This window comes from Gossypium raimondii, chromosome 5 (genome assembly GCF_025698545.1).
Source record: "Gossypium raimondii isolate GPD5lz chromosome 5, ASM2569854v1, whole genome shotgun sequence".
Classification (NCBI taxonomy): Eukaryota; Viridiplantae; Streptophyta; class Magnoliopsida; order Malvales; family Malvaceae; genus Gossypium; species Gossypium raimondii.
The window spans coordinates 46187034-46253484 of NC_068569.1; the positions used below are offsets into that span (position 1 = coordinate 46187034).

General features: G+C 33.0%; 4 protein-coding genes across 11 annotated transcripts; 1 reads left to right on the forward strand and 3 right to left on the reverse strand.

Annotated features, from left to right (window-relative positions):
- Positions 1-4048: 4048 nt before the first annotated feature.
- On the reverse strand, positions 4049-5883 carry LOC105767681 (UPF0481 protein At3g47200). 5 transcript variants are annotated; one of them, XM_052631675.1, is made up of 4 exons: positions 5676-5883; positions 4829-5525; positions 4608-4729; positions 4197-4419 (listed from the first exon to the last, which is right to left on the reverse strand). In XM_052631675.1, the coding sequence occupies exons 1-4, from the start codon at positions 5763-5765 to the stop codon at positions 4339-4341; spliced, it is 990 nt and encodes a 329-aa protein (XP_052487635.1). In that variant the 5' UTR covers positions 5766-5883; the 3' UTR covers positions 4197-4338. The 5 variants fall into 5 exon arrangements, with proteins under 5 accessions (XP_012442708.1, XP_012442707.1, XP_052487635.1 ...); XM_012587254.2 differs by having other exon boundaries at positions 4049-4729; XM_012587256.2 differs by having other exon boundaries at positions 4608-5525.
- A 17915-nt stretch (positions 5884-23798) lies between these two features.
- On the forward strand, positions 23799-27483 carry LOC105766229 (DNA-directed RNA polymerases II, IV and V subunit 8B). The gene is made up of 4 exons (XM_012585605.2): positions 23799-24015; positions 26190-26347; positions 26868-26959; positions 27171-27483. Exons 1-4 carry the CDS (start codon positions 23940-23942, stop codon positions 27280-27282), a joined length of 438 nt encoding a protein of 145 aa, XP_012441059.1. The 5' UTR covers positions 23799-23939; the 3' UTR covers positions 27283-27483.
- Positions 27484-27988: 505 nt separating this feature from the next.
- Positions 27989-32897, reverse strand: LOC105766228 (uncharacterized). The gene is made up of 11 exons (XM_012585604.2): positions 32636-32897; positions 32337-32525; positions 32114-32167; positions 31222-31332; positions 30319-30381; positions 29932-30186; positions 29581-29727; positions 29433-29460; positions 29249-29319; positions 29035-29094; positions 27989-28509 (listed from the first exon to the last, which is right to left on the reverse strand). Exons 1-11 carry the CDS (start codon positions 32837-32839, stop codon positions 28441-28443), a joined length of 1251 nt encoding a protein of 416 aa, XP_012441058.1. The 5' UTR covers positions 32840-32897; the 3' UTR covers positions 27989-28440.
- A 3039-nt stretch (positions 32898-35936) lies between these two features.
- LOC105766230 (peroxisomal 2,4-dienoyl-CoA reductase [(3E)-enoyl-CoA-producing]) lies at positions 35937-53464 on the reverse strand. Of its 4 annotated transcripts, XM_012585606.2 has the most exons (6): positions 53156-53464; positions 51947-52106; positions 51441-51610; positions 51129-51351; positions 36839-37027; positions 35937-36150 (listed from the first exon to the last, which is right to left on the reverse strand). In XM_012585606.2, the coding sequence occupies exons 1-5, from the start codon at positions 53348-53350 to the stop codon at positions 36873-36875; spliced, it is 903 nt and encodes a 300-aa protein (XP_012441060.1). In that variant the 5' UTR covers positions 53351-53464; the 3' UTR covers positions 35937-36150; positions 36839-36872. The 4 variants fall into 4 exon arrangements, with proteins under 4 accessions (XP_012441060.1, XP_052486953.1, XP_052486952.1 ...); XM_052630992.1 differs by lacking the exon at positions 35937-36150 and having other exon boundaries at positions 36398-36997; XM_052630991.1 differs by lacking the exon at positions 35937-36150 and having other exon boundaries at positions 36404-37027.
- Positions 53465-66451: the final 12987 nt, after the last annotated feature.

The following is a 66451-nucleotide window of genomic DNA, read 5'->3' on the forward strand; positions in this document are numbered from 1 at the left end:
CCTAAGTAACGGGTCGAGGTCCATCAACCTTTTTTTCCATCTTTCCCCTTAAGCCATATAAGTTTCGGGGAGATACTCGTTATAGTATCGAACCGTTCTTGACGCATGAGTTCTAATTTCTGTTTCCACATTCTATGTTATCTATTTTTCTTTATTTTTTTAGCCGAACCCATCACATATCTTACTTAGCCATTTTGAACCTATTTTGGAAACTAAATACCACAGTTAGCCGAATTTAACCCATTTGTTCTAAATCGAACGATACTTCTCATTTTAATGATCGGGCAATCTAGACGACTCAAATATTCATCGAGGCGAGTTCGTATCAGTTTCCAACCCAATCGAGCTTTCGATAATATGTAAGGTAAAAAAAACGACGTAAGTAATGAATGCTTAATAAGCTTTTATAAACTCTAAACATAATATTCCATTTCAATATTAAACTTTATAGAATAAACATAAATCTCTGTCAATGCTATAAGATTCATAAATCGATATGATCACCAACTCACAAATGAGTAAGTTTATTAATGTCTCATATTTATTGACCATTCATAACATGATAGGATTTCATGAGATATAAATATATATCATTAATCCCTTTTATAATATTGTATATCTTTCTATTACTTATTTTCCATTCCGTCCCCAATGCTTATCATAAGCCTAAACAACATTATTAACTCTAGATTCAATGTATTTATCCATAGCATAAGCAGTTTGCTCACATATAATACATTATAATACATCCCAATTACGTACTTATCATTTCATTTCCTTTTCTTTCTCGTTTCGTATGCATAGTACAAGCATAATCATAAACATCAATCATATCCACATGCTTGGCATACGCCTTAGCACATCAACATCATATGTTAGTTCATTTAAACATGATTCATATGAATTTGACATGGATAACCATTATACTTGAGTATGATTCAATTGGATTTATCATCCATCACAATAGATCATGTTTTCCCATGTATCACCATTCTATTGAGTTTAATATAAACATAGCTTAGTTCTTATTGAACACTTACCATTTCATTTGCATACACATAAGATATAAACATAACATTAACCATAGCCACAAGCTAATGATTAAACACATAACTTAGCAATATCATCACATGGTAAGATATGGGTACATAACATTGCATCACTTATATCATACCTTTCATAAACATGAATATTCATACTTTGATCATTGGTACATCATACATTTCCATATTTGTCGTAGTGAAGTCAATCAGAACCCTTATCGGAGCTCACACAATGTGTGCTAAATGACAATTGTACCCGTCCTTTTTCATATTCGATGGTCGAAACCATTCATTTTCATTAATCGATGGTCATCACATCCATTTTCATAGTTGATGGTCATCACCATCCCTTTTCATATTCGATAGTCGTCACCATCCTTTTTCATATTTGATGGTCGTCACCATCCCTTTTCATAATCAACAGCGGAAGTTATCCCTTTTCATAATTAATAGTGGAAGCTATCTCTTTTCATATTTGATGGTCATCACCATCCCTTTTCATTCTCCTCGATTTTCCACCCGATCTAGATCTAAATCAATAATTTCATTCAATATATTAATTTAAACAGTAAAATAATTTATTTTATGCAATTTAGTCATTTTGACATTTTTACAAAATTGCCCCTAACATATTATTTTTATTCAATTTAGTACCTGAGCCTAAAACATGCAAATTAACCATTTTTAAAGCAAACTCATGCCAACAGAATATTCATGGCATCCAATACAGCTCATTTTTTCAACAATTTCAGATCAAATCCTTGTATATTTACTATTTCAACAATTTAGTCCCTAATTAGAAAATTCATCAAAACCACTTAACAAAATACTTTTAAATATCAACTAACATTTCAAATTCATCATTTAACATCTAAAATCACATACATTCATCAATGGCAAAATTCACAATCTTTAACAGTTTAAAAAACAAAGGTACAAGCTAGCTGGACCTAGTTGCAACGATCTTAAAAATATAAAAATTATTAGAAATGGGACAAATTTGCTTACCAAATCACCAAGCCAAAGTTGGCCGAATATGTTTCCTTCTCCTTCAGGGTTTCGGTGGTGAATTTCAAATGAAGAAGATGATAATGGATTTTATCATGTTTTTATTATAATATACCTATTTAATAATTTACTCTTTTACCCTTTTAATAATCAAACTTTAACAATTTATAAGCCCACAAACATCCACCAATTCTCATAATGGTTTAATTACCATTTATTCATGGCATCCAATACAACTCATTTTTGCAACAATTTCACATCAAATCCTTGTATATTTACTATTTCAACAATTTAGTCCCTAATCGAAAAATTCATCAAAATCACTTAACAAAATACTTTTAAACATCATGTTTTCTTCTCGTTTAGGGTTTCGATGGTGGATTTCAAATGCATAAGATGATAATGAATTTTATCATGTTTTATTATAATATACCTATTTAATAATTTACTCTTTTACCCTTATAATAATAATAATCAAACTTTAACAATTTAAAAGCACACTAACGTCCACCAATTCTCATAATGGTTTAATTACCATTCAAGTCCCTTTTCATTTATTCAAAAGCCATTTAATCACCCAAATAAAAAGTGATCAAATTTTACATCTTCTACGATTTAGTCCTTTTAATTAATTAACTATTGAAACATTAAAAAATTTTAACGAAACTTTAATACCACCTTAATGAAAATCCATAAATATTTATAAAAATATTAACAGCTCGGTTTATAGAAACGAGGTCCCAATACCTCATTTTCTAAAACCACTTGACATTAAAGTCTTACCACTCGAACTTAATAAATCACTTAAATAACATAAATTATAAAATCAAAAACCTTTTCAAAGACACATTTGACTTGTAAATATTAAATAATAATATTTACGAACTTACTCGTCGGATTTGGTGGCCCCGAAATCACTGTTTTCGACGCCACTAAAAAACGAGTTGTTACAGTTTTTCTTGAAATTCTATGGAGGTTTAAGACTTGGGTGTTGACAAAAACCAAAAGATTAGAGTTTAGAAATAAAAAATCGATTGGAGGCTTGGGAGAGCAAGGGACGACAAAGAAATGTATTAGGGAAAAACTATCCTGAGTTTGCTATAGAAGAAGGAAAAATAGGTTGAATTTTAAAATTTGGTAAAATTTCTTCATAAACATACAAAATTTTGACCCTTTTATAAATCAGTCCTATCTTTGAAATTAAAGGTCTTTAAAACTCAATTTCAAAAAAAAAAATTAATTTTCTAAAAGTCATAGTCAAAAATATTTTTGAATTAAATGCAGAGAATCGATGGAATAATTTAAAAAAAAAAAACCTTAAAACTTGGACATTTGCAAGTAAGGAATGAGTAAGGCCTGAAACTTAAAATAGATTGAAAAAGAGCAGATAAACCAAAATAAATATACAATAGTTTTAGGGTTGGAAGTGCAGTTTTATAATCTGAAGTATTAAAGGAAAACCAGATAAGAATGTTCAAACCATATACTCTTTCCCCTCCCCAGATTTCAATGAAGAAAAAGAATTAATAAGTGAAGAAAGGGTTACACTTATAGCTGTAAATCCTATATAACTGAATGTTCATAGTTTTAGTGCGAAAATGAACTTATTATTATTAGATTTTAATTATATTATTATTTTTTAGTTTTAAATTATGATTTAAATGAACATATACAAAGGCCATAAATATTGAATAGGTTTTATCATGTAAAAACAATATTTTATTTTAAAATATGGTGAAACTAATATGATTTTACTAAAATTAATGGATATAAAAACTAAAACTAAAAATTAATGAATAATTAAAAACCAAAGAAAATAAATAGAAAAACATGATTGAGTCACTTGTCGCAATTTTAGTGTATAATCATTTTGAATATTGTTATAATTTACATCAAAGTGTGACTAAATGTTTTCTCTCTTTGAAACTGGAGATTAAGTTTTTAACGTCAGTTCTTCAGGCAGCTTGGAATAATATACTGCTAGCTCAACACTGGCATGATTAAAAGAAGTTTATTGTCTTAATTTTTTCACTTAAAGGAGTACAATTAACGGGCAAAGCTCATAAACTATAAGGCTATTCCTGTTAATACGGTTTGAATCAAAGTGAGCAAAAGCAATAGAGAAGCAGCAGTTGTGGAAGCAGCTTTCCAAGGTGTGCTGAAATACTTAAGCCAAAAGGTTGCTTTCGTTGTGTGCCAAGGTGTATCATAGTACGCATTCAAGGCCTGAACCAAACCTTTTAATTTTTTGTCATTGATACCCTTCACAATGTTCCTGCCAAGCCTGTTAAACAAAGAGGCCACTTGTTGGTTGCTGCCAAGCCGGCTGGTGATAATTTTCTTTTCCACAAGTAACTCCGCGTCTTCGCTGGTGTTGATAAGATAATCCATCAATAAGACATAGTCGCAAATGAGGGTTTTATTTGGATACTGGTATATCTCCAGGACCATCACATTCCTGAAAATAACTTCAGTATCATCGTATATATGCAGACATGGTATTTCAAGTTTTGGCTTGATAAAGCTTATGTCAAGTGTGCATTTGCTTGAACTTACATTGAACTGCACACCAGCTGCATGCAATTGCGTTGCGCTTTTCAAATGTTCATTGCTGTCATCGGATTCTCGATTCTTGCTTTCATTTTCAGGGGTTCCACCATCGCTGCCGTGTTCACCATCTGTAGTTATTGGGAGATGAAAGGTTCTTAGCAAATCTGTAAAATGCTTCATTGTTTGGATTTGCATTTTTTGGTCGTTGTAAGGCTCAAAAAACTCACAAGAAAGTTCAAGGATGGTTGGATAAATGTTGGGATAAGAGCCAAAAGCTTCTTTGTATAGATTTTCCAGCACAAAGAATGGAACCTGATTTTCTATTAACAAGAGGTCCATCCTTATGGAAGCTATCTCGAATGGTGTTAATCTAGAAGGATTAAAATGAAAACGAAGAAAGAGCTCGATAATGAAGGCGGAATCGACGAGGATAATCTTCAACAACTCTTCAAGGGTGATGTGATTCAAGTCATCTTCTGCATAACTATTCCAAATATCACCTTCGGTAGATTTTAACAACCCCAAAAACCTTTCTAAGCAAGAAAAATGCTTTCCTATTTGAAGGTCAGTATCCAAGGAAGTAACAAAACCCATTGGATCTCCCCAGTGAGGAAGCTCGTTTAGCATAGCAGTTTTGGTGGCACGTTTAAGGAACTGCTCAAGATATTGAAATTTTACCGCTTGCATACCCTTCAAGTTTTTGTTGTTATGGTGAAGAGGACCAATGGAAACAGTCCGAGGGGTGTAGGCCTTTTTGTTTACATCACGAAGTACAGGTGAGACCCTGTAGATACAACAGGGGAAAGGCGGTCTCCTGCTTTTGATCATCATTTCTTTGATGTCAATCTCCAAAGCTTTGATGTCAATCTCCAAAGATTGGCGTTGGCGCTCATTTGTCGATGATTGCATTACATCATTTCCAAGCTGCTTTTCATGGTCAGAAAATATACATCAATTATAATTGTTACCACATTACCGAACTTGCTGAGGGTCTAACACCTCGGCAATATACATTACATGTTTAACTCGAGAAATTGAACAGGAAAGGAAAGAAAAGGCTTGGACCTAGTTTACCTCTTCATCCTCAGGGATGTAGATGGGGAAAGGATGGGTTGAATAAGTTTCAGGAAGCTGGATTGGTTCATCTGGTTTCCCCGAAGACATGAGACTCGTTTTTTCCGTCGTCTTGATCCGTTGGGTGGGAGTGGAATGATATATATCTCTCACCAACTACTTCCAGGATGTTGCTTCCACTTCCTAGCTCGTTTCCACTACAGAAGCAATGAACTTACACCAAAACTTGTGACTTTTCTAAGGTATATATATTATTTATATGTAGACGTATTGATAAGATTTGTATTTGATAAAATGATTAATAAATTAAAAAAATAGCAAACAAGTTGTTATGATTCTCAGTCTATTAAATTCTTTTTCTACCCTTCCTCTGTTCTAACTATCCTTCGTTTCATATGGCCGCTTAGTTCGCGGAAGGAGTGTTTTCAACGGCTCTTGCATTTTTTATAAACCTTCTCATTATTTCTTTTAGTCTTTAGATCATTAGATGTATGGTTTTTTAGGATTCTTTTCTCGAATGTAAATATATATATATATATATATATAATAATTATAATATTCACATTTTTTATTTTATTTTTTTCAAAAAATATTTTAAAATTTATAATCATGTTTTATTTAATGTTTTCTATTTTATAAAAGCAAAAAAAAAATCTTAATTTCTGAACTCAACAAATTTGTTTCAAACTTAGTTTTATAAAATTCATTTTAATTATATTTGTCTCAAAATTATACAATAAATTTTTAATTTTTAAATTTATATTTACTTAATTTTTATATGATTATATTGTAAAATATAAGACAGGATTCAAATTTCAAAACAACTGTAAAATATTACTTATTCAACCATGAGTGGTTAAGTGGTTGGTTATTATTTAGGTAAAAAAGATATTGGGTTCAAACGGCTATTTACCATGTGATTAGGCATACATTTATTTAGCTTTATTGCAAGCAATTAAATGCTCTCAATTTTATTATATTATTACTAGAACATCTCTCCCGCTTCGCTGGAGTTTGAATTCTTTTATTACTTTATTTTTTTAGAAAAGACAAATAATATGAGAGAGTGTTTATTTTCCACATTTGCTGCACAAATATGGCCTTAATTCGTTTTTAAATGGTCACCTAGCAAAGAGTGACATGTTAAAATGCTGGTAGTGACAAAGAAAATGCTCCATTGGTAGCCTGTTCTATGTGATGAAATCATTGAAATGTTTTCTTACGAAGGATGAAGAAACATATTTTCCTTAAAAAAAAAAAAAGGTAAATGTTAATATTTCGTTTTGCTTAAATTTTACTATCAGTCCCTGTACTCTATAAAAGTTATTGATTTAACCCTTGTACATTAATTCGATTGTTAAAATCTAAACGTCGATAATGACAATGTAGAAAGCTCGCAAAGAACAAGAAAAATAATAGAACACATAGATTTTACGTGAAAATCTTTTGGGAAAAAACCACAGACAGAGAAGAAAAAAAATTCATTAATGTCAAATTCGAATGAATACAAGAGGTGTTTCGACTACATCTATTTATAGGTTGAAAAAAACTAATTCTAATCAATGTCAAATATATTATGCTAATAAATGCTAAATATATTATACTAATAAATATTAAATCTTCTAAAAAGAAAATATATTTTGTTTAACTTGACTTGCAAGCAATCTCTTAGACTTTAGGTCACACAACTCTAACAATCTCCACCTTAACATGAATTCTCAACGAACAAGTTCTCCACCTCTTCCAAGAAACCCCTTAAGAGTATTCTTCAACAATGAACGCTAACCAAGTCCAAGCAATGCTCAAACTTGGTTATAGGAAGTGACTTAGTCGTAATATCTGCAGGATTATCATGAGTACTAACTTTGCTCACAACAATACCACCACGAGCAATAATATCACGCAGAAAATAATATCGAACGTCAATGTGCTTTGTCCTCTCATAAAACATTTGATCCTTCATAAGGAAGATGGCACTCTGACTATCACAAAACATTGTACTGATCTGAAGGTCTTTACTGAGTTCACCAAAGAGCCCATTTAACCAAATAGCTTCTTTATAAGCCTCGGTAATTACCATGTACTCAGCTTCAGTAGTAGACAAAGTAATTGTAGTTTCCAAAGTGGCTTTTCAACTGATTGCACAACCTCCAATAGTAAAGATATACCTAGTGAGAAATCTTCTTTTATTAAGGTCTCCAACAAAATCAAATTCAACATACCCAATAACTCCATCTCTAGTTTTTCAAAACTATAAGCAAACATCAATAGAAACTCATAAATATCTAAAAATCCACTAAACTACTTCTCAGTGTTCTTTACCAAGACTAGTCATGTATCTACTAATTGCACTAACTGCATATGATAAATCTGGACGTGAGTAAACCATAGCAAACATGAGAGATCCCACTACACTAGAATATGGAACACGTGCCATGCAGTCAATCTCATCATCTAACTGCGAAGATAAAGCCGATGAAAGTCTGAAGTGGGCTACTAATAGAGTACTAACAGGCTTGGTATTCTGCATATTGAGCCTGTGAAGAACTTTCTCAATGTACCATTTCTAACTTAGGTACAATTTATATGCTTTTCTATCTCTGAGAATCTACAACCCAAATATTATTGCTCCCAAATCTTTCATCTCAAATTCTTTACTGAGTTGGGCTTTGACTATTATTATCTCTCATTCATCTTTGACTGCTATCAACAGATTATCAACATATAGGAGTAAATATACAAAAGAATCATCACTATTTTTCTTAAAATAAACACAACTGTCAAAGCTGCTTCTTTTGAAATCATGAGTAGTCATAGAAAAATCAAACCTTTTGTACCACTGCCTTAGTGGCTGTTTCAAGCCATAAAGAGACTTTTTCAACAAGCAAACATAATCCTCCTTTTTTGATAAAACCCTCTGGTTGTTGCATGTAGATATCTTTCTCAAGTTATCCATATCAGAACGTTATTTTTACATCTAATTGCTCAAGCTCAAAATCATACATGGCTACTAAGAAAGGCTCGAATCTAACTATGTTTCACAATTGGAGAAAACACATTTGTAAAGTCTACACCTGGAATTTGACTGTAACCTTTTACAACCAACATTGCTTTATAATTGGGTTTTTCAATTCCTAGGGTCTCTTCTTTCTTCTCGAACACCCATTTATAAAGAATAGCCTTTTTACCCTTAGGAAGTTTCACTAAATCCCATGTTCTATTCTTATAGAGCCATTTCATCCTTCTTGCATGGCAAATATCCACTTTCCTGAATCTTCACAGCTAACTGCCTCCAAATAAATAGATGGCTCTTAATTTTCATCTATATGTTTAGTCACGTTAAAAGCATAAGCAACTAGATCAACCTCGACGTACCTCTTTGGATGTTTAATTTCTCTTCTGGGTTTATTCTTGTCAATAGAATATTATGGTGAAGAAGCAACTCTACTCTGAGTTTCTGTACTAACATGAAGAGTAGACTCTATTTTAGATTTTAGATCAATCTATAGCTCCACTTACTTCACATGTGTGATTGGACTTTACTAGTATTTATTGGAAGAGTCTTTAAGAGGTAAGTTAGGCAGAATAGCAGTTTCTTCAAAAATAGCATATATACTAATCACAAGTTTTCTAGTTTCAGGACACCAAAAAATATTCAAATCAGAATAATCAGCAAGATTACCAGACCATACCTCTTGTGGAGTCTTTTTCCCAATGGCAATGGACAGAGACCGATTAATCAAAAAACATGTAGTAGAGGTTGCTTCATTCCAGAACGACTCGATAAATAAGCATTCGACAACATACATCGAACATTTTCCATTATTACTCTATTCATCCGTTTTGTAACATCATTTTGTTGTGGAGTATGAATAAATGTCAAGTGTCTCACGATCCCTTCTAATTTGCACAATTCATTAAACTCATCAAAACAGAATTCTAAGACATTATTTGTGTTAAGAGGTTTTATCTGTTTTCATGTCTGCTTTTCGATCATAGTTTTCCAAGCTTTAAACATGGAAAATACATCACTTTTCTACTTCAAGAAGAATGCCCAAACCTTTTTGGAAAAATCATCAATGATTGTCAACATATAAATTAGCACCACCCCTCGAAGGCACTTTAGATGGTCCCCAAAAGTCAAAATGAATATAGTCCAGCGTTCCTTTCGTGTTATGGATTCTTCTGGTGAATCAAAATTTCTTTTGCTTCCTAAAAACGCAGTGCTCATAGAACTTCAGTTTGTTAATGCCTTGTTCATCAAGAAGCCCTTTTTTGCTTAATTTTTTCATGTTGTTCTCACTCATATGCACTAAACTCATATGCCAAAGTCTAGTAACATCATCATCTGACAAGGGAGAGGAAGGGACGGATGCGTCACCAGTAACAGTTGAACCTTGCAAAAAACATATAACTTGGCAGTCTTTCTCTGCCCTTTCATCATAACGAGGGAACCTTTGCAAATTTTCAAAACCCCACTTTCAGCTGTGTTCTTGTACCCCTTTAAATCAAAAGTACTCAACGAAATCAAATTCCTCTTCAATTATGGTACATGTCGTATGCCACTAAGTGTTCTAATGACTCCATCAAACATCTTAATATTGATCATGTCAATACATGCGATTTTACATGAAGTATTATTTCTCATCAAAACAACACCTTCAGACATTGTTTCATATGTTGTAAACCAATCTTAATTGGGACTTATATAAAAGGTGAAACCAGAATCAAGGATCCATTCATCACTCACTTTCGGGTTGTTGGCAAAAGCAACTAGGAGTTCATCATCGTTGTAGTCTTCTACAACATCAGCTTCATCGAATTGTTCTAGTTGTTTTCCCTTTAGATTTGCCACCTCTCTTTTGATCTTATTTTGCAACTTATAGAACTCAAACTTATTGTCATCTTTCTTCTTACAGAAGTTACAGTTTTACCTCTGTTTGAAGATCTCAATCTACCCTTAGTTTTACAGCGAGAATTTTGTTCCTATGTCCTCCCACGATCATCCTCAGTATTTCGTTCTTATCTCCCACGAATAATGAGACCTTCTCACTAAGATTCGAATCCAACCACAAGATGTTGTATCTTGTTATATGAGGTCAAGGAAACATAGACTTCATCAATTGTAAGAGATTCGCGGCTATACAAAATCGTGTCTCTAAAGGTTGAATAAGACGAGGGCAACGAGAAGAGTAAAATTAACACTGAATCTTTTTTTATTGTACTGAACCTCCATGACTTCTAGGTTCAAGAGAATTTCTTTAAACATAGTGAAGTATTCGTGCATAGACGCACCTTCCTCGAAAAGATGAGCATAAAGCCGTTGCTTCATATACAACTTGCTAGTTAGGGTTTTCGACATGCATAGCTGTTGCAGCAGCTTTGCCCATAATGCAGCAGTGGTCTTCTCTTTCATCACGTCCTGTAGAATTTCATTTGACAGATGTAGATGTAATTGCATTAAAGCCTTTCGATCTTTACACTTATTCTCTTCCTTCGTCAATGTCAAAGGCATCTTATCTACCTTTAGCAAGACATCCTCCAAATCTATCTGTGTAAGAACTACTTGCATCTTTATCTACCACAACGAGAATCTAGTGTTTCAATCTAATAACAGAATATCATACTTCATTGTCGCCATTACTGTTACCAAAATAAACAACCTAAAAAAGCTTTGATACTAATTTGTTAAAATCTGAACCTCAATAATGGCAATGTAGAAATATCGCAAAGAAAAAGAAAGAAAAATAGAACACAGATTTTACATGAAAACCTTTTCGGGAAAAATCACGGGTAGAGGAGAAGAAAATTCACTAATGTCAAATTCGAATGAATACGAGAGGACTTTCGACGACATCTATTTATAGGTTGAAAAAACCTAATTCTAATCAATGTCTAATATATTATGCTAATAAATGTTAAATATATTATACTAATAAATACTAAATCTTCTAGAAAGAAAATATATTTTGTTTAACTTGACTTGCAAGCAATCTTTTAGAATTTGGGTCACACAACTCTAACACCGATCAATTTTAGTTTTTATACTTTTGAATTTTGAAATTTTAGTCCTAATCTAAACAATAACAATTAAATTTGTTTAGTTCAATTCAATTACTAGTCCTATATTATATTCACAATTGTAGATTTAGTATATATTCTTCAATTGAGTCATTCTAAGTCCTTTTTTTTACAAATTTTAAATTTTCAATATTGACGCAAATGATAGTCGTTAATTCATTAACTAGATTTTATTGAGTAAAATGTGAAAATAAGAAGCCAACATGACATTAGATATATGACAATATTTTTCCCAATAGATTTTGGAAATAAAAAACTTAATAAATTTAATGTTATTGTTTGGTGATGATTTAAATTTTAAAATTTGAAAAGATAAGGGCTAAAATGACCAACTTAAAGTTCAAAGACTCAATCCACAAATTTTGCAATATACAAAGACCGATAACATAATTTAACCTTTTGCTTTTAGATCTTTAGAATACATTGTTTGTTCAAAGGCATATAAAGTAGGGTAAACTATCAAAATACTTTTGTTTACCTCGAGTTACATTTTAGTCACTTATGTTTGAAATGTTACATTTTAGTCATTTACGTTATCAAGTTGTAACATTTTAGCCATTGAACCATTAATTGCCATTAATGATGTAATGGCAAGTTGACATGACACGTTAAATCATTATTTCAAATTAAATTTTTAGGTTAAATTATACAATTAGGCCCCATATTTTTTTGATTTGAGTAATTTATTTTTTCTTTTATGTTCTTTTAACTTTCCTTTCCCCTGTCAAATAACCATCTCTAACAAGGTGGGATTCAGATGGAGGAAAAACAACAAACACAGCTCGCATTAGATTAACTGGTCTCATGAACAGTTCCCCTTTCAGGGTTTGAAAAGAGGCGAAATACTCAAAAACCTGCAAGCATGAAGATACGTGAAGAACCAACAAAGAGTAAATAACAACAATATCTATAAGATACCTTACGAAAACCAAATACAAATTACTAACTCAATGCAAAAGGCAATATCTTTACAATCTAAAGGCAAGTAACCAAATGTAATCGACAAAGTATTCAACCATTTACCTTTTCTGGTGGACTCCGCAATCTTAATCGCTTCTCATAGTTAAAGAAAACTTTCCTCTTATACACCTCTACAATGGAAAATGAAAATGTACCATCAAATTTGCTTTTTACTACTAATTAAAAGAAAAAATGGATTGAGAGAAACTTGAAAGAAGAAAAATAACCTCCAAAGATGAACTTAGAGATATTGTTAGGGAGGGCTAGTTTATGAAACACGGTTTTTGAACCATCGATGGTAGATTCATCACTTTTCATTAACCATTCAGAAAAAGACAAAAAGGATTTCTTAAAAATGCAAAACCCCAATTTGAAGCTGAAGTTGAGTGACACTAGTAGGTTGCACCTAAGCTTAAACCAACAGTGATTTCGAAGACCCATTTTACGAAAGTGCCAGAAAAGGAACCCTTTTTATTGTTAGGGTTGATGTTTGAAGTGTCGTTAAGAGGCAGGGACGAGAACTAACAGGTTAGGAGTTGTTATTGGATAAGGGAGAGATGGAGCATCAACAATGAAGATTGTCTCAAAGGGAGAAGGGAGAAGGGAGGAAAACAGAGGGAGAAGAAGAAGAGAATTGAAAATAAAGGAAAAAAAAAAGGAAAGTTAAAAGAACATAAAAGAAAGTTTTTAAATTGCTCAAAACGAAAAAAATATAGAGACCAATTGTATAATTTTATCTAAAATTTTCATTTGAAATGATGATTTAACATGACACATCAGCTTACCGTTACACCATTAACGGTAATTAACGGCTTAGTGACTAAAATGTTACAACACGATAACTTAAGTTACTAAAACATAACATTTCAAATATAAATAACTAAAATGTAACCTGAGACAAACAAAAGTGACTATTTTAATAGTTTACCCTATAAAATACCTGCCAAGTTTTCCAAGCATAAAGATTGTATTTATCATATCATTATTTCTTGTTTTTCCCGTCCTTCTGTAGAGTCTTTATACATCCCCATTTGTTATGAACCTCATTTTATGCATTTATTATCAACATCATTTTATTAAAGCTATGAGAGAGAAATATATATATTAGCATACTAAGAACAGATAGATAACAAAATTCTATTCGAAAGTTAAACATTATTTTTGAAATTCAAATTTCATAATTCCTTAAAATTTCAAAGAACGGCTCCTCAAATTGGTAAACATGAACGCCAATTGCACTAGTGAATTCCTTTATTTGTTTTCGAATTGCCCGACTAGAATTTGCACATCATAATCTCTAATTCTTGACATAAAGAATTTGACATTAAAAAACACTACACTGCATAAATTGGAATGACTTGTAAAATAGATTTGATAAATACCTCCTTCCCCTATTGATAGATTGCGCGCACTCCATGCTTTTATTCTATTAATGAATCTTTCCTTTAAATTGACAAACGCTTCTTCTTTCTTCTTCTGACCATTGTTGGTAACCTAAGATACTTCTCTGGATTATTAGACATTCTAACTCCCAATTCGATTCCTATTCACGCTTTGTCTTCCTCACTTGTATTTCTACTAAAATAAATCAGGGATTTGTCAAAATTCACCATCTGTCCAGACATGCTTTCATAGCCCTTAATCACTTCTTTCATCACCAGAGCCCCTTCCAATGTTGCCTTGCCAAAAAGGATGCTATCATCTGCAAAGAATAGATGTGTTAGCGATAACCCTCCTCTCCATACCCTTACTCCTTCGATTTTTCCTTCCCTTTTTGTAGTGTTTAGAAATCTTGAGAATCCTTCCACGCAGATAATGAATAAATATAGACTTAGTGGGTCTCCTTGACTTAGTCCTTTTGTAGGTTTGAAACTTACACCTTGTTCCCCATTAAGCACAGCTAAATAGGAGACGCTTTTGATACATCTCACTATTAGTGAAACCTATACTTCACAAAAGCCAAGACTTCTCATCATATTTTCCACAAAAACTCATTCTACTCATATCTAGTTTTAACGTGAAAGTATGTATAATATTAATTGGGAATATATCAGTAGCACCTAGAGGTGTTCATAGGTCGAGCCCAACTAAAAGGTCAGGCTCGTTAACTAGGTCCGGGCCTAACCCGACCCAAAAATGGGCCTAAAATTTTGCCCAAGCCTTGCCCGGATAAAAATGCTAAAACCTGGGCCTAGCCCACCCGCCTGTATTAATTTTTATATAATCTTTAAATATATATAATACTTCAAAAATACTAAAAACATAAAAATAAATATTTCCCAACAAATTGAAAATAAATTTTAAAAAATATGTATACTTAAATAACACTAAGATAGATGCAACTTAACAAGCAAACACCTCTAAAATAATAACAAAATTAACAATAAAACAAGTTTTATACAATATTCAAATGATAACAACATAATAGTAATAACATAATAGTAAAATGGTAGCAAAATAGGGAGAAAACAACAAAAAAATAGCATTAAAAATAATTAAAAAAAAGCAGATTTTTTTTCTTTTAGTGAATTTAGGCCAAGCCCAGTGCCAAAAATACTTTACCCAAGGCCTGGTCCAATTCTTAAACGGACCTTATTTTTTTGTCCAAATTTATTTTTCGGACCTATACTTTTACCCAAACCCTCTCACATTAATATAAGTCACTCGGGCTGAGTGACCCGACCTATGAACAAGTTTAATAACACCCAAATTAATATAAGTCATAAAATAAATTTAATGATGACAACCTGGACCAAAATCGAACCTCTCTAAATGTCAGCATGCTACGTATTAAAATATACGTCAGTAGTAACTTTATAATCATAGATTACTAGAGATATACAGCTTTGCTTTGACTTTTTTTGCCCTTTTTTCTTTAATAGAACGTTCGACTATGACAAGGATTTCTATGGACTCGAAGACACCGCATAAATAGGATCCAATTTAATGCTACAGTGAGCTTTTTAATATAATTATTCACTGTGTTCTTTAAATCTCATCTCATATGGGAATCTGATCTCTCATTGAAATGGTTTCAAACTTTTTAGATAGGTATTTCATTTATGCGTTTAAATTAACGCGTTAAGCTGACATTAAATTTTTTTAAGGTATTTATTGAAATAAGTTTATTAATTAATTTTTCGTATTTTATAGATTCATTAGAGGAATAAATATTGGCCACAAATTTTAATGATGTTCCATACCCAAGACGAAGATCGAACTCTCGTGGTAATACATTAAAATATTTTAATTACTCATTTTTACACTTATATGAGGTTTTTTTATGTATGAGGTTTCACCTTAATCTGTGATTTATTAATGAAAATTTTCTTCACTTAATGATTTCTTTCACTAAAAGATTGACTTCATTCAATTTAATCACTTTATAAACTTAAAAGACGATTACTTTTCTATAGAGCATTCATTTAAGGTAAAGGTCATTTTAACCATTAATGGGTTATTCACTAATGCTTTTAAGTTTCCTTAATACAGATATTATAAATGTATCATTTGAATTCTTTGCCTTGAAATTCACATGGTACTTTAAAGTCAAGTTCTTATCCCACAATTACTGGTCACGCTTAGATCCACTTTTAATCAGTTATTCATTTCTTTCGCTTTTTAGCCATAGCACTTTGCTCATGCCCATTTAAACACATTGCATTTTTAATTTCAAGTATCATTAGTTAAAACAATTAGCACATATCACCTTTGTTTCCCTTATAGCAAGACATGTTCATTACTAACTCTTATATAGCAAAATTTTAAACATTTTGCCATTATCGAACCTTAGCAAAATCCACTAGGATACTTGAGATTCCAATCGAACATCATATACTTATTGCACTAAAGGTGCAACCTAACTATCACACCAAACACTAGGGCCCTCATTAAGCACTTAAATGCAGTGCTTGACCTAACATCAAATGTAGTAGTTATTTCAGTCTATTTCTATACTTAATGAGCTTGTTTTCTAGGACTTTTATTATTAATTATTACATTTTTGGTATTTAGTAGTTAGTATTAAATATTAGTAAAATAAGTGTTTTTTAACACATTTGTGAGTGTTTGTGACCTATTAGGCCGACACAGTCCTTAGGCAGTTCTAATTTGTGTAACTGAGTGTGTAGGATGATGAATTATAGGCCCAATGGATGTAGGAGCAAGGGACGAGTGATGCACAAACTTCCTAGGCCGTGAAAGCAAGACACGAAACAAAGAAGGCACAAAACACCTGGCGTGTTGCGCCATAGGCCTTGCATGGCACGACATAGACCTGGCGTGGTGCCCAAGCATTCCGGGGTTATTTTCATTTGCATAATCAACTTTATACGAAGACCTAGGATGTGCCAAAGACCTAATTCGAGTTTCCAACTCTCCTATAAATAAAACCTTAGGGGTTTGATGTAACTAAGTCATCTTAGACACCTTCAAAAACCCTCGTAGTTTAGGAGTAGGATTTAGATTAGTTTTGCCTTTTTTTTTCATAAACGCTTTGTTCTTTCCTCTTGGAATCGGTTTCAATCCAAGAGTTATTTTATAATATCGCAGTATTTAGTTATTTCTCTTTAGAAAGCAACAAGATTTGATTATTTCAATCGAGAGATCTGTTACTCTATTCTCCAATTAACATCAAATCAGGATTATTCTAATCTCTTCTCTCTTCTGATTTATTCATGTTATCTACATGTTTACTTCAATTGAGTTTGAGATTATGAATATCATGAGTAGCTAAATCCCTTAGGGGGAGATTAACGAGTGGATGGGGACGTGATTAACGGAAGATTTAGGGTTTCCCGATAGGATTCGTTGGTTTAAATTACACATTCCTCAACCATAGGCTTGACAACCCTAGGAAGTAATCATAGGTTAAACGAGTTTGAGAGATAAGTTTGTCGAGTAAATCGTAATCTATCTTGGTTGAGAAAGTGAGGTCGGGAGATAAGCAAGTATTAACCAATTAATTAATCAGTTAGAGGTCGGGAGGTAATAATTGGTTAGTTAATAGCTAATCCACCCTAAAACCCTAAATTGAAGTTAATTACAACCCCTGAAATGAGTTAATATTCTTGATTGGTTTTATCGGTTTAGTCGTTTGTCTATTTATTTCAGTTACTTAATTTCTAATATTCATCCATTTTATGATCTGTCGTAATATAGAATTTAATTCTTTCTATTTAAACTTATTATTGTAAAGAAATTTTCAATAGATTTATTACATCTTCCCTTGGGTACGATCCTCGAAATACTTCCATGTGTTCCGTTGTAAACACAAATACTATATCACAATTTGACTCATACACTTGCGGACATCGCCAATCTAATTATATATATATTTGGTGTGATATTTATATTGTAAACGATAACACGTTTATAGGCAGTCAAGTTGTTGTCGCTGTTGCCGGGGAGATTTTACGTGAAAACCCTTTCGGGAAAAAATCATGAGCAGAGGAGAAAAAAAATTCACTAATGTCAAATTCGAATGAATACAAGAGGAGTTTTGACTATATCTATTTATAGGTTGAAAAAACCTAATTTTAATCAATGTCAACTATATTATGCTAATAAATGCTAAATATATTATACTAATAAATACTAAATCTTCTAGAAAGAAAAAATATTTTGTTTAACTTGACTTGCATGCAATCTCTTAGAATTTGGGTTGCACAACTCTAACAATCTTCACCTTCTCCACCTCTTCCACAAAACTCTTAAGGGTATTCTTCAACAATGAACACTAACTAAGTCCAAGCAATGCTCAAACTTGGTTATAGGAAGTGACTTAGTCATCATATCTACAGGATTATCATAAGTACTAACTTTTCTCACAACAATATCACCACGAGCAATAATATCACACACAAAATGATACCGAACGTCAATGTGCTTTGTCCTCTCATGAAACATTTGATCCTTCGTAAGGAAGATGGCACTCTAACTATCACAAAACACTGTACTAATCTGAAGGTCTTTATCGAGTTTACCAAAGAGTCTCTTTAACCAAATAGCTTCTTTACAAGCCACGATAATCGCCATGTACTCAGCTTCAGTAGTAGACAAAGCAATTGTAGTTTGCAAAGTGGCTTTTCAACTGATTGCGCAACCTCCAATAGTAAAGACATACCTGGTGAGAGATCTTCTTTTAAGGTCTCCAACAAAATCAGATTCAACATACCCAATGACTCCATCTCTAGTTCTTTAAAACTGTAAGAAAACATCAGTAGAAACTCATAAGTATCTAAAAATCTACTAAACTACTTCCCAGTGTTCTTTACGGGGATTCGCCATGTATCTACTAACTGCACTAACTGCATATGATAAATATGGATGTGAGCAAACCATAGCAAATATGAGAGATCCCATTACAGTAGAATATGGAACACATGCCATGGAGTCAATCTCATCATTTGATTCCAGAGACAAAGCCGACGAAAGTTTGAAGTGGGCTACTAATAAAGTACTAACAGGCTTGGCATTCTGCATATTGAACTTGTGAAGAACTTTCTCAATGTACCATTTCTGAATTAGGTACAATTTACATGTTTTTCTATCTCTGAGAATCTCCATCCTAAGTATCTTCTTTGCTGCTCCCAAATCTTTCATCTCAAATTAGTTACTAAGTTGGGCTTTAACCTTTCTTATCTCTCCTCCATCCTTGTTTGCTATCAACATGTCATTAACATATATGAGTAGATATACAAAAGAACCATCATTGTATTTCTTAAAATAAACAAACTATCAAAGTTGCTTCTTTTGAAAGCAAGTATTAACCAATTAATTAACCAGTTAGAGGTCGAGAGGTAATAATTGGTTAGTTAATAGCTAATCCACCCTAAAACCCTAAATCGAAGTTAATTACAACACTTGAAACGAGTTAATATTCCTAATTGGTTTTATCGGTTTAGTCGTTTGCCTATTTCATTGTTTATTTATTTCAGTTACTTAATTTTTAATCTTTATCTATTTTATGATCTATCGTAATATAGGATTTAATTATTACTATTTAGACTTATTATTGTAAAGAAAATTTTAACAAGTTTATTCCATCTTCCCTTGGGTACGATCCTCGAAATACTTCCATGTGTTCCGTTGTAAACACAAATACTATATTACAATTTGACTCATATACTTGTACACACCGCCGATTTAATTATATATATTTGGCGTGATATATATACTATAAATGATAACACGTTTATAGGTGGTCAAGTTGTTGTTGCTGTTGCTAGGGAGATTTTGACATTAACTTTAAAAAATATCTTTGCAATTAATAAGATAAATAGGAACATCAAAGACTAAAGATACAATATTTTTAATTCTTTTATTTTTAATTTTTTAATTATTTTTATTTGTTTAATTTCTTTTTAACTTTTAGGTTGTTTATGACCCAAAGCGGAAACACCCCAATCGAGCCATATCCAGACCTTGAGTAGATACTTAAACGCCATCGTTAGTTGATGAACACCAATCCACCCGTGGTAATGGTAGAATCCGCTGTTCGACAATCCATGAGAGCAACAAGCAAATATTTAGGAAGAAATCCCAATAGATCAAAGGACATTGCGCCAATACGCTCTACCTACACTCAAAGCGGTGCAAGGCAATATAGAAAGGCTGACGATCAACACCAATAAATTTAAAATAATGATGACCACAATTCAAATTATCCAAAATACTTTGTAATTAAAGGGGAATATGATAGAAGATCCAAACCAACACTTAAAGTGATTTTTACAATTGTATGACACCTTCAAATACAACGGAGTATCCAATGATGCTGTGTGCCTTTGATTATTTCTGTTTTCTTTATGCGATAATGTAGTTGATTGGCTCGATTCATTAGAACCAAGTTCCAACACCACATAAGATGATTTAGCAAAAAAATTCTTACACAAAATTTTCTCGATTAACCAAACCATTCAGCTTAGGCGAGAAATCGCCAACTTTAAGAAATAAGAATGTGAATCCCTATACGAGGCGTGATAGCATTTCAAATCGATGCTCAGGAAGTCCCCACACCATAGACTACAAGCGTGGCTCCAAATTCAGATATTTTACAATGGTGTTGATAGTAATATTAGATCCAGCCTAGACGGAGTAGCCGAAGGATCTATCATGTTCCACATGTACGAACAATCCTACAAAATCATAGATAATATGGCTATGAATTTTTATATGTGGCCCAATGAAAGGTTCACATACAAATCAAAGCCTCCAATGGTAAAAGCTATAATCGAAGATAACAAAGATGATTGATACCAAAGAATCCTAGAGAAGCTTAACCGTTTGGAGACGACTATCAAGCCGACGAGAGTGGAGCCATATTTTGAAAACCAATCGGAAAAAACAAGCTACATAGGTAATAAGGGTTGATATCCCTATTCAAATACCTACAATCCCGATTGGATGGATCATTCAAACCTCAAATAGGGAGGTAACCGCCTATAAATGTGTTATCGTTTATAGTAAAAATATCACACCAAAAATATATATAATTAAATCAACAGTGGCCGCAAGTATACGAGTCAAATTATAATATAGTATTTGTGTTACAACGAAACATAGGGGAGTATTCTGAGGATCGTACCCAAGGGAGGATGGACTTAATCTATTGAGAATCTATTTACAATAATAAGTCTAAATAGTAGTATTAAATTCAATATTATGACAAATCATAAAATAGATGAAGATTAGAAATTAAATAACTGAAATAAATAAACAATGAAGTAAACAAATGACTAAACTGATAAAACCACTCAGGAAGATTAACTCGTTTCAGGGATTGTAATTAACTTCAGATTAGGGTTTTAGGGTGGATTAGCTATTAACTAACCAATTATTACCTCCCGACCTCTAACTGGTTAATTAATTGGTTGATACTCACTTATCTCATGTTTAGTTCTAGTTGAAGTTGCTACTTGAGTATATTTTTATAACTATGTTTCATTATTTTGATTGTTAATTGTAGCGAAAGAAGTGGTTGAATTCTCAAGGGCTAAAGGGAAGGAGAAGGTTGTCGAATTTTGACAATTTTCGATTTGTGTTAGCTTAATTGAATTTATGGATGTAATTTTGTTTTAGGTAATGTAGCTTAGAAATCGTTGATAATGTTGAATGTTGGTAATATATATCTGATACGTGTGTAGTTTAATGAATAATTGTTTTGATGTTTGGTTTAGTTGTGATGTAAGTTATGAAAATATTTAAGAATGTCTGTATAAATATTAACTAATTACAAATGACATTTTTTGATAATTGGTGGCATTAAAAGACTTTAAAAATTTCTCTAATCTTATTTGCCCTATTAAGCAATGTTAGAAATAATTTGAGCATAGTTGACCTATCATAGAATTTTCTTTATGTTGGAGGAAGAATTTGACACTTGTATGCATTTCATTAGGTATTTGTGCACGTTTGTATTAGTACTTGTGTGCACTAATCTATGCATGTGATTCATAGGGCTTGAAATTTTTCTAAAATTCTATGATGTATGATGAACTTTGAATATGATACGTTGACGATTTTGACATATGTGATCATTTGAATATTAAGTGAGAATGTTGTTTATCTGACTTGCTCTTGAATAGGACTTGCTAAATGATGATTAATGTTTCTGTAATGTTCATAAAAAATGAATTTTATGTTACATTAGCATTTAGCATGTTTAACCGCATTATTGAGCTTTTTATTGCTTACTCTGCATATTGTTTGTTTTTGTTTACAAGTGTCTGAAATACTCTCAAGTTTGTTTGGTGATCTTATTACTTGAGTTTGTAATGTTATTTAAGGCCTTTTATAAGATGGCATGTACCTAACGATTATGTCTTTTAATGTTGGACTTTGGTGTCTTCTTAGATGTCTTTTGGCATGTAGTTTATATTTTTGCTTACCATATTCCGCTTTTGCTTACCTTTACGATGAATTTTGAAAGTGATTTTATATGCCTTATACATAGTTTATACATTCTACTTGCCTATTGAGATTTTGGTCTAATGTGTTATATGTAATGTAAATGTATGTTTTAGACTTGTTATGGAATGTCAATTATGTATGAAATAGTTTTGTTATATGATGAACATATTTAGGTGCATTTAGGGGATCAATTGCATGACTTGAAATGTCATTTTTCTATATTTCTACATTGATGTCTCGAGGCATCAAGAACATGTTTCGGAACCCAAAAAATATTTTCATGCATTTCTAGATACATAAGGTGACAAGTCTCAAGACATGGTGACATTATCTCGAGATATAAAACATCGAAGTTAAATTAGGGAAAATTCAATCTAGACTCTCGAGACATGCCTATTGTCTCAAAACATAAGCATCAAGGTCTGGAGACTTACGGTAAAATTAAAATCTTTATCACTAAACCTTATTTTCAATTATAAAATTGTTTTGGTAAATCTAAGAGTAAAACTGTAGGAATATTATTGACCTAATAAAATTATTTGAACCATTTGATGTAATTAACTTTATAAAATATATATATATATTTGATTTTTAATTTTGTTCCATAATATTGGAAATTTTTAAAAAATTATAAAATTCCTTAGCATTTCTATAATATTTTTAAAATTTTTGAATTTTATTGAAATTTTGAAAAACTTTTATAATTTTATGATTTCTTTAAAATTTTTATGTTTTTTTCAATTTTGAATTGTAGTTTTGGAGTTATAATTTTTATTAACGATTTTTTATAATATTTTTAGAATTTTTGGAATTATAATTTTTATTTATTATTTTATAAAATTTAACTTATTTGTTAATATGACATATACAACAAAATAGTGTCAACTCAATAATGAAGGGTTGAAGATTAATTTGCTTCAAATAAAAGAGTAAGAACCAGATTAAATACAAATTTAAAAGTTTAGGCTAAATTTATTATCGTACCATACTTATAAAACACCAAAATAATAATTTAACTGCACAAATTTTGTGGAGGGACTATTTTATTCCTTTATCTAGGACTAATTTATTTATTTATTACTAGAAGAATTACAATGCAATTTGAGGTATAATACAGGGACTTTAGAAAATATTTACCAATTTTAAGAATATAAGTTTATTAGCTGTTCCGAATCCGAATGCATGGTTTCCGGCTTTCCATAAACCAACATAACCTTCCCTTCCCTTCTCATTCAGAGCCACTCTCATTGTTAAACTCCTTTTTAAGTCTTTTTGCTGTGAATTTAGTGTAGAGAGTAAAATTTGCTGAAGATGTCAAGCATAATACTTTTCGAGGACATTTTTGTGGTTGATAAGCTTGACCCAGATGGTAAAAAGTTTGATAAAGGTCAAATCTTTAATCTTTCCTTCGCTTTTTTTTTCATCATTTTATAATTTAATCGTTTTGGGTTTTGTCCCCCTTTTTCTTTGTAATATTTTGCAAGTATATGTATGTGTGGTCAACTTACCTTTGGTGTGATAAAGTAATTTTCTAAGCATGAAAGTTTTCTATTGCGAGTATTTCTTGTTTTCCCAATTATTTTATTATTGAATGGCATCAAACTTGTTTAAAACTTCCCTAATAATAATCTAAAACTACAATAGACACGTGAGCTATACAGGAAAAATAAGATGATACTGCAATTATACTGATGGTCAAGCTTTTATATAGTTGCTTAGTTTATTCTTCATATGCGGTACTACCTTTGTAGGAATAATGTTTATCAGTGGTAGATATGGAGTAGTTTTAATTCTGCATATCTCTTGGAAAAAGGAATAAATGGTACCGATCGAACTTTCTTTTTGGATGAATTGGCTGTGTATTTCATTTATCCAGAAGCAGTGTTACGCTACAAGTATAACACTGGCCAATTTGCCAAAAAATAATAAAAGACAATAAACAGTATCCCTTATACCCCAAGCTATACAAATTATATCTTTTACAGCATCTCCTATTTTGATTATTGCTGCCATGCCTACAACATATCATATCCATGATTCTTGTTAGAAGCTCTTGTTCAGTTGTCTGAGTATTGTTGAACTGCCTAAGTGCACTCAAAGAACAAGTGATCTCTTGTTTCCATCTTAGCATGACACAGATTACTACTCCCATCAATTTGCATCCCTCTAGCCCGCAATCTATCTCTTGTTGGTAATTTGTTGAGGACTGCCATCCAGGCAACTATAGAGTACTTGGGAATATGAAAAGGAAACCATGTTCCGAGGGACTTTTTCTTCTTTACTTCTAATTCCGTTCCCGATTCCTGATTTTGCTAACAGAGTATTTATGTCTTGAAATAACAAGATCCCCTGTTTGAAGATCAATCATTTGCCCAATCCAGCATCTCATCTTGAGCAATCTTCTCCAACTCCAACTACTTGTTGAAGTAGGAGAAATCTGCAGCAATTGTTTTTCCTTAAGCACACAGCCCCTTATCCATGCTATTCAAAGAGATCCTGCTTGAATAAGAACTGTCCACAGTTGCTGCATGATCCAGGCCTGATTCTAGATTTCTAACTCCCTCACTAAGCCTCCTTCAGCTTTTGGTTTACATACTACAGACCATCCCACCCTTTCTCCTTAGCAGCCACATTCTCCCCCTTCCATAAAAAATTGGCACAAAGCTGATTAATAGTCTTAATGACAGCTTCCGGAAGTACAAATTGTCTACACCATAATTCAATAAATTGAAAAAGCACTTATTGTATGAGCTGGACTCTATCTGCATAGTAAGCTGCCTAGCTTTGCATCCTTGAATTCTTCTTTTTATCTTCTCAATCAGTTGGGAACAATCACTTTCTGTCAACTTTCTTGTAACCAAAGGGACTCCAAGGTACCTAACAGGAAAGGAACCCAGCTTGATCATTCCCTGATGGTAGAATTCAACTGCAATCCTGAGTAATTATAGAACTGATGTAGCACACATTGGATACCTATAATAGATCCCAGATTCCCTTTGGAGAAAATAATCAGATCATCAACAAAACTTAAGTTTGTCAGCTCTGTTTTATAACATTTGGATGGTAATTAAACAGACCATGACTTGCAGCTAAATCTAGCATCTTAGAGAGAACATTCCTAGCAATGACAAATAGCATAATCCCCCCTGCCTTACTCTACCACTTTTAAAATAACCCACCAAACTTCCATTCACAGAGATTGAGAACCTCGATTTGAAGCACTAGTTCCTATCCAATCTACAAACAGTGTAGGAAACCCAAAAGCTGCCAGAACAGTCATTATGAACTCCCAATTGATTGAATCAAACACTTTTGGAGGATCAACTTCAAAGCACACCTTGGTGAAAGTGTGCCTGTACTATATCCTCTAACCAACTCCTGAGCAAACAATATATTGTCAAAAATGCTTCTCCCATGAACAAAAGCACTCTGGTTCTTTGCTATAATACTTGGGAGATGCTTTGTGAGTCTGTTCACCAACATCCTTGTAATGCACTTATAATTTCTCTAGTTTAAGTGTTCTATTAGTACTTCCCATTTACATGTTTGTAAATCATGCAGTTACTCGAATTGAAGCACGGAGCCAAAACTGTGACATGTACATGCACCTAGATGTGAATACAGAGATATACCCTATGCATGTTGGTGACAAATTCACAATGGCTTTAGCTCACACATTGAATTTGGATGGAACTCCTGACACTGGCTATTACACTCCGGTAGTCTTCTTACAGATGAAATTTAACGTTTAACACTCTTTTCCAGTCTCTTTGCTGCAACAGAATCCTTTCTTTTTGGAAGTATTCAGATAACCATGACTATTATTTCCAGGGCTTGAGTTTGATTGTAGCATTTATCACATCCACTTGTTATGGGAGTTGCAAACTTGAACTATGCTTCAGTTTCCATTTGGTTCTAGTGGGTGTTTTGTATGCCTAATATGATTCCTAGGTGAAACCATCTTGCCTGTCGTTTAAGCTATTCCGAAAGTATGTTTCCAGGACACCAAAATCCTATATTTTTGTATGTCATCTTGTATCTTGTTTCTAGTTTCCCTTCTTATATGAAAACATTATCACAGTTGGAAGTAAAATAGAAAATTAGCATAAATTGAGTTTTCCATGGCTTATTAGCTCTATGTTGCGATATATTACATGTATATATGTATAGGAACCTCTATCATTCAGATATGCAATTTTTTTGTTGTCATTTGCCTAACAAATTGGACTTCTTTTACAGGGAAGGAAGTCTCTTGCTGATAAGTACGAGTATGTCATGCATGGGAAGCTATACAAGATAACAGATGACGCTTCAGGCAAAGGACTTAAAGCGTATGTTTATTAACCTACTTAGCCATTACCTTATTGTGTCTCACTAGTATCTTATGTATTCCACCATTATTGCTGCTTGATTGCTGCAGTTACTGACTTGATATCCAAGAGTATTGAACTTGTTGCTATTACACTACATTACATGATGTAAACTCTTTGTGCTTCTATAGTCTCCTTGAGCTTAGAATTAAATATCCGCTCTTATTTTCAGGGAGCTCTATGTTTCATATGGAGGGCTTCTAATGCTGCTCAGGGGAGAAGCTTCTCATGTCTCCCACTTTGAACTCGACCAGAGAATATTTCTTCTCATGAGGAAGCTCTGAAACTTTAATTGCATCTAATATGCGAGCTTCTAGATTGTTCTATGGTAGTATAAAGCGCAACTTTTGTCAGCCGAGACTGGTTTAATCTGGAATTTTATGCAAACAAATGCTCGAAGCAATTTGACAGTCCCAAGTGCCTATTGACTTGTAACTTCGCGGTAATTTTATTCGGGCTCTCGTTATAATTATTCCATACAAAAAGGCAATGTTCTGTTAGGCCATGCCTCTGCATGGTAGGGTTTCGAGTATGGTTTCCTCCACTTTTTTTAATCATCCATTTTTGTATTGCTCCTTGATAGATTTGTTAATGATTACACAACATCCATTGAATTAATTCAGTGTATAAAAAAAGAACTAGATAAATGTTTAAGTGGTAAAAAATGAGCTCAACAGCTAAAAAGTTGGTTTCCAAATTCTTTTTCAAAGTTGTATTTGTAATTAATTAGGTTACCCTATTATTTCAAAAAAGAAGATTACACTATTAATCTTTTAGCATATTAAAGATATTTAAATTAAGCTAAATGCATTTTAGATGGTAATTTGCCTTTTGCCTTTTGGCCAAAAAGAAAAGGATAGTACATTGCCATATTAGTCTCAGAAGCTCTCAAGTTCAACTTTCTGATCAGGTATTATATTCAACCTTTTCAAGGTCGTATTGCATTTCAGATTTGTCGGAAAACAAACACAACTATAGTAAGAAAGAAAATAGCAGAAAATAGTTCTTTTATCACATTATGACTGCAATATTACAAGTTAAGAAAAAAGGGTAATACATATCGGGGTTCAACTAAACTGTGAATAGGAATGAGATTACAGAAGTTTTAACTTGTTTTTGGTTTAAACGAGACTGCGAATTGTATTAAGTGAAGAAGTTATAAATGTTGAACTCCAAATCCCGACACTCAAGGGTGGCTGTAAGAACCTTTGTTTTACTTTTGGATTACAAACAAGCAATTCCTCGAGCAAAATCTCTGAATATATATATTTCTCGGTTTAGCAATGGTGAAAGAATAATTGCAATCCTATGCTATATTTCTGATATTGAACATGGTCTTAGACCGCTGTATGATATAAAACCATCGACGTTTACATTTCTTGTTTGGTGCTTTGATAAGTAAAAGAATGATGAATTTGCCTTCAGCTCCGGAAATACAGTCATCAAACGTTGAAACGAAACAGCATCACATCACCTTCTTGTACTATGTAATCTTTACCCTCGGATCTCAACTGCAGAAAGTTCAATATCAGCAAGACAGAAAAAAAATATAAGTGCGTTAAGTCTGAGAGAGGTGAAGAAAATTTGGTAATGCGGGTAGCTGAAATATGCATGAAGCTAAAGAATAATGAGGGAAAAGATGAAACTATATACAAGTTTGATGTAGGTTTTGCTGGATAGGGATAATAGGAAATTATTACTCCGATTTGGATTTCAGTGTCAGATATAAGCATATGTCAGATTTAACTTTTTCTAAGTCCTTCCATGTATTTGGAGGATCTTTAAGGATCGTACCTCCATACACATGTTAGTTATGCGTTGGACATGGATATTTCAAGGAAAATGAAGAGAACCAGAGCAACAAAGATAGAAACCTAAGAAGAGTTTCACCATTTTGAGGCAAAATACATACATGCAAAACAATGTTTCCTTCCCGATTGCAAAAGTGAAACTGATGGTAGGTATTAAGCACATACCATTCAAGAAATTTATTATGGATTCGGAGTTTATAGGTTAAGAACAATGGAACAACTTACAAGTCCTTTTTCTCTTGCTGCTGCTAGTGAACCAGATGTGACGAAATCATCATAGGATACCTATTAAGCACAAGAAAGTTGTTTATAAGAAAATGAGCATATATTTCACTTCATGATCAATGATAAAACACACACTGTATGATGATTATACACTGTACGAGGATAAAAATCAATGATAAAAAACTGCTTCCACAAAATTATTAATGGTGCTTACTGTCTCAGCACGAATGAAGCCTTTCTCAAAATCAGAGTGAATGACTCCAGCAGCTTGAGGAGCAGTCATTCCTGATCAAGAAAGAACAAAATTGGACAACATTGGCACACATATTTAAGATTCATGACAAAGATAAGACTGCCTGCACATAGTACGGTTCAAACACCAGCATAGCTACAGCTACCTGCAAGTATTGTCCATGCTTTTGATTCCTGCAGCATTAAGAACAACATTTTCAACTAATGCAACAAATAAAGATCCCTGCAGACTTGAAATTAACTTTCATAGAATTAAATAAAAACCATTAAACTAATTCTGAGAGTATTTTTCACCTTCTCTCCAGATGTAAAGTATGTGCGCAGCCCTAGAAGGCTATATGTTTCTCTAATAAGGTTTCCAAGTCCACTTTCACTGACACCGAGAGATTTCAAATATTCTGTTCGTTCTTCTGATGGAAGTTCGGTGAGCTCTGATTCAACCTGCAATGTTAAGCTTCCTTAGTTCCTCTGCATGATAGAATAAGAGCTGATATAGCATCAATCAACAACAGGCATTATATGAACATATAGATTTTCATATTTTAGTGAAATATGACACCGAATCAACATCTGCCAACAGGCTCAAGCATGCAAAGCTCTGTATTACTTGCCACTATAATATGCTTTTCAAAAGTATCACCAAACCTGTGCAGAAATTGTTACAATTCCAGATTGCAATTCAGATGCAAGATTCATCACTTCATTAACATGGGGATTATTTCCAGGCTCGGCGAGATCTGATTCTGCTACATTAGCCACATATATGATTGGTTTCATTGTCAGCAAGCAAAGATGTTTCACAGCATCCTTCTCATAGTCAGTTAATCCAACTGATCGTGCTGGCTTTCCATCCATAAGAGCCTGCCGAATCTTTTCCAGGCCAGACTTTTCTGCTTCCTCCTAAAATAATATAACTTTAAAAAAGTCAATGCTAAACACGAACAAACACCATATTGGAAAATATGGACAGACCGACAGGCAAAAGATAAGAGGCTACTTACAATAAAATTGGAACAGGAAAAATAGCCTCACCTTTAGTTTAGATTTTGAATCCTTCACCTTCCCCTTTTTAAGCTTCTCCAATCTTTTCTCAATCTGCATTTGTTATAAAAGATACAATACTTTCATATAGGCCCATTTGGGTTTAGGCTGTCAAAGGAAGGTACTAAGGCCATAGAGGAGTTCATAAAGGTTATTGAGAAAAAAACATTCAAGAAAACCTATTTAAGGTATGAGGTTCATTAAGAAAGAACAGTCAAGCAAATTTATTGACCATTAGTGCATGAGTAAAAACATAACACACGAACAGTAAATTATTAATTTGAATTTATGGATAAATGTGTGTAACCAAATATCTGCGTGATAAGGAGCACAAGCATGCACAAGGATATGAGAGTACATAAAGTTAATGTCATACCAGATGTTGGGAAAAGCTGACACTGATATGAATTGTATACCTGCATATATTTACAGGATGCAATATGCAATGGTATGCAAATAGCTTAGCTGTATGTATCCACATTATACAATGGATATGCAAAAGACACAAGTAGAAATTTGGTTCACATCACCATAAGCCATTAAACAGAGGGATGTATTTTATCAATCAGATATAACTAGGATTCTCAAATAAATACAAGAATTAAGAAAATAGGTCCACCCTTTTTTTGTTAAAAGGGGGGAAATTTTTGCAATCAGAGATCTCTTTGAATCAATACTGCCCCAAGTGTATGAGAGCAGTAAATGAGCAAAATCTTCTTAAAATTCTCTTAACAAGTAAACTAGACACCGCACAAGCAATGCAAAAAGAATGGTCATTGTAAAAGATGTTTTCAATGCACTCATATGATAATAATGTGTTCTAGACTATTAAATCAGCATCCCCACTTTTTCGAGAAAGACGCAGAAGTTGCATTAAGGCTCCATTGGGCATACCTGATCTAAATCTGAGAAAACAAGTTCCAAATTGATAACATCAATATCAGACTTAGGATCAACTTTTCCATTCACATGAACAATGTCGTTATCCTCAAAACAGCGTACAACCTGAAACAGTAATCAAACCAGCATTTTTTTTTCAAAACATAAAAATTAGTGATAAGGTAGCTCAGCTTTCAATGGACAATGATAACACATAAAATTCAACAAAGTCTCCAAAAGAATAATATCAGATTCAATTAAAAGAATCAGAAATCATTAAGGGCAGGGATTTTTAGTTGGATTCCTTAATTATTAAATATACGAGTAGTCTCCAGTACTTTGGCCTTTGAGTGTGAGCTATTTGGTGCCATTGAGTTTTTTAAGGTTCAAGCTTTTAAATTCAGAATTGATTTTAAAAAACTGAAGAGCTATTTGCATCTTATATTTGATTGAAAAACATCAATTTTACATTTTTATGTCCATGTCCTGCGTCCTATTCTTCTAGAAAATTCTATGTCCATATCCTGTCATGCGGTACTGTATCCATATCTGTGTTTATTGGTCTACTGAGATTGAAATATATACTCATTCAGACTTGGGTAAGTATTAGAAAGGTAGGCGCCCAGAGAATTAATGTTTCAAGTGAGGTACTGATTAACACAGAGCATAGTATGCATTCGTGCATAAGCTAAACTCCTCTCAGGAAAGATTACAAGATCGAAGCACCATTAATTTTAGTTAGCGAAATGATGGTTGGGCTAGCATATGTATGCCTTTCGTCATTTATCCTTTGTTTCCTATTAGGAAAGCTCCATTTAAATGACACAATGTAAAGAAATATAAGAAAATCAATCAGTTGAACATATGCAAATGCAGAATAGAACACAGGTAAATGGTGGAAAAGAACCTGAAGAATGGAGTCCACTTCACGGATGTGAGATAAGAATTTATTTCCTAAACCCTACAATTAATGAAAGATAAGAAATTAAGAACCTACTTGCAACAGAATCTTTAAAAACAAAGATAATAGTGTTAAAGAGAAAAAATTGCTAACATATGAAATGCAATTTGTTGCAATGGAAAAAAAATTGTACCATAGAAACAAAAACAAATATTACAAGAAGTTTTACCTCCCCTTGACTGGCACCTTTAACGAGTCCAGCAATGTCAACAAACTCAATAGAAGCAGGGACAGCTCTTTGAGACTTGCTGAGTTCAGAAAGAACATGAAGCCGAGGATCCGGAACTGCAACAATCCCAACGTTTGGCTCTATAGTACAAAACGGAAAATTCGCAGCTTGAGCTTTCCCGTTTTCAACCTACAACATTTATTCAAAATTTAATAAATCACTCATCAAAATCTATCTTACCTGTTCTATTGAAGGGGAAAAAATGGAAAACCCAAAGTTCAAAAGTGAGTAAAACTTACAACAGCATTGAAGAGAGTTGATTTGCCGACGTTAGGAAGACCAACAATGCCGGCTCTTAGGCTCATGCTTACTTTGGAAGAGTATAATCTCATTTTGGAACCATTCAAAGCGGTGATGAACTGAGGAGTTTTGGTGAAAATGGAGACTTTGTTAGGAAGAAAAGTTAGAGTTGAAAATAGGTTATTGCAGGCTGATATTGCCATTTTAGAAGACAAAGGCTTCAGAGGATAAAAGAATTGGCCGCTGGGTGGGGTGGCTGGTCACTGCCTTTTGTAGCCTTCAGGATTTATAAGTTTCTGGAATTTTAAAATTTTCCCCACAAGTTCTGTTATTTTTTAAACTATCCCTACTAGTTTCCTTTTATCTAATTTCATATATTTAAGGTTGATGAACATTTTGCCTAGTAAGGTTTTTATTCGCTTTTATTTCACTTACTCCATAAATTTTGGCATTTTTGGCCACATTCCAATTTCCACATCACCTCACGTACGGATAGGATAAAACCATACATGACTTGAGATTTATGAAAATTACTTTTAACATTCAAACTACACAAGTTATTTAATTATCTAGTATGCACTCACCACCGTCAAACATGCGAATGTTTAATTAGAAAATACGGCATCAAAAATATAAGAAACAAAGTAGTGGTGTTCGCAAATATACAAATCAAATTGTAATGTAATATTGTGTTACAACGGAACATAGGGAAATATTCCGAGCATCATACCCAAGGGAGGATAAATTAAATCTATTGAAAAATATTACAATGAATCATTAAAGAAATAAAAATTAGAAATTAAGTAACTAAAATAAATAAACAATAAATTAAACAAACAACTAAGCCAATTAAACCAATAAGGAAGATTAACTCGTTTCAGTTACTGTAATTAACTTCAAATTCGGGCTTTAGTGTGAATTAGCGATAATCAAGCAACTCTTCATATCGCCTCAAATTCGGTTTATCATGAAAGAACCAAACATATCAAGGTTAATTTTCACTTTATTCGGGAGAAAATTTTGGATAAGTCAACCTCCACATGTTATGTGAAGACAAGAGAACAACTTGTTAATATGTTCACAAAGGCATTTAATGGGAATTGTGTTAACTATCTATGTAACAAGCTACACATGATCAATATTTATGCTCTAGCTTGAAGAGAGTGTTACAAATTTTTAGTATTGATTTTAGGATTTTATTTTTATTTTTCTTTCTTTATTCATACACTATATAGACTTATATATAAATACACTAAGTCAAGAGATGAAACACAAGTCTCCATTCTTTTATCATATATATTCTTTTCTCTATTTTCAATAACAATTTTATTTTATTTTATTTTATTCATATTTTATATTGTTTCACTTTAATATATAATTGTTGCAAAAGTTTTTCATTTAATTAACTAAGATTTGATTATGTTTTCATAACAGTCTTTTCTTTGATTACAATATAATTTGCAATACTATTCAAAGTTGTATTTATGAATTCAAAACTTACCATATATATATATACCATTTTTACTAAATGCTATTATTAGTTCTTACATTATGTTTGTTGAGGGCAAGTATATGCTCTAAAGTGTCTAACTTCCTCAAGAGTAGAGATATTGTTCCCAAGATGTCTTTACTCGATTTTAGCCTTGAGTGTTTTTTTCTACTCCGAGGAGAGCCCAAAGGTGTTCACAGGTTTGAATGGGAGCATCTAGATGCACCAAGGAAATGTTTTATAATTTAACCTTGGTGGGATTCAAACCCATTAGAGCCACCTTTTATGTTAAGGGCGAGTATCTACTTTGTAGTGTCTCACTCCCTCAACAGTAAATGTATTGTTCCCAAGGTGTTTATGCTCAATTTTAACCTCAAGTTTTTCTCTCCCTACTCTGAGGAGAGCCCAAAGGAGTTCTTGCATTAAGCTTGTTGAAGGTGAGTATTTGCTTTAGAGTGCCTTACTTCCTCAAGGGTGGAAATATTGTTCCGAGATGTCTATACTTGATTTTAGCCTCGAGTTTTTGTTTTTATACTCCGAGGAGAGCCCAAAGGAGTTCACGAAGTTTTAGTTAGAGTGTTTAGGTCCACCAAGAAAATATTTTATAATTTAGCTTTGGTGGGATTCAAACCCATTAAAGCCACCTTTTATGTTAAGGGCGAGTATCTACTTTGTAGTGTCTCACTCCCTCAACAGTAAATGTATTGTTCCCAAGGTGTCTATGCTCGATTTTAGCCTCGAGTTTTTCTCTCCCTACTCCAAGGAGAACCCAAAGGGGTTTACAAAGTTTCAGTGGAAGCGCTTAGGTCCATCAGGAAAATGATTTATCATTTGGACTTGGTGGTGTTTGAATTCATAATAGGCGCCTTTTATTTTGAGGGGGAGTATCTACTCTAGAATGAGTCATTCCCTCAATGGTGGAGGTATCGTTCCCGATGTGTCTATGTTTGATTTTAGCCCTAGGTTTCTTTCTCCTTACTTCGAGGAGAGCCCAAAGGTAAAGGCAATTGATAAAACATTTCCTTGGTGGACTTAGGTGCTCCCATTGAAACTTCATGAACCCCTTTGGCTCTCCTTAGAGTAGGGAGAAAAAAACTCAAGCTAAAACGGAGCATAGACACCCTATTGAGGGAGTGAGACACTCCAAAGCAAATACTCACCCTTAACAAAGCTTAAATTGTGAATTTAATCCTTATACTTTAATTTGGTCATTTTAATCCTTGTACTATTTCATTTTTAAAATTTTAGTCCTGACTACATGGTAACTGTAAAATTTATTAAATTAAGCTTTTCCATTCCAAATTCTGATGCAACAATATATTATCACATTAATAATACTATGCCACTTACTATTTTCACATATTACTTATAAAAAAATCAATTAATGGATTTAACATTATCATTTACGTCAAGGTTGAAATAATATAAAGACTAAGAATGATCCAATCGGATATAATGTATTAAATCTACAAGACATAACTAATTGTAGAATTTAACTTAAAGTATTTAACTACTACAATTTGGACCAATATTGAATTTCAATATTTTAAAAGTATAATGATTAAAATTAATCAAGTTAAAAGTACAAAGATTAAAGTTAATCCAATTCAAATATAATGAATAAATTCATAACATACGCAAAATATCACCAAAATAATATTTGATATACTGCAAGTAGAGTTTTTAAACTCCATAATAAGGTTGAGGTAAAGACAAATGTCCTATAAGATATAGTAATATATATATATATATATATATATATATATATATATAAAGTGAGGCACATGCCGAATTTTTAGTATTGATTGTAAAGTTAAAAAAATACACTATACACCGTACCAAATACCAACTCTTAATTGAATTGCTATATAGAATTTTTTGGCTTTTATATATATATAAAAAAAAAGAAAGAAAAAAAAAAGCAAAATAGATGGGAAAGTGAATTACTTAGCAAACTGATTAAAGTTGAAGGACCCAACTTCAAAGTCGGCACCTCCAGCTGCTGACTTCCATATAATTATATCCCTGCTCAAATACAAATTGGTAAAATATCATGAATAGTCCCCCATATTTCATCAAATTTTCATGATAACAAATTGCAGTTACTTTTTTTTTTTTTCAATTTGAATACAATATTAATAGATTTCAATACTTTGGTGGGAACTACAAGTAAATATGACATTGGTTTTATTAATTTCTTCTTTTAAATATTTATCTTGAAATTCTGAAAAATTATGAGGACCATTCATGACATTGTTCCATTTTTAAGTTTAAAGCATAGAAACAAGCCATTTTTTGAGGTTATACTCAACTAAAAATAGAATAATATCACAAATGGTCCCACATAATTTTATCAAAACTTCAAGATAAAGTATAGAATAGGAAAAATTAATAAAACAATAATATTATATTTACTTGTATTTCCTACGTAAGTCTAGGTTTGAAACCTATTAAATATTGTATTAAAATTGAAAAATAAAAACAATTGAGAGTAACTACAATATATTATCATGAAAATTTGATAAAATATGAGAGACTATTCATGATATTTTCCATTTTTCATTTGAGCAGAAAAAACAATTATATGAAGTCAGCAGGTGTCGACTTTAAAGACTTTAACCATTTTGCTAAGTAATTTACTCCCCGTCTATCTTACTAAACATTTTTCTTATTTCATATATTGAGAGATAAAAAAAAAAGTCGAATTTTTTACCTAAATAATATATGTTGAAGCATTTAGATGAACATTATAGCTTGCTGGTAGGGACTCCAACGGGTTTATCTCTAGATCTCTTTTCAATGTCCCGAGACAGCTTCTTTACTCCCTCTTTTGGTATATGGCGAGGCTGGCTCAGCCAAAGTCCTCCATCAACTACAAGGGTAGTGCCATTCACATATTTACCTTAAAAAAGTTCACATTCAAATGAATCAATAGCACAAAAATTCCTAGGAAAAGTATTAAAGCTGGAAAAGCAATGGCAGGATGGGGAAATATATGCTAATCGGTCATTAATGGTGACTTTAGGTGCCACTCAAATTTTACACTTTCATCTTATTGGTTTTACTTCTTTTTAGTTTCTCATCTATTCGACTACAGCTTTTATCTTATATTATTAGTAAATACCTTCTTGACTACATAAAAAATACCCCATGTTTTGACACTTGTAACTGACACATTTGATCATGGTATGAGTGTCATGGCTCACGGATTAAAACATGTGACCATTGCGCACAAAACGTTGCATGGACTTATTAATGAGACTCATTTGACCCGCTTAAACTGGCCCGACTCGTGAAATATATGAAGAAACCCATTTACTTAAAGCCTTAGTAGTCCAGTAAAAACTCCAGTAAAATTAGAGTTACTAGGATAATTTATGTAAATCCTAGAGGACTCTTATCTTGTAGATAGACACCAATTTTGACTGTCGATATAACTTAATTTGTATTGTTGGATTTGGGGGAGCTCAACTATAAATAGAGACCTTCCCCTTCATTTGTAATCATTCAGTTGTAAACCTTCAAAATAATAAAATACTTTTGAGAGCATTTACTCGAACACTTGGTGTGCGCTATTTTTCTATGGCTTTTTATTCCTTCGTAGCTTCTTTTGCCTTTCGAGTTTGCTTCCGCTTTCCTTCTATGCCTTAGAGAATTTTTGCGAGAATTCTCACTTTTACAAGTTTTAGACTAATTTAGGCAGATTCGAAACTAAGAAATCACCTAAGGTAGCATGATTTGTCAGACTAAAGTTCTAAGCTCGGGACAATTGGTGTCTAAACTACTGTTTAAAGGCGCCGGTTGAGATTATGAAAGGAGGAGATGAGCGGAATGTCTCGATGGAGACCCATGGGAGGTATAAGAAAAAAATAGATCGAAGAATATGCTGTCAACTTTGGAAAGCCAAGTCACCAATCTCAAGAAACCCATGGATGATTCGAAAGAAACAATCAAGGTATTTAAGGGACGCATTAATGAATTAGACTCGATGAGAGAGCAACTTAAAGGCTAAAAGGCAAAGGCTTTTAGTGCTAATTGGGATGTGATGAAGGAGACCCTCATTGTCACTATTGAAGACCAGACTGAGAGAATGTCTAAGAGTAATGATGTTCTTGAAGCTTTGATCATGACTTTAAAGGAAGAAGTTGAGGCCATGATGGCAAAAATTGAGGAGCTTGAGGGAGAGCTTGTTGTGTGTAGAGCACTGTGGGAAAAGGGATGTTAGTTTCTATCCCTAAACAATGCAAAATGGATGACCCTAAGGCAAAATAGTTCAAGAGGACAAGGCTCGTGAGAGACGTGAATAATTTTGTTTGAAGGATGGAACAATACTTTCGTGCGATAGACATCGAGGATGATGCCACTAATGTAAACACTGCTGTAGTTTATTTTACTGATGCTACTCTCTTGTGGTGGTGTCATAGCTGTATAGATGAGAAACGAGGTGCAACCACAATTGGAACTTAAGGAGTTCCAAAAAGAGAAGAAAATAATTTTACCCGCAGTATGCCGAGAAGGAGACTCAACCTAAGTTGCGTCAGCTTATGCAACAAAGCATTGTTCTAAAGCAAATTTGAGAGTTTAATGAGTTGATGTTTCAAATTTTTGACTTAAGTGAGAAGGTTACTACTACTTTGAAAGAGGTTGAAGTCTTGGGTGAAGCAAGAGTTGCATCGGTAAGGTATCACTAAGTTTATTGTAGTCATGTCGAGGCGAAATCCTTTATTAAGCTTGAACAAAGGGAAAAAAAGTGTGTCTTCCAAACCCAAAGAGATGAGCAATGGTGGAGACTATAAGGTAGATGGAAGTGGCAATAGTGTCAACGATAAAAATGGTGATAATGAGAGACCACATAATGAGAAATAGAAACCCAACAACAAATCGAAGGAGCCAATGAAACATTTCCTTTGTGATAATCCACATATGGTAAGGGACTGTCTAAAGAAATCTGTGCTTTTTTCCATCGAAGGGGACGACGAGCAAACAGAGCATAAATGAGGTTTGGTTCAATTGTTCATTCTGTCAAAGCTAAGAAGGTTAAAGATAATAAGAAGCTAGTGAAATTTTTCTTATGTTGTGGTCTGCATATGATTTAGGACTATCCAGAGCAATTTAAGCTATCCACAGTCATTACAGAAGATGAAGCGGAGCCTGTTGAGAGTGAGGCTTTAAGGTGAAGAGGAACCAGAAACAAAGAGTTGATGTATGTGGGCATAAACATTATAGGTCAAAGAAAGAGTGATCTTGTTGATATGAGGGCGTCAGACTTATTCATATCGAAAAAAGTGGTGGGTAAACTTGGTTTCTCGTTTAGCAAATCGACCAATAAGATCAATACTGTTAATTCTAAATAGGTATTAATTGTAGGAGTAGCACAAGGAGTTGAGCTGCAAATCAGGCAATGGAAAAGGAAGGAAGACTTTGAGATAATACACTTAGATGATTATGGTTTCGTTCTTGGATTGAATTTCATTCACAAGATTAATGTTTCGTTGATTCCTTTTGCCAATTATTTTTGTATCTTGGATGCTCGACAACAATAATGCGTTGTGCCGATAAGTCGAGACACGAGAGGTGAAACTAATGTATTGTCGGTAATCCAGCTAGTAAAGGATATTCAGTGTGGTGGGAATATTTACTTGGTAGATCGAAGTGCTATGCATACCCTATTGTAAATGCTAGAGAGGTTGGATACCAATGTGAAGCCTATTAAGCCATCAGTGGGGCTACCATTTATGAGAGAGGTGGGTCATGCATCAGACTTTGTGGAAAATGTAATAATAACAATTGGGCAATTGGATCGAGTAAACGTTATGAGCGTGGTACATCGCAAACACTTATCTAGTTTTTTACATTATAACTTACCATTAGCTTGGCAAAAATATAAGGGCCCTTTTAAAGTTTTAAAGCGAGTAAGCCGAGGGGCTTACAAATCAGAGTTAGCAACAATACTCAAGGTTAAGTCATTGCTAAATATGAGTGTCTAAGCTTATTTGTGCGGATCAAAGGAATCCCAATTGAGGCAAGACACAATGGAGGTAAGTAAGAACAACGGTGACCTTTTACAATCGAGATGTACAAGTGAGAAATACAATTCGAGTTAGGCGACAACAAAGTTATAAGCGAAAAAAATGTTCCGAGGAGTAAAACTACCCGAAAAAGAGACTAATTGGGAATCAAGCGAGACATCAAGATCGTTCCAAGACAAGTCAAACCAATGTCATTTCGAGGACGCGACGAGAGTGTCACAAGAACGGGTTGGGGAAAATGTCACGGGCTGCGAATCATAACTCATAACTATTGTGCACAGAACATCCATGGACTTATTAAACGGAGCTTATTTGACCTACTTGAGCTAGTCTGACTAGTGAAATATATGGAGAAACCCATCTACTTGAAGCCTTGGTGGTTCAGTAAGAACTCTAATAAAATTAGAGTTACTAGGGTAATTTATGTAAATATTAAAGGATAAATATAATTTAAATCCCTTAAGACTTTTATCTTATTGATAGACACCATTCTTGATCACTGATGTAACTCATTTTGTACCGTTAGATATTGGGGAGTTCAATTATAAAAATGTCTTCCCCCTCATTTAATAACTCAGTTGTAAACCTTTAAAGTAATAAAATACTTTTGAGAGCATTTATTCAAATAGTTGGTTTGCGTTATTTTTATGTGGTTTTTTTCTTCATTCCTAGTTCCTTTTGTCTTTCGAGTTTTCTTCCGCTTTGCTTCATTGCCTTATAGAATTTTTGCGAGAATTCTTACTTTTGCGAGAGTTAGGCTGACCTAGACGAATTTGAAACCAAGAAATCTCCTAAGGCCACACGATTTGTCAGACTAAAGTTCTAGCCTCGTGACATGAGCATGATCCTCTAAAACTATGAAAAACAAAACATTTAAAAAAATTGAATACACCTATATCGAACATTTATCCTAAACCTGAACGACAGTTTCTTATTTGAATGAAAGGCAAAGAAAGAGGCTATTGATAAAATAAACACAAAAAGAAATATTGATTTATTTGTGTACCTTATTGCAATTCCCTGATAACTAACCACACTAACTCATACAACAGTTAAAACTCTATTTATTGAACTTCAATCACAATTTATTGGTTGACAGTTGATACAACACTTATATTTCTATATTTCATAAAGAGGGCACTACTATTGTACCCATAGGAGCATAGAAATTAAATCCAATAAAGAAGCAATTTTATCTTTTTTTTACTATAGGTTAGTGATATACCAAAAGAATAGAAGGGTGAGAAAATAAAAACAATTACAAAAAGTGTCAAAGTTATAAGGAGAAAACTAAGTTGCTCATACATATAGAAGAATACGTAAATGTAAAAGCCATACAACTAAGTGCAAGTCTCACAGGTCACGAATCAAAGCCTGTGACATATGCGCAAAGAGTGTCTCGTGGAAGTCAATTAATTAAATGTGACTCATTTGACCCGTTTGAACTAGCCTAACTCATGGAATATATGTAGAAGCCCATCTACTTGAAGCCTTGGTGGCCCAATGAAACATTCTAGTAAAACTAAAGTTACCAAGGTAATTATTGTAAATCCTAAAAGATAAAGATGTATAGTGTTTAATCCCTTAGGACTCTCATATTATAGATAGACACAAATCTTAACCGTCGATGTAACTCAATCTATATCATTAGATCTGGGGAAGCTCAATTATAAATAGAGGTATTCCCCTCATTTGTAATCACTTAGTTGTAATCCTTCAAAATAATTGAATACTATTAAGAATATTTACTTAAACACTTGGCCTTTCTTGTGACATTTTCTGTTCTTTTTCTACTCTTTCGTTTGAATTACTTCCGCTTTATTTTTCGTGCTTTGGAGAATTTCTATCGAGAATTCTCACTTTGCAAAAATTAGGTTGACTTAAGTGGATTTGAGCGCAAAAAATTGCCTAAGGCCACACGGATTATGATACAAAAGTTCTAGCCTCGTGATAATTGGTATCTGAGCTAAGGTTTTAATGGCACTAATTGAGATAATGAAAGAAGTAGACAAACAGGTTGAGTCAATGGAGATCCGTGGGAGGGCCAGGAAAGCTAGTCGATCGAGAAATATGTTATCAGCTTTGAAAAGTCGAGTGGTCAATCTCGAAGAGTCCATGGGGGATATGAGGGACACTCAAGGTAGTTGAGGGACGCACTGCAAAGTTGGACTCGATGGAAGGGAAACTCAAGGAAAGCGCGCTGGAGTCTCTCAGTTACAATATGGAAGAGATAAGAGGAGTGCTCAATTCTACTATGAATAAACCGATAGTAAGGGACGATGCTTTCGAGGCCATGATGATGACTTTGAAGGAGGAAACTAAGGTCAGGAAGAGAGTTTTAAGCATAAGAATTGAGGAGCTCAAGGAAGAGCTTGTGTCCCAAGCTATAAACAACGAGATAGATATCCCCAAACTGAAAAATTTTAAAGAGCAAGGTCCACAAAAGAGGTGGATTACTTCTTGTGATAGATGGAGCAATAGTTCCATGTCATGGGTATCAAGCATGATGATGCTAAGATAAATACTGCTACTAGATATTTCACTAATTTCATTTTTTTATGGTGGCAGTGTAAATCCACAGATGAAAGGCGTGGTCAAGCCACAATTGAGACTCAGGAGTTTTGAAAAGAGTTAAAGGATCAATTTTACCCATAACATGTCGAGAAGAAGACTCAGTCTAAGTTGTGTCAGTTCTAGCAATAAGACACAATTCGGGAATATGTGAAGAAATTCAGTGAACTAATACTCCAAATCAATAATCTAAGTGAGAAAGAAGCATTATTCTATTTCATAGATGAGTTGAAGTAAAAAACAAGAATTAGAATGTTGAGAGGTCTAAGAATTTTTGAAAGCCATGATCGTGGCAGAGTCCTTAATTGAGTTTGTTTTGAGGAAAGACAAGTTTGAGTTTTCCCAATCCAAGGAGAAAGGTAATGGTGGGGAAGATGAAATGCAAGTTGAGTGAAAGAATAACGGTGGTAATGGGAAACCACGAAATGGAAAGGTAAACTCCAACAACCAAAACGAGAAAAAAGAGCGAGATACAATGTTACTTATGTGGCGATCCGCATATGGAAGGGACTGTTTGCAACGATCCATGTTTTCTGCCATCAAAGGGAATGATGAGCTAAAAAGAACTCTCATGAAGCTTCATTCGATCGTGAGTGGTGTCGAAGCCAAGAGATCAAAGGAAATGAGAAGAAGTTAGCGAAGTGCTTATGATATGGTCTGTATAGGATGTGGGACTATTTAGAACAATCTAAGTTGTTTGCAGTTGCTAAAGAAGAGAAAGTAGAGTCTGACGAGAGTGAGGCTTTAAATCTTAGATCAATGGTACTCAATTTTGCTAAAGCGAAAAGAGGGATCCCAAGTAAAAGAGTTTATTAGTTCAAATCTTCCAAGCCCAAAAAGAATGGTAATGGTAAGAGAGATAAAGAGAGACAGGTCGGGAATGACAATGGTAATGGTTACAATAGGACACCACATAATGAGAAGGGGAAACCCAATAACAAACTAATGTAAAAGAAATGTGAGATACAATGTTTCTTATGTTGTGGTTCGCATATAATGCAAAATTATCCATAGTGATCTAAGTTCATCGGAATTAATAAAGAAGAAGTGGAGCCAAATATTGAGGCTTTAAAGCTTGGGTCAATTATACTCAATTCTACAAAAGAGTAAAGAGGGGTTACAAGAAAAAAATTGTTGATGTTTGTGGACATCAACATCGCAAGTCAAATGAGAAGTACTCTTGTTGATACAGAAACATCTGATTTGTTCATTTTAGAAAAAGCTGCATGTAAACTTGGTTTCATAGTTTGTAAGACAACTAGGAGGATTAAGACTGTTAATTCCAAAGAGGTTTCAACTATGGGAGTAACATAAAAAGTTGAGCTACAAATTAGTTAGTGGAAAGAAAAAGAAGACTTTGAGGTAATTCATTTAGATTATTATGACCTTATTCATGGCTTAACAAAATTGATGCTTTTTTCGTTACTTCTACCAATTTCTGTGTATTTTGGATACTTGAAAAAAACAATGCATTGTGCCGATAAGTTAAAATATGATAAGTGAATCCAAGAAAATTTTGACATTCTAGTTAGCCAAGGATGTTCTGTGCAATGAGAACATTGACTTGAAATATTGTAGTGCTAAGGAGACCGTATTGGAAATGTTAAGGGTGCAACAAATCGACACGAAACCCATTGAGTTATCAATAAGAGCACCACCTATAAGAGAGATGGGTTATTCATTAAAATTCATGGGGAAAGAAGTGATGCACACTAAACAATTAAACAAAGTAAATGCTGAATGGGATACATCTTAAACACTTATCTAGTGTTTTCCATTATGACTTATTGTTGTCTTGGCAAAGACATAAGGTACATTTCAAACCTTTGAAACGGAAAATTCGAAGGGCTTACAAAGAAGAATTAACGACAATACTTAAGGTTAACCTAGTGTTCGATATGGACATGTCTAAGCCTATTTGTAAGGATCAAGAGAATCACAATTGAGAAAAGTTACAATGGGGCAAGATGTTGGATATTTGAGTGGAGACCATAGAATTGGAGACTTATATGGAAATAAACAGTACACTTAGAGGCGCGGATGACACTTTCCAAAGAGAACTATTTGCCCCCACACAAAGTGCTAGAGGGTTAAGACAAAGGTCCTCCTGGGATACAACGAAGTTTTGAATTTCCTTTGATTAGCAAAATCGAGGAATTCCCTAACTCTTACTCTAGTTTCTAAAAATAAGATTGATTGTAATTGTATATTTTGTGAGCACCATAGTGCCTCTATTTATATGCATTAAATGAATACAATTTTGAAGAGCCACAACACTTCATATTGGACATACTTCTTAAGAGAAACATGTCACATGGAAATGTATCCATTGGATGTTAAATTATCACTTTTAATTTGAATAGTGCTTATGAATAATTAAACTTGTAAGATGATAAATCATCACTTTTAATTTGAATAGTGCTCATGACTAATTAATTTGCAATCTATAATTTCCAATAATCCCCACTAGATTGCAAATTCTAGAAAATAAGTACACAACGATTATGCATAAAGAAGGGTGTCCGCAGATTGAACCATCATTTAGTGCAAACTCTCAGAGTATCAACAACGTGAATGGTGGCTAGTCACTTAATTCATCACTCTTAAAGTCAATACCGAAAAAATTTCACACATAATCGTAAAGTATTAGAGTAAGAGTTTAATTTGCTTTAGCACTATTATGGCCATGTACTCATCCCGTTTCATGAACATATATGAGAGAAAACCATAAACAAAATCTCGTTGAAGCTACACCACTTCATGTCTATATAGGTGGATTTCATGACAATTAATTTTCATTCATTAAGAGTAAAACTCATCCTCCAAAAATATAAACACTAAATCCTGATCCTTAGTGTACGTTGTCATTCGATAACTTATTGTTACCCTTTGAACCTTGAAACTAACTTTTGTCTAGAACAAGGTAGGGTTTCCATTATCAATTACGTGATTAGAATGGTTTTAGTCCCATCTTAGTGATTGTACTCTTAACCAAATCCCTTGACAAACCTTTTGTCAATGGATCTGCTAAATTGTCAATTGACTTAACATATGTAACAGTTATCACACCGTCCCTAATCAATTGTCTCACATACTCATGTCTCAAACTTATATGTCTAGACTTTCCATTATACACTTTATTGTACGCTCGAGACATGATAGATTCACTATCACAATTTATGGAAATAGCGAACTTTATATGTAGCAAGAGATCTCTTAGCCATTCCACTTCATTGCCTGTAGCTGCTAAGGCTATAAATTCAGCCTCCATAGTTGAATGTGAGATGCAAGTTTGTTTCTTAGAGGCCCAACTAATGGCTCCACCTCAAATTGTAAAAATCCATCTCGATGTAGACTTATTGTCACATAGACCTGTAATCAAACTTGCACCCGAGTAACCTTCTAGTATTACAGGATAATCACTATAGAATAATCCCAAGTTTTTTTATTTTCTTGAGATAGCCAAAAATCCTACAAATGCCTTTCCAATGATCGATACTAGGATAATGTGTAAATCTCGCCAATTTGTACACATCAAATGCGATATCAGGTCTAGTACAATGCATTATATACATTAGGCTTATGATTGCGCTGGCATACTCAAGTTGTGCCATAGCACTGCCATTATTCTCACTTAACTTGAAGTTTGAATCATATGGAGTGTTCGAATCCTTGATATTCAAGTGTTTAAACTTTTCTAATACATTATCGATGTAGTGAGATTGACTTAGTGTAAAGCCCTTTCATACTTTTTCACATTTATACCTAGAATTGTATCTACCTCATTGAGGTCCTTCATTTTAAATTTCGAGGTTAGATACTCTTTGGTCTCACGAAGACCTTCCATGTTCGTTCCAAAAATCAACAAATCGTCTATATAGAGACAAATAATTACACCATACCTATCGGTGAATTTAGTGTAAATACATTTATCCTCACCATTATGTAAAAAACCATATGACAAGATAACCGAGTCAAATTTCTTATGCCACTGTTTAGACGCTTGTTTTAAACCATATAATAATTTGATCAACTTACACACCTTATGTTCATTTCCAAGAAGCACAAAACCTTCTGGGTACTCCATGTAGACTTCCTCTTCGAGATCACCATTCAAAAAAGTTGTATTAACATCCATTTGATGTACATGTAACTTATGGATAGATACAAGTGCTATAAGAATTCGAATTGAGGTTTTCCTAACCACTGGTGCATAAGTGTCAAAATAATCTAGGCCTTCTTTTTACCTAAATCCTTTAACCACCAACCTAGCCTTAAAGGTTGGAGAACCCCCTTGTTGGAGCATTCTTCCTTTTAAACACCCACTTACACCCGATAGGCTTCGATCCTTGAGGAAGATCAACTAGAATCCAAGTATTGTTGGATAATATTGAGTCCATTTCATTATTGATCGCCTGTTTCCAAAATGCTGCATCCCTAGAAGTCATGGCTTCACCATAGGATTGTGGATCACCATCCACATTAAACATTATGAGGATCTTCCTAATTACGGATTCTCTGTTTCCCTCAACAATGAATGCTAGAGATTGCGAGGAAATAAAATTAGGATCAAAGTCTTTTACTTTTCTCACTCTTTGACTTTTCCTCGGCTTCATATCCTTATTATCACAAAGACTTCTTTTGGTTTGATCACTTGAGATCGTTGGTTGATATTCTTTTTTTGAATCTATTAAATCATTGAAAGCCTTATTCTTAATGAATACAGCATCTCTTGTTTCAATTATCATATTTGACACTAAGTCAAAAACACGATAAGCTTTAGGGTGTTGGGCATATCCAACGAATGCACCCTTGATAGCTCTTGGACCTAACTTTGTTCTCTGTTGGTCAAGAATTCTATAGTAAGCCAAACACCTACACACTTTGAAATAATCTAAGTTTCGCATCCAACCCTTCCATAACTCATATGGAGATACTTTGAATTTTGTCGATGGTATTTTGTTAAAAATATAACACAGTCAATAATGATTCACCCATCGAGTTAACCTTATCTACTAAAGTACGGCTCTTTCTTTCTGCCAAAACATTTTGTTGCAGAGTATAAGGCGCGGAACACTCATGTACCACACCTTATTCCTCACAAAATATATTAAATTTATTTGAAAAATTTTCACCACCTCTATCACTATGAAGCACTTTGATTTTCTTACTAAACAAATTCTCAACCTCATTTTTAAAACATTTAAACATATCAAAAGCCTTGTCTTTACTTCTCATGAGATACACATAAGTAAATCTAGAGAAGTCGTCTATAAAAGTGATAAAATATTATTTTCCACCTTTTATTAGTGTTCCATTTAATTCACAAACATCTGAATGAATTAAATCTAACACTTGTGGATTCTTTTCAGATTTATTAGGAAACGACTTCTTAGTAATTTTTGATTGAATACAAATTTCACATTTATCCTCAAACTCATCATTACTTAGACTTATATAACCATTCTTTTGCATATATTGTAAAGTTTTAAAACTAAAATATGCTAAACGAGCATGCCACAAAGGATAAGATTCAACAATATAAGGAGAAGAATTGACTTTATTCATATCAATGCTCAACTTGAACATACCCTCGTTACAATATCCTTTTCCTACATATATATCACCCTTAAGTAAGACAAACTTATCAGATTCCAAGATAATCTTGAACCTCTAAATTCTTTCTCACATCGGGAACATGCAACACATTAGTCAAAGTCAATTTCTTCCCAGATGTGAAGTTGAGTTCCACTGTCCCTTAACCAAGCACCTTAACCGATTGATAGTTGCTAATAAGCACTTCATGGTTTGCCACTAGTTCATAACTTTTGAATTGTTGTCAGTCATTGCACACATGGATAGTAGCTCTAAAGTTAAGCCACAAATTACAGGACTTATCAGTCATGGTTATGTTGAGTTCAGTAATCATACCAATCTCTAAACTTTTGATCCCTTCTGTAACCATGGCCACTAAGTCCATGCCCTTCACCATATTGGCTTAAGAAGTTGTGGCATCTTGCTTCTTTTTGAGAAGTCTGCAATCCTTTATATAGTGTCCTTTCTTATTGCAATTATAACAATTGCGAGTTTTTTCTTCTTGTCTTGCACGTCATTGGTCTCGAATGTGGCCTTTCACTTACCATTTCGAGAGTTCATGGACTCACTCACATGGTTCATTTTAGAACTTTGGGAAAGATACACCGTATCACGCTTCCGAGTTTCCTCTTCAATATGCAAATGCCTAAGTATTTTCTCCACAGTGAAGTCCTTTGCCATATGCAGAAGTTTCTTTCGATAATTGGTCTAAGACAAAGGCAACTTTGAGATGATAGCCCCAACTTGTAACAATTCTGGAATAACAACTTTCAAGTCACGAAGCCTGCTTACAAGGACTTGTAATTCATGAACTTGATCCATGATCGGGATACTATCAAGGATTTTGAATTCGAAATACTTCATCATTAAAAATTTATCAGTACCTTGTCACTTGGTGTTGTATGTCTTTTCAAGAGCTTTTCATATTTCTACCGAGAATTGCATCGACATGTAAAGATCAAACAATTGATCAGACAAGGTGTTGAGGATGTGTCCTTGACATGTGAAATTGTCTTCTTCGCGCTTCTTCTTGAGTTCAGCCACTTTTGCAATTTTCTCAGAATTTGCATTGGGGGTGAGATCCTCTACGAGTTGTAGGTTTGGATCCAAAATGTACGCCACATTTAAAACAAGAGGGAACATCTTGTCCTTCCAACGATTGAAGTTTGAACCGTCAAATCGGTCAAGTTTCACAAACTCTTGGTTCATCACTTTGAATGCGGTGTTAGACTCTGTCGCTATCTCCAAAATTAGTTCTCTTTGATTGTTGGATATTTGAGTGAAGACGATAGAATTGGAGACTTATATGGAAATAAACAGTACACTTCAAGGCATAGATGACGCTTTCCAAAGATAACTATTTTCCCTCACACAAAGTTACTAGAGGGTTAAGACAAAGGTCCTCCCGAGATACAACGAAGTTTTGAATTTCCTTTGATTAGAAAAATCGAGGAATTCCCTAACTCTTACTTTAGTTTCTGAAAATAAGATTGATTGTAATTGTATATTTTGTGAGCACCATAATGCCTCTATTTATATGCACTCAATGAATACAATTTTGAAGAGTCACAACCCTTCATATTGGACATACTTCTTAAGAGAAACATGTCCCATGAAAATGTATCCGTTGGATGATAAATCATCACTTTTAATTTGAATAGTGCACATGAATAATTAATTTGCAATCTATAATTTTCAACACAAGAAAGAGTGGTAGTCTCTTTTGATCGAGATATACAAAGTAGAGAAACAGTTTGAGTTAAACAACGACAGAGATATAAGACGAGGCAAATGTTTTGAGAAAAGGAACTACCCAACAAAAAGACTAGTTGAGAATCGACTGAGGCATTAAGGCAGTTTTGAGACGAGTAACACCAATATCATTTTGAGGATGCGACGAGGGCCTCTTAAGAATAGGGGGAAGAATGTCATGGGCTGCGAATCAAAACCCATGAACATTGCGTACAAAATCATAGAGATCAATTGATCAAGTGAGACCCATTTAACTCACATGAATTGGTTTGATTCATGGAACACATGCAGAAACCCATCTACTTGAAGCCTTAGTAGCTTAATGAAACACTCCCATAAAATTAGAGTTACCATGGTGAATATTTTGTAACCTAAAGGATAAGATTATATAGTATTTAAATCTCTTATGACACTCATCTTGTAGAAAGGTTTTAATCTCAATCATCAATGTAATTTAAATTGTACCACTAGATCTGGGAAAACTCAACTATAAGTAGAGATGTTCCTCATTTATAATCATCCCATTATTGAGTAATACAATATATTTGAGAGCATTTAATCAAACACTTTTGTATATAGTTTTCTTGTGGCTTTTCTGTATGTTTGTTGTTTCTTTGTCTTTGAGTTTGCTTTCGCTTTATTTCGGTGCCTTAGATAATTTCTTTTGTGAATTCTCATCTTTTGAGAGTTGGACTGGCTCAAGCGAATTTGAAGCTAAACTTTTACTTAAGGCAACACAATTTGGCAAACTAAAGTTCTAGCCCCGTGATACAAGCATGTGGATATGTTGAGCTTAGGCATATTGAAGCTAATATTGAAAAAAAAAAGAAATTGAACTTTCATATAGAATTGATTATTTTACGAGCAAGAAAAAATGGATTATAAGCTCTGAAATGTTCCCAACAGAAATTTAAATATGAAATATCCATAAAGAAAGATGCATTTTATAATACATCATTCTATTAATATGTGAATTAAGAATCAGTTCTAGGGTATATAATTTGTAGAGGTATTGGTAAATGACAATAAGCTAGAATAGGGATCAAAGTAACTCACCAGCATCAGAAACAAGGTAGAGAGCTGCCATAGCAATATCCCATTTTTCCCCTATCTTATACAAAGGCATGACCTCTCGAGTTTTGCTTTTAATCTCATCCGGTACTAGTTTACTCATGCCAGGAGTATCACCAATAGGACCTGGGGCGATACCATTGACTCGAATATCATAGTCAGTTCCCCACTCAAGTGCCAAGTTTCTAGTAATGCTATCAACGGCTGCCTAACATAATGAAACTCTAGAAATAAGCATAAATGAAGAGTAAAACCTTGGCTGCAGAGACATCCGTGGAAGAAATTTATATGACAAACCTTGGCTGCGGCGACATGTATTTGGTACCAAGAAGCTGTATAGTGTAAAGTAGCAGTAATATTCAAAATTGATCCACCCCTAGATGAGTTCCTTCCATGTCCTCCCTTTTTGAGATACTTGAGTGCTTCATGGCACATTGTAAATGTGCCGACTGAATCAATATCTATAACTGGATGTGCAGGTAAGAACAAATACATTTAGCTAAGTTGTTTACAGAGCATATAAAGGAAAAACTGCTTTTGAAAAGCCTAATTACCATCATTTTAAATAATTAGCCGAATAACTTTTAACGTGGTTTTTTTATTAAGGAATAAAAGGAGAGATAGTGGTGATAGGATCTTTCATGACTTATTTAACTCTCAAAGAAGATTAAAACAAAATCTGAAGTAAATTCACTAGACAGGGACAAAGATCATTGACTTGAGCCTAAAATTTGCCCTCGCCAATAGACAATATGATTAGAACCGAGATGACCCTGTGGGCATTGCAAACCTTATCAAATTACCGGTTCTAAACCCATTAGGGGATAAATCCTCAGCAGACACAAGAAAATTGCCAGCAGCTGCATTCACAAGAATGTCGAGGCAGCCAAAATGCTTGACAGTTGATTCAACCACTCTTCTTGCGTCTTCCTGCTTGCGAACGTCCCCCTCGAAGCCAACAGCCTTCACAAACAATTGAAAGTAAAATGAAATGTCTGTAACATTCAGCAGAAAGTCAAAAAACCAGCATGAAAACATTTAGTGGATCAATAACAAAAAAACAAACAAGCAAGCTACTGATTCAATTGAATGCTTATATCATCAGAAACTTGGAGGTGCAACAAAGTGAGAACTGAGCATCCAAAGAATTGTGCAGTGCGTTAATTTTATATATCTCGTCATAAGCCTTATCTTCTGATTCATATATTTGTTTTTCTTCTTTCATTATCAATCATACTGGTGAACAATCTGTCTTTTCAGGAACCAAACAAGTACAATTTGACCGGCTCTTAAACTTCAATGAAATCAACAGTGAATGTAACACTGAAAAAGACAAACAATTGGCATCAGGAATCAATTAACTAATTAAAACTAATTGAGTGTATGTGTATATATTATGCATGTGAAAGTTTCACATTATATATTGAAGCTTATTTATACGTAACATGTGATTGAAGTATGGAAAAGGAAAAAGAATTGATGGGGCGAATACAAAGTACAAACAAATTAGATGGCATAGTTTTTGACAATTCCTGGCTTCTAACTCTATGCATATGACATCATATAAGATGATCTTGTACAATATGTGGTGCTTGGTTTTTTCCAATTATTCATACTGTTTTCTTTTTATAGATGACACATACCAAGGAGAATTAATTGATAACTTATAAGATAAGCAACAAGGCAAAACAAAAACAAAAATTCAAGATAAATGAACTCAAGTCCCAAGGAAAAGGGACACTAACTCGAAAATCAGGAGCTCAATTTGGTTTTTATGGGATCAGATAAGACCACTTCCCACATTGGAACTCAAGATCATATATTAGGGAGAAAAAAAGATTAATTGAATTCAGAGGAAAAGAACATGGATCGAGTCTTGGGTTGCATGTAAATCATAAATAAAATGAATCCAGAGTTGTTGATTCAAGCAATTCTCATAAATATAATAAATAAAAGAGAGCGAAGTGAATTGAGACTGGAGAAAATAGAGGAAAATGGTGATGAGAATATACATTAATTCCAAGGGAGTGAAGGGAAGAGACAGCAGCATCAAGGACTTGTTTGCGTCGACCCATTATGGCTACTGAAGCTCCATGTTTTCCAAATTGTGTTGAAATCTCAAAACCAATGCCCGACCCTCCTCCTGTGATCAAACAAACCTTTCCTTTCACTACATCTGCCTTGAATGGTGACTCCTCCTTTGCCATTTCCCGGCCTTGTCTATATCTCAGTTCTTTCTTTCTTTCTCTTTCTCAATGTTTCAATCCAAACCAAACAATGGAAAGTTTAAACCCCAGTTTCTATTTCGAGAACAAACACCAACAACCAAAATTTGAAAAAAGTCATTACTAAATTTTAAATAAATCATTAATATTTTTAATAAATTTCTTCAAAAGATTCATTAATAAATTGAAAAAGTAATGCAATAAAAATATTTAAATAATTTAGAATCGGCATATTAATATTATTTAATCTTAAAAATATTTAATATTAAAATAATACAAAATTTCATCATGGTTTGAATATTAATATTAATTAATACATTGTAATTTAAATAATCTTATTAATAATTTTTATAGATTATATTTATAACATATATTGTTAAATTAATTTGTTCTAATATTAAAATTTATTTTTAATTTTATATTTATCTTTCCTCTACTTTAATATATGAATATAATTAATCTTATTATATTAAAAATATAAATTTAATTTGATAAAAGTTATTAATATGATTTTTAAGACTATATTCTAAGTTTAATGATTTAATATTCATTAATTTAACATTATAACATTAAAATTTAATTCAATAAGAAAATCTTAAAATAAAGATATAATTTATTTAAATAAATTTTTATTTAACATACAGAAAATTATAAAAAAATTAAAGATATTATATATTTTTTAAAAATTTGAATACATAATTGTAATTACAACCGTGTTTAATTTAAAAAAAATTAAAGGATACATAAAATTGTATAAGTTTAAAACACATTTTTAAAATAAAATAAAATAAAATATTAAGTTATATTTTAATTTTATTTAGAAAAATATTTTAACTAATTTTTTACTTTTAACATTAATTTAAACTTTTTCTTTCTTTTTCTGAAAGTAAACTTAAAAGTTAACATTAACTAATTTTAAAATTTAAATAGTAAATGATGTAAATTAGAATATAATAAATTTAAATACTTTTTTTCAATATTTCTGTGTAAATAATTTAATTGTTATTTTAATGAATATTCAAAATTAAAATCAACCGATTCTTAAATTTAGTTTTTAATTATTTTCTAAATAATCAAATTTATAAATTTAAATAGATCTTTGTTCTTAAAGTATATTGAAAGTGTTATATGAGAAGAAATGAATTTATATTTACTATAAATGCGAAAATTTTAGTAATTTGATATGGCGAAGTGAATTAACGATAAAAGTTGTAATTTCGATAACATAAAAATTAGAAATTATGCTTAAGGGGAAAAATATAATTATAATTTTTATATACATGTGTGAAATTTTAAGTACCCAAATGGTTGCTAAGAGAAAACAAGAAATAATTAAGAGGCGTTAATGGAAGTCGTTAATATTATGATCATGTGCAGGTGAATTGGTGACATAGCTCACACAAGTGATAAGTGTAATAGTCAATAATACATATATAACTGTGAAGTGATTTGTGAAAAATAGAACGTCGATAATGGCAATTTATCGAAAAGAAAAGATAAAGAAAAATAAAGAACACAGGTTTTTACGTGGAAACCCTTTCGGGAAAAAAAACTACGGGTAGAGGAGAAGATAATTCACTATGTTGAATTCGAATGATTACAAGAGAAGTAGACTATATCTATTTACAGGCTTGTAAAACCATATTCTAATAGAAGGAGTGTAGTAAGGTTGAAACACCTTATTCTAATCAATATCAAATAGATGAAGTTTAATAAAGTTGAAAAACCTTATTCTAAAATAAAATAAAAAAAAGTGTAGTTCTATATGGATTTTACTTTTATTTTATTTTACCACTTTATTTTATTTTAACAAGGATTCGGGTCACTTAATTCTAACAATCTCCACCTTGATACGAGTTCTCAATGAATAAGTTCTTCACCACGAACTCTCAATGAACAAGTTCTCCACCTCTTCCATGAAACCCCTTAACGGGTATTTTTCAACAATGAACGCCAACCAACTCTAAGCAATGCTCAAACTTGGTTATGGGAAGTGACTTAGCCATCATATCTGCAGGATTTTGATGAGTACTAATTTTTCTCACAAAAATATCACCACGAGCAATAATACCATGAACAAAATTATACTGAACATCAATGTGTTTTGTTCTCTCATGAAACATTTGATCTTTTGTAAGCAAGATGACACTTTGACTATCACAAAATACTATACTGATTTGAAGGTCTTCATTGAGTTCACTAAAGAGTCCCTTCAACCAAATGACTTCTTTACAAGCCTTATTAATTGCCATGTACTCAGCTTCAGTGGTAGACAAAGCGACTGTAGTTTGCAAAGTGGCTTTCCAACTGATAACAGGACCTGCGATTGTAAAGACATAACCTGTGAGAGATCTTCTTCTATCAATGTCTCTAGTAAAATCAGCATCAACATACCTAATGAATCCATCTCTAGTTCTTCCAAACTGTAAGCAAATATTAGTAGTACCACTGAATTGCTTTCCAGTGTTCTTTACCGAGATTTGCCATGTATCTGCTAATTGCACTGACTGCATATAATAAATTTGGACGTGAATAAACCATAGCATACATGAGAGATTTCACTGCACTAGAATATGGAACATGTGACATGTACTCAATCTCATCATCTGATTGTGAAGACAAAGTCAATGAAAGTCTGAAATGGGCTGCTAAAGGGGTACTAACAGGCTTAGCACTGTGCAAACTGAACTTGCAAAATTTGTTTTCAATATACCCCTTCTGACTTAGGTACAATTTATTTGTTTTTCTATCTCTTAGAATCTCCATACCAAGTATTTTCTTTACTGTTCCCAAATCTTTCATCTCAAATTCTTCACTAAGCTGGACTTTGACCATTCTTATCTCTCAATTATCTTTCACTGCTATCAACATGTCATCAACATAGAGGAGTAGATATACAAAAGAACCATCACTGTTTTTCTTAAAGTAAACACAACTGTCAAAGCTACTTCTTTTAAAATTATGAGAAGTCATAAAGGAATCAAACCTTTTGTACCACTGTCTTGGTGACTGTTTCAAACCGTAAAAGGACTTTTTCAGTAAGCAAATATAATCCTATTTTTTTTAGACTATAAAACCTTCTGGTTGTTGTATGTAAATATCCTCCTCAAGTCCTTCATGCAAAATTACAGTTTTTACATCTAACTACTCAAGCTCCAAATCATGCATGACAATAATACCAAGCAAAGCTCGATTTGAACTATGTTTCACAACTGGGGAAAACACATCTGTGAAGCCCATTCTTGGAATTTTACTGTAACCCTTTGCAACAAGCCTTACTTTATATTTGGGTTCTTCAACTCCTAGAGTTCTTTCTTTATTTTTAAACACCCCTTTACAATGAACAACCTTTTTGCCTTTAGGAAGTTTCACAAGATCCCATGTTTTGTTTTTGTGGAGAAATTCTATCTCCTCTTGCATAAAAACATTCAATTTTCTGAGTCTTCACAACTAACAACCTCAGAATAATTAGATGGCTCTTGGTTTGCATCTATATCTTCAACCACATTTAAAGCATAAGCAACTAGGTCAACCTTGACATACTTCTTTGGAGGTTTAATCTCTCTTCTATTTCTATTTTTGGTGATAGCGTATTGTGGTGAAGAAGCAACTCTATTATGGATTTCTGTATTGACTTGAGGAGTCGACTTTGTTGTAGATTCTGGATTAATCTAATGCTCCACCTACTTTTGCTGTTATTTATGGGAAGAGTCTTTAATAGATAAGTTAGGTAGCTTAACAGTTTCATTAAAAACAACATCTCTGCTAATCACGACTTTTTTATTTTCAAGACACCATAACTTATACCCTTTTACACTAGCTTTATAACAAAGAAAAACACATTTAATGGATCTCGGTTCCAATTTTCCATTATCACCATAAGCATACGCAGGACACTCAAAGATCTTTAAATTAGAATAATTAGTAGGATTACCAGACCATACCTCTTGTGGAGTTTTTTTTCTCAATGGAAATGGATAGAGATCGGTTGATCAAAAAACATGCAGTAGAGGCTGCTTCAACCCAAAATGACTTTGGTAAGTTGGCATTCGACAACATACATCGAACCTTCTCCATGATTATTCTATTCATTCGTTCTACAACACCGTTTAGGCTGTGGAGTATGACGAATTGTCAAGTGTCTCACGATCCCTTTTGACCTACACAGTTCATTAAACTCATCAGAACAAAACTCTAAGCCATTGTCTGTGCGGAGGAGTTTTATTTGTTTTCCTGTTTGTTTTTCAATCATAGTTTTCCAAAACTTAAATACAGAAAACACATTACTTTTTTGCTTCAGGGAAAATGCCCAAAATTTTCTAGGAAAATCATCAGTAAGTGTTAGCATATAATTAGCTCAACCTCTCGAAGGCATTCTGGATGGCCTCACAAATCAGAATGAATATACTCCAATGTTCTCTTCGTGTTATGGATTCCTCTGGTGAATCAAACTCTCTTTCATTTCCCAAAAATGCAGTGCTCACAAAAATTCATTTCGCAAATTCCTTACCCATCAAGAAGTCTTTTTTTGCTCAATTCTGCCATGTCATTCTCACTCATATGCTCTAGGCGCATATGCCAAAATATAGTAACATCATCATCTGGTAAGGAACAGGAAGTGATAGTTGTATCACTAGTAACCGTAGAACCCTGCAAAATATATAACTTGATAGTTTTTCTCTGCCTTTTCATCACAACGAGGGAACCTTTGAAAATCTTTAAAACCCCACTTTCAGCTGTATATTTGTACCATTTTGAATCAAAAGTACTCAATAAAATCAAATTTCTTTTCAATTCTGGAACATGTTGCATGCCACTAAGTGTTCTGACAATTTCGTCAAACATCTTAACTTTAATCGTTCCAACACTTGCGATTTTACACGAAGCATTATTTCCGATCAAAACAACACCTTTAGACATTGTTTCGTAACTTGTAAACCAATCCCGATTAGGACTCATGTGGAAGGTGTAGCCAGAATCAAGGATCCACCCCTCGCTCACTTTAGAATTGTTGACAAAAGTGACTAGAAGTTCACCATTACTGTAGTCTTTTACAACATCAACTTCACTGGATTTTTTTGGTTATTTTCCCTTTTGATTTGTATCCTCCCTTTTGATCTTATTCTGTGGCTTATAGCACTCAAATTTAATGTGTCCTTTCTTCTTGCAGAAGTTATAAGTTTTAACTTTGTTTGAATACTTCGATCTAACCTTAGATTTATCGCGAGGATTCCATTCCTGTGTCCTTCCACAATCATCATCAACATTCTAATCTTGTCTCTTATGAACAATGAGACCCTCTCCGTGAGAGTTAGGTTTAACCACAAGATGCTTCATCTTATCATACGAGGTCAAAGACTTATAAACCTCATCAACTGTGAGAGACTCACGACTATATAAAATCATGTCTCCAAATGTTGAATAAGACGAGGGCAACGAACAAAGTAGAATCAACCTAGATCTTTTTTATCATACTTAACCTTCATGGCCTCCAAGTCTAAAAGAATTTCTTTAAACACTGTTAAGTGTTCATGTACAGACGCACTTTCGTCTAAACGATGAGCATAAAGATGCTGCTTCATATACAGCTTGCTGGTTAGAGTTTTCGGCATACATATTTGTTCCAGCCTCTTCCATAATGTAGCGGTGCTCTTTTCCTTCATCATATCTTGTAAAATTTCGTTAGAAAAATACAGATGTAACTGTGTTAATGCCTTTCGATTGTTATGCCTCTTTCCCCGTCAATGTCGAAGACATCTTATCTATGCCTAGCAGGGTATCCTTTAAGTCCATCTGCGCAAGAACTACCTACATCTTTATTTGTCACAACTTGAATTTGGTGTTGTAAACCAATAGTAGAATTTCATACTTTAAATATGCCATTACCGTGATTGAGATGAACAGCCTGAAAGCTTTGATACAAATTTGTGAAAAATAGAACGTCGATAATGATAATATATTGCAAAGAAAAGAGAAATAAAAATAAAGAACACATAGATTTTTATGTGGAAACCCTTTCGGGAAAAAAAACCACTGGCAAAGGAGAATATAATTTACTATGTCAAATTTGAATTATTACAAGAGGAGTAGACTATGTCTATTTATAGGCTTGTAAAACCATATTCTAATAGAAGGAGTATAGTCAGGTTGAAACACCTTGTTCTAATCAATATCAAATAGATGAAGTGTAATAAGGTTGAAAAACCTTATTGTAAAATAAAATAAAAGAAGTATAGTTCTATATGGATGCTACTTTTATTTTATTTTATCATTGTATTTTATTTTGACAAGGATTCGAGTCACTCAATTTTAACATGATTTTTGCTTATAAGTGCTTATGTGATTGTGTTGTGAAAGGGGGAAATGTTCATTAATAATTGGAGAGGAATGTTAATGGAATAGCTCAATGAGAACTTAAAAGTGATTATTGATATATTTACAAATGCATAAACTATTTCTTGTTGCTTAAGTGATTAACTGTGAAGTGCCCTAGTAGATATGTTGAAATAGTTAGGATATAATTGGCATGCCATAGGGATTAGTGTGTACACTTGTATTGAAGATAGTGTTTAGTGTGAAGACAACGATATATGCCTTATTGCATAGCATGTAAGTGCATTTTGGGCCCATTTTTCAAGGTGTTTGGATGGGTGCACCTTTATTGCAACCTGTGTTAGAGTGTTCAGTTGGAATCTTGAGTATCCGAGTGTATTTTGCTAAGGTTTACTAAGGGGTAAGTGTTCTAAAATTTTACTAATATGAATCATTGATGAACATGTCTTGCTAAAATTGAAACAAAATTGATATATTCCATGTGCTCATAAATAATGGTAATTGGACTTATAATCACAATGAGTGTTAAAATGGAAATGGATAAAGTGACATGACTTAAAAGTAAATAATTGAAAATGAGTGGACCTAAGTGTAACCATTTGTCACACCTGATTTTCTTTAAGTCTGGAATTAAGGAATAACTGGGGCTAAATTGAAAGAAAATGTAAGTTGGAGGCTTCTACTAAAAAATTAGGAAAATTTAGAGGCTGATTTGGACATAGTTGAGTCCCAATTCAGATTCAGTTGGATGAGATTCAACTGGTTTATTAGTGGGAGACAAAATTATTACCAATGGATTATTTTGATAAGGTCGAAGATTGTGCATGAAGGGTTGTAAATAGCTGAGAAGTGAATTTCTGGAGGGAATTCTTTTCAATTCTACTTTATTTTCTTTTCTTCATCTTCTTTTTTGGTTGCTCTGAAGAAGAGATAATTGCAGGAAGCTATGCTTGGAACGACGATCATGAGGTTTGAGTCGAAAAAGTAGAGAATCCAATGAGCTGGTAAAGTTCTAAATCCTTCGATGTTCATAAATTTAAGAAATAAAGTTAAGAATTTTTAGAACCTTTAAAGGGCTTTGCATTTTTTTAGAAATTGACTTTTTAAGCTGGAATGTTAAGTTTAATTTATGACTTTGGTTGCCATGCTTATCTGTTAGGAAAATGAAAGCTCTGATGTTCGGAAAAGCTAAGTTGATGAGGCAAAGAAGTATCATGTGGGTTTCTAAACTCCATTATTGGGATGTTGTATGATAGACATGAATTTGTGTTGAGTTTCTGTGATGATGTATGGTCTCTGTTGAATGAAATTTGCTATGCATGTACAAGTTGTGTAGATACATAAGCATCCTCCAATGTATTTTGATATGCATGAAATAGTTATAATTCTATGCCTAGAAAGTAGCGTACTCCATGATAATATGTTTATGAAATGCTTGTATTGCATGTTTATAATGGTGGAGTACGAAGGAAAAAATTATTGAAGGGATAGATTGAGTAGGTTTTGGTGGATGAATAGGGAAGTGGAATTTAATTAGATTCCACAATCTGATATTGTTGGGTGAAAAACGTGATGTGCAAAGCTCTGAGCCTTTTAGAGGGGAAACTACGGAGTTCGAGTATCAAGGTTAGAAGTAGAGGAATGGAGGAATAGGAAGATGGATAAAGAAATGGAATTTTAATCAAATTCCACAATTTGGTGTTTTTGAATGCAAAACATGATGTGCGAAGTTTCGAGCCTTGCGGAGGGGACACATGCGGTATTCGACCATCAAGGTTAGATGTGAGACGAAAAGATATTGACTGGCTTGCTAGAGTTACACCATGATGATGGTTTATAGGTTCTATAGACTTTATGAGGCAACACTTCAAAGAGGTTTAAGATGTACGACCATAGCTCGACTATAACATCCATTATAGTACGTTGGGACAGTAAACACGGGGTAGTCCGTTGAGACAATACATAGAGAAGTCTACTAGGATATTAAACATGGAGACTTAAGGTGTAAGTCCATGGCTCAGCTATGGCAATCGGTATAATCTATTGGGACAGTAAAAATAGGGTAGCTTGTTGGGACAGTAAACATGAGGTAGTCCACAGGTATAGGAAAAATAGGGAAGTCCACCAGGACATTAAAAACGTGGATTTCAAGTGTAAGACCATAGCTCAGCTATGGCAGTATATGGAGTTTGCTAAGGCAATAAACGTGGGGTAGTCCAGGATGATAAACAAGGGATAGTCCGCTGGGACAATAAAAATGGGGTAGTCTGACAAGACGGTGATTATGGAAATATCACACAAGTAAGGAAATTTGCAAGTGTTAAGAGGTGATAGCTAGCCAACGGGTTTGAGGAATCCGCCAAAAAGGCAAAATCATTATAAATGGAAAAGTCTGCCAAAATGGTAAGAAAGGAAGTCGGTAGGGCATATGGTGGTAACCCAGCTAGAATCAACTTTGGTAATGTCGTGTCGATAATGCCTTGTATATAGGCAAACACAAGAGGATTTATCCATGGATCGTAGGTAAGGGTCCGCCATTAAGAACCACCAGAAAGTGCTCCAAGAAACTAGGTATGTTAGAATAAGGTCTTGGAAGTGTAACGAAAGATTTACTCCTAGCATAAGGCTTCAATGAAACCGTAGTTTATATGAGGAGGCACAAATGTATATACTCCAGATAGTATAATCGGTAACGAGGGGTTAGTTGGAACCTAAGGATAGAAAGAGTTGCTAATAGGGGTTATCCAAGTGATAATTATGTTTGTAAAGAATTTTCCTCTTTGAGGGGAATCTATTGTAAATATAAACACCATAGAATTAGATCCGTAGGGAACAATCATGTATAAAGAAATTGTAGACTCAAATGGTTGCTTAGGTAACAGTCTACTAGACAATGTAGGCCCAAACGGTCTACTACAGATGGAAATGTTATACCTTAAAAGCAAGGTATTGCATATTGGGCGGATTACGAAGAAGTAATTCAACCAACTTTTCAACCCAAGTGTGGGGTGAAATGAGATTTAGTCTGCAAGAATGGCATGGATCCTTATTAGTTGAACTAATCAACAAGAGGTTAGCAAGTCTTTCAAGATTATAGTAAGAAAATGAATCCACCAAGGACTAGTCAGATTTGGAATGTTTGTCAAGGAAGACATATCCAAAGGGTGCTTAGGGTGGAAGTTTAGGAGAATGACTTTATAAATACATGATGGAAAAGAGGATCCATGCTGGTAATCGATCATTAACTTGTAAATAAGGATGTAACATAAAAGTTATGAGTAGATGTATATCTTGTATAGAGAATAGCTGAAAGAAAAAATGTATGTGAAGAAAGGACATAGTCTGCAGTTAGGGAAAAACATCTGAGAAACCACCCAAACTAGTTAAATGAATGTAGGATCGATCAGGGAAAGATCGTTTAGCGATCTATCTGCCAATAGATAAGCTTGGAAAATGAATTGAAGACTACCATTTCAGATTAAGAGAAATCATCCCCAAACAATCAGGGAGTTAAATGTATTTAGTTTCTTTTCATTTACGACCCCTACAAGATGGGGTCTACTTTTGAATAATGAAGTAAAGAAACTCACTAAATTCTTTCGAACTTACAAGATCTTATGTCTGCAGGACTCGTGGTTGAGTAAAAAGCTTGTGGATGGACCAAGAGAGATTGTGTTCGATCGAGGATCATCGTCAGCTTGGTGTCATACACATAGGAAGGAGTACTTTCAGAGGCTTCGCCTCGGGGTTAGATATATTGTAATTAAGTAGTTCCATTAGAATTTCCAAGGTAGTCAAATTAAGTTTGGTTTAAGGATATTATTTTAAGAAACATTCGAAATATAGTAATAAAGTTGTTTGACGAATTAATTGATTGAAGTATTAGAACAAACCGGTTCAATTGTGACACTCCATATCCAAACTCGGCGAATAGGTCGGGTAATGGCGTTAAACCATTGATTTCATTAATACTTTGAATAAGAGAAATAAGAATTTTAACACTAAAGTGCTATGTGACAAACAAGTGAAAATAACATATGTGTCATATTCATAAATTTTGTAATAAAGGAAGCTATGTAATCACTAGTGAAAAATGAACATCATACAAACAATGAGCTGAAGAATTGGTGACTTGTAAGTGGCTTAGTCAAAGTGAAACTTTTAATTTATAAAAAGACTCAACATTACGTGTAAAGAACAATGAAGTATGATTCCTAATGTAATTACTAAGCTCTTCTAGCTTAACACGTTAGTGGTTTAAACGTGTAGGTAAAAGTCCCTCTCAAGAAGCTAGAGACTGTGTCTTCGAAGGATCACATCATCATGTGAGATTGGAATTACATAGTGATGTTAGTTTGTATTATTTTGTATTAGAATATTTTGTACTGACATATACATAGGCTAAGTACGTTTACTCTTAATTTATAAACTTAGTGTCATTTCGTAATGTTTATGAAACTTTCAGTTAGTTCCAATTAAGTTTTGATGTTTGGTATGATTTAAACATGTTTTTTAAAATGAATTTGAGATTAATGTGCTTGATAATGTTTTTAAGTCATTTGGAATTCAATGGTTTGATTTGATGATGTTTGAGCATGCTTTTAAGTGTTTTTGGGATGCTTTGCTACAATGTCACGGCACTAAGCCTACATAGAGTGGCATCGAAAAATCGTCCTTCACAATGTCGCAACATTGATCACACAAAGAGTGATGTCGTGATTATAGGTAATGTAATGCTACGACATTATGCAATGCCACAACATCATACACCACATTGTCCTTTTAGTGACTCGAAATTAACCCCGAACACCTCCAATCACCTAAAAAAGTGTTCTTAAATTATTTTAAAAAGGTTCATAAAACTTCAAATTCATTTTTACCTAAATTTTCTGATTTCATTAAATTTTTCTCAACTTTGATTTCTTAAAGGTTTTTGAGGCTTTCTATGAAATGTGCTCGGGACTTGTCCCCATTAGTATTTAATGTCTTAAAAATGATTTCAAACTAACCCCAAATCTTCTAAATGCGATCGATTTCTTTTAAGAACAAGAATATGTGATGGAAAGTCTATTTTAATAATAGTTCAATTTTGTATAAGCTTGAAAGTATCACTGTAACATCTCATTTTCGTACCAGTCGTCAAGACGGGCAAGAGGTGTTACATCAGCACTTTCTTGGGAATGTAATGTTATTTTACAACATTAATCTTAATAAAAAATAATGTTATTGTATTTTAAAATTTTTTATTACTTTTTATTATTAACAAATATTTGAATTAAAATTTTAATAATATTTTTAATAGTCTTTATCATTAGCAAATGTTTGAATTAATCTACAAAGTATGATTTTCTCACATCATGACTACATGAATACATTTGGAAAACAATTTGATATTAACTCGAGATTGCGAAGATGTGAAAATTGCTATTTTTTCGATTAAATTGCATGTATAAATTCAAGTGTATTCATATATTGCATATATAACTTGAATTTATCTTGATAATAAAATTTAATATTAATGAAAATATGCATTTTAAAATATTTATAACAAAAGAAAATATAGATATTTACTTTAAAATAATGAAATGAAGTCGTAGAGGCCAAAAAAGGGATTAAGCAACAATTGTGTTTTATCTTTTTACTATGAGTAAGTTAATACCTTAAACACAAATAAATGAATGACTAAACTTTCTCACATACTTATCGTGAAAATCACTTTACACTATTTCCAAGAATGTAACTCTTAAAGGTAATTTACATTTCAAAAAAAATAAACTACATTTTTAATACAAAATATTTAAATCACATCTCAATCAATTAAATTCTTTGGAAAATGACATCTTTCCATCATATCAAATGTCCTCATTCAACGACTATAAAGTCAGTCATCACTTGCTCGGCTATAATATTCTCACTTGCATCCAAAATATTAAATGCTTTTCTTTTCATAAATAATATAAATATTAATTAAGTTAGCATTACCCATCAACTAGATTCCAACCTAACTAATAAATTGTTAAATATCTAATCATTTTACAAAATAATAAATATACTACAAGGATTTTTCTTTTATATATATTTATATAAAATCTATAATCCAAAATATTATCCAATAATTAAAAATTTATTCATGAACAAGATATAAATAATTATACATAGTTTTTAGTTTTATATATAAATTTATAAATTATAGATATAATTTATTATCAATATCTATACTATTATTTAAATAGGATTAATTACGAAATTAGGCATTTGTTACAGTGTTCTCGCCTAACATATTGGCACCACCAGACTAAAATGTGATGATCTAAAAATTCTAGGGACCTTATATGAAAATTTCCCATTTTAATTAGATGCTGAAAAAACACTTTAAAGGGTGCCGCCTGACAGTTTTACGGCGCCAAACTTTAGAAGGATAAATTGCACCCTAAACCCCCTTATATATTATTATTTTTATCCTCTTTTAACAACAAAAATGTATTGGCCTCTTATCAATTAGTCTAAAAGTTTTTCTACCAAAAAGTATTTTTGTAAGTAAGCCAATTCAATGGAAATAAATTTTATTTATTTTTAAAAATATTTATAATTTTATTATTAATTTGATTTACGGACAAAATATAAAATTATAATTATAAAAGGTTTAGAAAACTCTTATTATGTATAAATTATAATTATTAGTTAAATTTATAGTTTCCAAATATAATGTGAGTAAAAGAAAACTATTATAAATACCGTTAACTGTTATGT

Coding starts and splice junctions, on each gene's coding strand:
- LOC105767681 (XM_012587253.2), bottom strand. CDS start 5,765: ATGTCTTCGGGGAAACCAGATGAACCAATCCAGCTTCCTGAAACTTAT. Junction 5,526..5,675: donor ACATCCCTGAGGATGAAGAG/GTAAACTAGGTC, acceptor CATGAAAAGCAG/CTTGGAAATGATGTAATGCA.
- LOC105766229 (XM_012585605.2), top strand. CDS start 23,940: ATGTCAAGCATAATACTTTTCGAGGACATTTTTGTGGTTGATAAGCTT. Junction 24,016..26,189: donor TGGTAAAAAGTTTGATAAAG/GTCAAATCTTTA, acceptor TAAATCATGCAG/TTACTCGAATTGAAGCACGG. Junction 26,348..26,867: donor ACACTGGCTATTACACTCCG/GTAGTCTTCTTA, acceptor CTTCTTTTACAG/GGAAGGAAGTCTCTTGCTGA.
- LOC105766228 (XM_012585604.2), bottom strand. CDS start 32,839: ATGGCAATATCAGCCTGCAATAACCTATTTTCAACTCTAACTTTTCTT. Junction 31,333..32,113: donor AAGTGGACTCCATTCTTCAG/GTTCTTTTCCAC, acceptor TTACTGTTTCAG/GTTGTACGCTGTTTTGAGGA. Junction 29,461..29,580: donor ACTTTACATCTGGAGAGAAG/GTGAAAAATACT, acceptor TTAATGCTGCAG/GAATCAAAAGCATGGACAAT.
- LOC105766230 (XM_012585606.2), bottom strand. CDS start 53,350: ATGGCAAAGGAGGAGTCACCATTCAAGGCAGATGTAGTGAAAGGAAAG. Junction 51,611..51,946: donor CCCTAATGGGTTTAGAACCG/GTAATTTGATAA, acceptor CTGCACATCCAG/TTATAGATATTGATTCAGTC. Junction 51,352..51,440: donor TACATGTCGCCGCAGCCAAG/GTTTGTCATATA, acceptor TCATTATGTTAG/GCAGCCGTTGATAGCATTAC.